This window comes from Salvia hispanica, chromosome 3 (assembly GCF_029641045.1).
Source record: "Salvia hispanica isolate PSC_SH4W2 chromosome 3, Shi_PSC_v1, whole genome shotgun sequence".
NCBI lineage: Eukaryota > Viridiplantae > Streptophyta > Magnoliopsida > Lamiales > Lamiaceae > Salvia > Salvia hispanica.
Window position 1 is genome coordinate 28,145,893 of NC_142694.1, and position 70,414 is coordinate 28,216,306.

At 34.9% G+C, this 70,414-nt stretch overlaps 10 protein-coding genes across 11 annotated transcripts; 6 read left to right on the top strand and 4 right to left on the bottom strand.

Moving 5' to 3' along the window:
* Positions 1–8,060: 8,060 nt before the first annotated feature.
* LOC125212375 (glutamine synthetase cytosolic isozyme 2-like) lies at positions 8,061–11,328 on the bottom strand. Its single transcript, XM_048112531.2, has 12 exons — positions 11,169–11,328; positions 10,536–10,575; positions 10,316–10,419; positions 10,184–10,232; positions 9,990–10,096; positions 9,813–9,900; positions 9,268–9,396; positions 9,106–9,180; positions 8,976–9,029; positions 8,729–8,766; positions 8,489–8,648; positions 8,061–8,374 (listed from the first exon to the last, which is right to left on the bottom strand). Exons 1-12 carry the CDS (start codon positions 11,240–11,242, stop codon positions 8,225–8,227), a joined length of 1,068 nt encoding a protein of 355 aa, XP_047968488.1. The 5' UTR covers positions 11,243–11,328; the 3' UTR covers positions 8,061–8,224.
* A 3,383-nt stretch (positions 11,329–14,711) lies between these two features.
* LOC148930486 (uncharacterized) lies at positions 14,712–15,707 on the top strand. Its single transcript, XM_089066494.1, has one exon. It carries the CDS (start codon positions 14,712–14,714, stop codon positions 15,705–15,707), a length of 996 nt encoding a protein of 331 aa, XP_088922620.1.
* A 15,878-nt stretch (positions 15,708–31,585) lies between these two features.
* LOC148930487 (uncharacterized) lies at positions 31,586–33,015 on the bottom strand. The gene has a single exon (XM_089068878.1). The coding sequence runs from the start codon at positions 32,222–32,224 to the stop codon at positions 31,691–31,693; it is 534 nt and encodes a 177-aa protein (XP_088925004.1). The 5' UTR covers positions 32,225–33,015; the 3' UTR covers positions 31,586–31,690.
* Positions 33,016–33,202: 187 nt separating this feature from the next.
* On the top strand, positions 33,203–39,577 carry EMB2656 (ARM repeat superfamily protein). Its single transcript, XM_048116591.2, has 12 exons — positions 33,203–33,623; positions 34,012–34,215; positions 34,407–34,552; positions 34,731–34,999; positions 35,476–35,570; positions 36,160–36,307; positions 36,382–36,821; positions 36,966–37,477; positions 37,555–37,615; positions 37,727–37,999; positions 38,603–38,864; positions 39,009–39,577. Exons 1-12 carry the CDS (start codon positions 33,258–33,260, stop codon positions 39,341–39,343), a joined length of 3,111 nt encoding a protein of 1,036 aa, XP_047972548.1. The 5' UTR covers positions 33,203–33,257; the 3' UTR covers positions 39,344–39,577.
* A 284-nt stretch (positions 39,578–39,861) lies between these two features.
* LOC125215231 (HSP20-like chaperones superfamily protein) lies at positions 39,862–40,463 on the top strand. The gene is made up of 2 exons (XM_048116592.2): positions 39,862–39,994; positions 40,074–40,463. Exons 1-2 carry the CDS (start codon positions 39,862–39,864, stop codon positions 40,376–40,378), a joined length of 438 nt encoding a protein of 145 aa, XP_047972549.1. The 3' UTR covers positions 40,379–40,463.
* Positions 40,464–42,491: 2,028 nt separating this feature from the next.
* Positions 42,492–43,166, top strand: LOC125215199 (uncharacterized). The gene has a single exon (XM_048116546.2). It carries the CDS (start codon positions 42,567–42,569, stop codon positions 42,954–42,956), a length of 390 nt encoding a protein of 129 aa, XP_047972503.1. The 5' UTR covers positions 42,492–42,566; the 3' UTR covers positions 42,957–43,166.
* Positions 43,167–46,583: 3,417 nt separating this feature from the next.
* LOC125215198 (putative inactive receptor kinase At1g48480) lies at positions 46,584–48,827 on the top strand. Its single transcript, XM_048116545.2, has 2 exons — positions 46,584–47,908; positions 47,981–48,827. Exons 1-2 carry the CDS (start codon positions 46,723–46,725, stop codon positions 48,541–48,543), a joined length of 1,749 nt encoding a protein of 582 aa, XP_047972502.1. The 5' UTR covers positions 46,584–46,722; the 3' UTR covers positions 48,544–48,827.
* A 5,185-nt stretch (positions 48,828–54,012) lies between these two features.
* LOC125213281 (uncharacterized) lies at positions 54,013–55,741 on the top strand. 2 transcript variants are annotated; one of them, XM_048113733.2, is made up of 6 exons: positions 54,013–54,172; positions 54,250–54,308; positions 54,396–54,556; positions 55,165–55,226; positions 55,305–55,374; positions 55,447–55,741. In XM_048113733.2, the coding sequence occupies exons 1-6, from the start codon at positions 54,091–54,093 to the stop codon at positions 55,529–55,531; spliced, it is 519 nt and encodes a 172-aa protein (XP_047969690.1). In that variant the 5' UTR covers positions 54,013–54,090; the 3' UTR covers positions 55,532–55,741. The 2 variants fall into 2 exon arrangements, with proteins under 2 accessions (XP_047969690.1, XP_047969691.1); XM_048113734.2 differs by having other exon boundaries at positions 54,402–54,556.
* A 121-nt stretch (positions 55,742–55,862) lies between these two features.
* On the bottom strand, positions 55,863–57,502 carry LOC125213279 (8-hydroxygeraniol dehydrogenase-like). Its single transcript, XM_048113731.2, has 5 exons — positions 57,340–57,502; positions 57,104–57,217; positions 56,515–57,028; positions 56,275–56,428; positions 55,863–56,191 (listed from the first exon to the last, which is right to left on the bottom strand). The coding sequence occupies exons 1-5, from the start codon at positions 57,435–57,437 to the stop codon at positions 55,989–55,991; spliced, it is 1,083 nt and encodes a 360-aa protein (XP_047969688.1). The 5' UTR covers positions 57,438–57,502; the 3' UTR covers positions 55,863–55,988.
* A 9,367-nt stretch (positions 57,503–66,869) lies between these two features.
* On the bottom strand, positions 66,870–68,434 carry LOC125213280 (8-hydroxygeraniol dehydrogenase-like). The gene is made up of 5 exons (XM_048113732.2): positions 68,303–68,434; positions 68,101–68,214; positions 67,521–68,034; positions 67,295–67,448; positions 66,870–67,204 (listed from the first exon to the last, which is right to left on the bottom strand). The coding sequence occupies exons 1-5, from the start codon at positions 68,398–68,400 to the stop codon at positions 67,002–67,004; spliced, it is 1,083 nt and encodes a 360-aa protein (XP_047969689.1). The 5' UTR covers positions 68,401–68,434; the 3' UTR covers positions 66,870–67,001.
* Between the last annotated feature and the right edge of the window lie 1,980 nt (positions 68,435–70,414).

Consider the following 70,414-nt stretch of genomic DNA (forward strand, 5'->3'; position numbering starts at 1 on the left):
TGAAATTGAATGAATAGTTAAGAGATGAGATGGTTAAGAGATGGATGGATGTGGATGCTATCTCTTAGTTAAGAGATGGAGTGAAAAGTACAGTGGGGCCCATGAATAGTGAAGAGATGAGACGGTTAAGAGACGGATAAGACACACTGCTGTGGATGGCCTAATAATTGTAAATTCTAAAAATGACTATATGCATATATAGTTTGTTTTAGTACTGTCATCCAACTAATTGATGATCGATATGTCGATTTCTTTCCATATTTTACATTTTAACTCAAAAATCAGGAAACATGGATAAATTTTAATATGTAATAGTAAAAAAATATTAAAACAATAAAATCATTCACATCTAATAATTCTTAAATTATAATTTGTAAAAATTAATTACTACAATATAGTACTAGTATGTACTTAATTTCTTAGTATTATTATCCAACCAATTAGTTATCATTAAGTCAATTTAGTTGTGTACTTTACATGAAGACCAAAAAATTATGAAACAAAAATATTTTTTTTATATAATAGTAGTAGAAAATTGAATTGAAACAAAATATTCATTTACACCCAACCATTTTATTATTCAATAATTCTAAAAATGACCGCATGTATATATATTTGATTTTTTAATTGTCACCCAACTAATTGCTAATAATTAAATTAATTTTCTTGTGATTCTACATCACTCAAAAACCATGAAATGAAATTGAAATTTATATAATATTAAATAATAGTAAGTTAAAACAAAAAAATTATTTGCATCAAACTATATTATGATTAAATAATTGTAAAAAATATAAATAATAAATTTTAAATTCAATTACTTATATTATCCGTATAAGGATGTAATCAATTGCTAACTAATTACCAATCCAAAATTGAGACAAATTTTCAACCATTAGATTAGAATGATCTTGTGGTTAATATAATGTCAAGTGTAATATATTTTAAATTTAAATAATTATTAATTAAATTAAAAGGGTATCAATGTTAAATCATATGTAGTAATTATAACTAACTACTTTCTCTCTCCTCAAAATCATCTCAAATCTTTAAATTTACATAACTCTCTCAATTTAAATTATTTTTTCGCAAAAAATATATCAAATTAAAGATAATTTAATAAGGATTCCAACGAGATCTCAATTGCATATGTTCCGACGATGTTCGGGTGATGAAATTTGACAAATTATATTTCAATTTTCATACATGTTGATAAGCAGTTTTTATCAACAAATGCAACAAAAAATCTCAATATATTGTAGGCAAAATCTCAATATTATGCATGTCCAATCTCAATAAAAATGTGTTGATATTTTCTTGTCCTTGTATTGATATTCTAATGTCATATTGTTGATATTTGTAATACACAATGTTGATATAAAAAAACACCTACGAAAATTATCATATGATAACATAATGACGATATTACCCTTTTGTTGATATTTTGTCTACTATTTATTGAGATTTATGAGCTTTAATCTCGCCCACTCATTTTAAAATCCAAGGGTGAAGATTTAGTCTTGATTTTGGATTAGGGTGCTATAAGCATTAGAAGACCCTACCTGTATATACTTAATTTCTAATATAAACACCCTTCATGTTAATTATGAAAGAAGTAATGAATAATATATATATTAATATAGAAATTCTCATCGCTAAAAGTAATTAGAATAATTTTTTTTATATATTTGCTTTTGGATATTTAATAAAAAAAAGGAGTATTAAATAAAAATAATAGTACTAAAAAATAAAAAGAAACGCTAAAAATGTTAAATCATTATTACTATAAAAGTATTTTCTCATGTAGTTGACATTTCAATTATAAAATTGTTTTATTATTTTAATTTATTTTTTCATATGCTGAATCATTTCATTGTAACAACATGATGATTTATATCACACGATAATTTAGAATGAAATATTAAAAAAAAAAAAAACTCAAACAAGTTATGGAAAAAAATAACATGAAATGATAAAAAAAACTAGATACTAAATTATAAAATGGTTCAAACATGGTTCATTCTAAATTTCTTTTAAAAATATATAGTACGTACTTTATTAATTAATATAGTAATTATCTAATAATTAAATATAGTAATTTAATGATATAGTGTGCTAATCAATACTACCATTAATATAGTTCAAAATTTAAATCAATGAATTTCCTAAACTAGTACGTAGAGCTAGAAATATCCAATATTAAATACGAAGGATAGATTAGTCATAAAATTAAATCCTCAAAATAGAATTAAAATTAAAGGGTATTTTGTATATACAATTTTTGTTAATTTATCTTTTTTCTTTAAATATTTTGAAAGCATTTATTACAATGACACTTATCTGTCTGCATTTATATCTTTCAATTCATACTACTACTATTTCTCCCCAATTTACCATTCTCATTCCTTAATCTCTTCACTTTTGTCACTATTGAAAGCATAAGTACACATATATTGCAATTCACTTAGCAATTGTATAGTTGCTTTCTTATTTATATCCACTATACACATTTTTTTTATCGATAACTAAACAGAAATTTAAAGGCTGTATCACAATTGACTCGAACCACTACTTGTCACATTTAAGTAAAAATGAATCAATAATGTGTATGAAAACCACCTACCTCAAGTGCGGCCGATAACCGGCCGAGGCTCGACAACGTCATTTCTCGATGAGCCACACGCCGGAACATGTCTCCACCAAAACCTTTTTGCCATATTCTTCCTTTTCAAGAAAACATTATTGGGGGGGTCGCCGCCGCCGTGGTGCTTAGCATTACTAGCTTGTATGTAATGATTTAGCTCCATAGATATCCTCTCTATCTCATAATTATCAAGAAGAGAATTTGTAGTGGAATTCATATGATCTTGATCTCTTTGCAAATTTCTCAATGCTTCTAGCTTGTACCTTGATGGTTTAGGCTCCGGTTTCGACCTCCAAAGATCCACTTCCCGCCCCTCCGACCCGGATCCGCGTTCGTACCATGCCCATGCAGCGGACTTGGCTAGGCCCGATTCGTCTACGCTCATCCAAACGGGTTTTTGGGCTTTTCTTTTATCTACGGAATTATTGAATCGCATTTTTGGTTGAGTTTTTGAGGGATGAAATGAAGGATTTTGTGGAATGTAAAGTTCCACGATATAATGTTGCTTTTGTGAATAGAGTTGGCTATTGCGGTCGGTTTCAGTGATGTAATTACAACCTTATTTTCGATATACTACTATAATTGTAATTAATCGTAACGTACATGTTAATGTGAAAGTGATTAATGAAATTGTAAGCGAATGATGCCATTATTATCATTTGAGAGCAGTAGCAATTGGAGTTTTGTCTTTATAAAGTTTGAATGGTTTAGTTGTCATTTAAGTTGGTGGGGCATCTGGGCCACTACAAATCTTGTTGTTAGGTGAGAAATTATATGCAATTGTTTTAGGAAAGGGATGCAATTTAATGTTTTTTTTGGCTATTTAATTACAAGGTAAACGTATTATTTATGATTAATTAAATGGAAAATCATCCTGATTAATTAAAGTTCCAATAGATTTTTTACTGTTTATAACGGTTCAATTAGCGGACCACCAATCAACTAAGCTTTTGAAGCAAATGATTAAAATAGGAAATGAAGAACGGCAATTAATTACTATATTGTATTCAATTTGAACCTCAATGTTTTGTTTGGTATTTAAAAGTTTAAAACGGAGTGAAAACGCCAAATAAATGTTGAATTTGATTAGTATATAGGCATAATCATTCGTAAATAGCTCCATTTGTTTGGTATCAATAAAAAGTTCAAGTTTTGACGTTTTGTCCAGTTTCTCTTTTAAAACTTATCTATTTTGACTAACTAACAAAGGCATATAGCGAACATATGAAATCATGAAATTTGTATGTGTTAGTACTAATTAACCTGCAAAACAACTTAATCATTCGTAGCTTTTATTTGGCTTGAAACTAATCGTTCATAATTGATGTTACCTAACTATGATTTAGGGAAGGAATCATACGTGTCATTTTGGCATTTTGTAACCAATTTCATATTATATCGTTGTCGTTAAAGGATATTTTAATATAAAACATTTACTAATTTCCACCGGATTCTTGTTTTTATATAGCTACCATTTCACTGAATTAAGTTAAAATTTGTTCCTCTTAACATGCGCATTTCGCAACACGGCAACACCATTATTAATACGGTAATACGGAGTATTTAATAGTATTAATTTAAATGCAAACAAAAAATAGAGTGAAATGAGAAACAATGGAGAATAAAAATATTAAAACTTCTATTTTGTTGAATATATAAAGAGCTGTTGACTGTTGCCATACATATCTACAATGATCACCGCGCAACTTCCCCATATTATCAAAATTTATTTACCTTTCTCAATTTTTTTTTCTCTCCCCTTTTTCCCAGAAAGGCCCACGCCCAACTAGGGGTGGTTCGGTACGGTATACCGTACTGGGAGTGTCATACCGTATACCGTATCGAAAGTTACGGTATGACAAAAACCATACCAATACCGTACCGTAAGTTTCGGTATACCGGAAATTCGGTATGACAGTTTTCCATACCGTTACCATACCGTGTTATCGGTATACCGTACCGCATTTCGGTATACCGTACTTTTGCAGTATACCGAACTGCGATATGGCATTCCGATATACCGTTATATCTTGTTTTGCGGTACGGCATACTGTTATACCATTATACCGTGAAAAAATCTATTATATCCAAAATATTTAAAAAAAATCTAGTTTTCAACTACTTCAAAAAATAGGGTTCCCAATTTTGATTCTTTTATTTTTTTTATAATAAAAATTCTTATTTTTTAAAATTTAGTTTAAATATAACATATATAAATATATATTTATATTATATATATATATATATATATATATATCAATCATACCGGCATACCGAATCTTCGGTACCGCGGTATGGGAAATCTTATACCGTTACAGTACCGATCTCTATCGGTAAGGTATCATACCGTACCGAAAACTACGGTATACCGAAAAAATGGTATTTTCGGTATTTTTTCGGTACGGTAAGTCCGGTATTCCGGTATTTTGGTATAATTCCCCAGCCCTACGCCCAACGCTTCATACTTGCTTAAACATACTAAATTACTTTATTAAGTAGTAATTTTATACTAAGCTCTTGTTGGCGGCACGCACGTGACATTTCATGGCTGAGCTTCTACATCTGTTAAATATAAGCTCTATAAGAGCGTCCACAATGCCGGTTAGTCGATTCGCGTCGCTAGCCGGTCGGCTAGCCGAACCATTGCAGTAGGTCAGCCCAAAATCGGCGAAAAAAGCGGCGTGGGCTAGCCGATCGCCTCGCGCTGGCCGTCATTGTGGCGTCCCGATCGGCCAGCGCGATTTTTGATTTTTTTTTTTTTTTTGAAAACCTATATAAACGCGATTTTAGTTTCATTTTCATTTGCACCACTTGTTTTAACGAGTTTTTTCTCTCTCTAAATTTCTCTACAAGAGCATCATCGAGCGATGAGTAACGCGGGTGGTAGCAGTGGTGGTAGTGGTGGGGATGCTGAGGAGTACGAACGGAGGATGAACGAGGCTATGGAGGCCTACATGAACCGCGAGATGGAGCGGTACATGCGTAGGGTGGAACAGCAGGCGATACCTCGCCCTCCACGGGTTGTCCACCGCCGAGCAGTGATTGATCGGGATCACGTAGCTGCACATCAGCGGCTATATGACGACTACTTTTTAGAGAACCCGCGGTTTCCCGCAACCATGTTCAGACGGCGTTTTAGAATGAGCAGGGAGTTGTTTATGTGTAACGTTGACGCTTTGGAGCGTCGATATCTGTGTTTCCGCTTTAGGCACGATGCGGTTGGCAGACCCGGCCACACCCCTATTCAAAAGTGCACGACGGCAATCAGGCAGTTGGCCTACGGAGGCGCGGCAGACATGTGGGATGAGTACCTCCACATCGGTGAGACGACTGCTTTGGAATGTCTGAAGTTTTTCTGTCAGGGCGTGATAAACATTTTCGGTGAGAAGTACCTTCGAAGCCCTACTCCCCAAGATTGTCATAATTTGATGCAGATGCACGGGGAGCAGCATGGGTCCCCGGGATGTTAGGCAGCATAGATTGTATGCATTGGGAGTGGAAGAACTGTCCGACTGCCTGGAAGGGGGCCTACACGACCGGCTACCAGTCAAAGAATCCCACGATGATCCTCGAGGCGGTAGCTGATTACCGGCTGTGGATCTGGCATGCGTATTTTGGGGTAGCCAGGTCGAACAACGACCTCAACGTCCTGAACTCGTTGCCCCTCTTCAACGAGAAGTGTCAGGACATCGGTCTAGCCATCTCATTTGTGGCCAACGGCAACCGACATAATATGGACTACTACTTGGCGGATGGGATATACCCTAGGTGGTGTCTTTGTGAAGACGATCAGGCACGCAAGTGATGAAAGGAAGGCCTACTTTGCGGAACGACAGGATTCGGCGCGCAAGGACATGGAGCGTGCATTTGGTGTGCTCCAGTCTCGATGGGTGGCAATTAAGGGTCCAACGCGTTTGTGGGATGTCCAATGCGTTTCCCAAATAATGTACGCCTGCATTATCATGCACAACATGATCGTCGAAGACGTGGGGTACCTCTCGATGAAGTCGGTCCAAACCACGGAATGGCCACCCCTAGCGTACGACGTGGGGTACCTCTCGATGAAGTCGGCCGCCTCAAGGAATATGCCGACATGCGCCAAGTGGATGCTCATATTCAACTCCAAAAGGATATAATTGAAGAGTTGTGGGCACGGAGGACTGCACGGCGATAGTTTTTTTTTCTTTATTATGTAATTTTTTTTTATCTATGTACCTTTTTTAATGCAATTAATGAATTTTTCCGTATATGTCTCGTAAATTTAATTCCGTAATTTATTCATAATTTTAATTACGTAAATGAATTATTTTTATTGCGGCTGGCCTATGGCTGGCCTAAATCTGATGTGGTAAGTAGATTTTTAAGGCTGCTGACGTGGCAGGGAGAGAGTGGCTGGCCAATGGCTGGCCTATTTGCATTGTGGATCAATGGAGGCTAGCGTATAGGCTAGCCGATCGTGGGCGCTAGGCGACCGTTGACCGATCCGCTAGCCTCCATTGCGGCAATTTAGGCTAGCCGATCGGCGAGCTCTAGCCGACCGCTGACCGATTCCGCTAGCCGCCATAGTAGGCTCAATTTCGGCTAGCTGGTTGCATTTTTTTAATGTATTTTTTTATGCATTTTTTTATTTATTGTTTTTTAATGTATTTTTTATGCATTTTTTATTGTATTTTTATTGTATTTTTTTTTATGAATTTTTTTAATTATGTAATTTTTTTTATCATGAACTTTTTTTAATTTATATAAAATTATTGCATTTTTATTGCATTTTTTAATGTACTTTTTTAATAAATTAGTGAGGAGTAGAGTACGTCGGGCTCGTGTGTGGAAGCTCAGTTTTTTTTTTATTATGTATTTTTTTTATCTATATACCTTTTTTTTATTTAAATGAAATGAATGAATTTTCCCGTATATGTCTTGTAAATTTAATTCCGTAATTTATCGTAAATTTAATTCCGTAAATATAGTTGTGTTTGAATTATTTTTATTGCAGCTAGCCTGTGGCTAGCCTATTTGCTTAAAATGATGATATGGCATGTGAAATTTTAGTGTTGATGACGTACTAGTGAGAGAGAGTGGTGGATGTTCTAATAGGCAAATCTATTCCAACTTACTACTTTTTACAAGTTTTACTCCATTAAATAATAATCTTCACAAAAATAATTCTACAGTATTCTCTTTCTTTCAATTGTCTCTCAAATTTATAAATAATAAACATGATATTGACAAAACTAGTAATCCGACTAGTTCATTATGAACTGGTTCACCATCTATGAAAGGGTAAGCTATATTATAAAAATCCAAACTCGTTTAAAAAGGGACTTAATGGCCAAGGATTCGAAACTGTTGTTCAAACAGCATTTGTAATTAACAAGCAAACTGGAGAAGATTAAATAACTGGTAAGTCCCACTCATCTACGTCATAACTAGTAGTGTATTATATAAACTCTTATTAAGCAGGCTCTCAATCAAGAAAGGCCTGGAACCAGAGGTCTGATAAGGAGAAAGTGATAGATGATAATAATGCAGAAACTTGGCTAAACAAACAATCCAATACTTCGCTAAAACTACATTCCTTACTCACTTTCCGAGGATGGTCGTCTCAGCAATCATTGAAGTGACTATGTATGGGTCCATGTTTGAGGCAGGCCGCCTGTCCTCAAAGTATCCCTTGCCTTCCTTCTCTGTGTCTCGCCCAACGCGAACAGATGCACCTCGGTTCGCAACACCCTACACAGCCAAACCAACGTTATCCAATTAGTTCGTCTGTAGAAATAGCACTAAGCGCAAACTAACATCAGATAACGAATGTTCTCATTTAAAAAGTTGAGAAACTGCTTTTACCCATTTGAATGTGTTAATGTTAGCTGTTTCATGTTTTCCAGTGAGCCTGCGCTCATTGCCTTCACCATATGCAGCAATGTGTTCCTTGTGCTTCAGGCTGAGCTTTTCAATAGCCTTCTTGATGATTTCATAGCCTCCCTCTTCCCTCATGGATTTGGTGCTGCAAAACAATTGAGAAGCTAACAACATATTCTATGCCAAAAACCATATAAACAATTAATAAAGTAAGAGAACTTGTACCTGTAATTAGTGTGAGCACCAGCTCCATTCCAGTCACCCTGAGAGTAAAAAAGATAAGAGAATGAAACACAAAGCTCAATCAACCAATAAAAATAATGTACTCCTAGTCATTTATTTCAAGAACCATTTTCAAACTACTTAATAGAAGAAATCAGTTTAGCCAATGAGAAAAGACAATTTAGCAATCCATTACTTAGAACAATGCAAGGATGAATCAATAAAAGAAAATAAAAGAGGAAATCTTCACCTCGATAGGCTTGGGATCAAATGTAACAACTGCCCCAGCAATTTCGGTGATCCTCTGTCAGTAGAGAAATTGTTTCAGCATAAAATACATGATTCCATCAAATAGCCATTTATTACAAACTTAATACTACCTCCAAAATGTAACGAGCAATCCACAACTCATCACCAGCTGAAATGCCAACTGCAGGTCCAACTTGAAATTCCCACTAAAAATGATACTAAGTTAGAATTTTCGAAGGATAATCAATGCAAGTTATGCCAACTAGAACAGGTTTTTTAGAAGAGAAGTTTACCTGGCCAGGCATCACCTCCCCATTAATGCCACTCATGTTAATTCCAGCATAGAGGCATGCCTTGTAATGAGCATCTACGATATCACGGCCATAAGCCTTGTCTGCTCCAATTCCGCAATAATATGGGCCCTAGATGCAATTAAGACTAAATTAGTAGTAGTATATAACAAAATGAAAGAAAAAAACACAGCACTACAAAAGCTTCATGGAATGCTTTGCTTGGAAACTCTATGGAATATGTGTATCTTTCATGTCATCAACCTTTTCCACTAAAGGGTTGTGATTAAACTGATTGTCAGAAACTGGCATGTCCATAAGGCATGACAACACAATATGCAGATATCCTCAAACATACATTCATGTCAATAGATAAAAGGACTGCAAATAATGCTCCCTCAGCTCCATATCAGAGGATTCAAGGTAGTATTTCATTAACTAATCAAATCCTTCAGCCAATGTGTATGGTGGGGGGAAAAAGACCAATAGAAACCACCAGGCCAAAACTAAAATCATGCAGCACAGCAAACTATTGAGGTCAAAATCACCTGAGGTCCTGGATAACCACCAGATGGCCATCCAAGAGGCCACTTAACATTCTTCTGCAACAGAGTGTACTCTTGCTCAATGCCGTACCTAACAAAAAGAAAGAAAAAAAATATCAAAATCAGCATGCTGTACAAAAATGTAGCATACACTGGAATAGAACTCTGCCAATATATTACCATGGTTCTTCAGCCGCAACTGCAGGGTTGCTGAAAACCTTTGCTGCCTTGTATCTGTTGTTCGTCGGGATTGGTTCACCTGCTGGTGTGTAAGCATCGCACATGACCTACAATGAAAAAAGGAAGTCTCATTGTGAAAACAATTCAAGAGCAATTTAAGTGCATAATGCAGAGTTTCATAGCAGAACTCTAACCAGAATGTTGTTCCCCCTCCTGAAAGGATCTTTGAAAATTGCTTGAGGGCTGAATGCAACACAACATAATTAGAATTAGTATTTGCAACTGTTTTTATAAATTACAAACAAACAACAATGCACAACACTTACTAGAGGATAACTTCACTGTCTTCTCCAGGAGCCTGTCCTGTGCTAGACCCGTCGTAATTCCACTTCGGCAGCTTTGCAGGATCACTTACTGGTCCAGAAAGAGTCTACAAAAGAACAATTAGAAACAAATACAACAAGAAAAATGCTCTTATTCGTAAGTGATTGAAATAGAATCATTATTTTATTAAAGAATGCAAGCTTTTTTCAAAAGAATTCTTACCCTTGCTTTGCTCCGAAGATCCATACCAGAGCCGCCAATCCTAATAAAATGAACAACACAAAGCATATAAGGTTTCATGAACATGACATCATAGCTAACGAAGCCAAACAGGATTGACATGCATTCAAAGTGCATATAATGCTCATTTACCACACAAGATGTGATCGATACGAAATTTACCAGTTTTATGTGAAAGCTTTAACCACAAACAAACGAAAACACCAATTTCACTCCTAAGGGGACGGCTAGTGAATCGAATAGTAAATCACTCAAACCGATATAATGATTAGATAAACAAAAGATCTGGAATTAATCACAAACAAGCAACACTAAGAGATCTTAATCACATGATAATAGCTACACATAACAAAATCCACTCATAGATAGAGAATCCAACCGTTGAGAAAAACGAACTTGTGCGTTGATTAAAATACATGGAAATAAACCGTTTTTAAGGCTGGAAATGTCGTAAACAACACCAAGCCATTTTCAAGGTTGAGAAACCAATGAGTTACATCATGTAATCTTCCAAAACAATCCAGAAATATAATTTTAAACAAAAAATCAAAGAGATGAGAAAACAGAGTCACGAACAAAAGGGATCGCAAACAACAGAAGTGCGAGAAAACTCACCAAACATATTCAGCAATGATCTTGGAAGTGGTTTCGGAGAGGTTGATATTGATGAGATCTGAAAGCTGAGACATTTTGCGAAGAAATCAACAACTTTCTCTCCCTCTCTCTGTTTTCTCTCTCTTCAGGAAAAATATGATTGTATTGAAACCAGAGTCTGGAGTGTGGAAATTTATAGCTGCTCACACATTGATGCTTTAATAAATAAATTAAATGGTTTTTTTTTTTATTTGATTTAGAGATTTCGAATTTAATTATAGTCGGAAAAGTGGGGAAGTGACCGAAATTATAGAAACCAGATAATGACGTCATATCTATTTTTGTATCTTTTTCTTGTTAAATCATGGCAGAATCTAAATCAATCAATTATATTTATGAACAATTGTGGAAAACTATTTGTTTCTTCCGAATTATTGATTATGATGGATATCAGAGTGATACAGGCATACAGCTAAATATGGTTCGAAGAGTTATATTCGTAGTTATCATTAAATTTGCACGTAGATATCAGAGTCAATTGGGAGTAGTAGATAATGAAACCATTTCTAATTAGGTCAATCGTTACAATAATGTTTTATTTATTTAAATTCTTAAACGTTAATGATACTAATAAGCATGATAGGTACAACAAACTATGATATAAATCCGCATTAGTGTGATACGATTCATTAATCTACTATACTTTAAAGTCACTTTACATCTTGGTTTATGTATTTGGCGGCCTAAATGAGTTGTTACTAATGTTAAAAAGTCTTCCATTTTAAGCTATTATAGCCAATAACGATTTTAACAATAAATGCATAATTAATGAGCTGCTTATGCGTTTTAATTCTCTTACTATATTACATAAGTGTAGTTTGAGCTTACAATTTGTTTCTAAGTGATTTAAACATTTTTTACATTAATTTCTAGAACGTGCTCGTATTCTACTTAAACATATAGGAAGTGAAATTTATCATTCGTAGCTACATTTACAGCTATAAATCATGTATGAGCCTAAAGAACTTGCTCATATTCTACTTAAATATATAGGAAGTGAAATTTACCATTCGTAGCTACATTTCCAGCTATGCATCATGTATGAGCCTAAAGGCATTTTCGTTGGACACAAAATATTGGGATTGAGTATCCTACACTCTATAAAAGAAATACGCTAAAAGGAGCTGAGAGGATAAGTTTGGGAAAAAGTAAATGTCGCTTGAGACTTTGAGTTGACGAAAATTGCTTGGAAAGCATGGAGAAAAAAAAAGTTAGTGCAAAAGAAGAAGAATGATACTTCCTCCATTTCATTATATATGAAAATGGAGATTTAAGAAAATGATATACCACCACCGTCTCATAATAAGAGTAATTTTTATTATTTTAATCCGTCCTATAATAAAAGTCCACTTTTATATTTACTATAAATAGTAAATAGGTCTCATTACACTAACTCATTTCACTCACATTCATTACTGTATTAAATTACTCATAATATATAAAAGTGAGACTCTTATTGCACAAACTTTTTCAACTCACTTTTTTATACATTTTAAAAAATCCATAGCGAGTCAAATATGGACTCCTATTGTGCGACGGAGGTGGTAGTAGTAGTAGTAGTAGTATATATTGAGTTAAAGTGGAGAAAGTAGAGATATAAAGATAGAGAATAAAGTAAGAGAGTATTGAAGTTTTGTTTTTAGCTTAAAAAAGGAAATTAATCACTTATAGTGGGATAATTCAAAAGAAAAAGTTGATCACTTGTTACAGAACAAAGGGAGTATAGTAAAAAAAAAAAACGAAAATGATAGACACTGAAAAACAAGGAAGTTGGAAGGATTCTAACCAAAGTCTGGAAAATCATTTAAATTTGATAATGAAGCTAAATGAATGTAGTAGAGTCAATGATCTTTTGCATTTTAGGATTTGAGTTGCCACAATTAAAGTTAGATTTGATTTCATTAATTTATTTGTCAGATACATGAATTTTAAGATCATATAGGAGTTAGCAGTGAAAATGCATTGTTCAACTCTTTACTTGTGAAGTTGTATTTTAATAAACTTGTCATTTATCTATCTATTTCATAAACAATGATCAAGGAGAAATAAAGAGTTGAGTTTAGGTGTTTGATCCACACAGATTTTACACGTTTTTAAGGATTAGACTTGGCTTGATTAAATCTATGTTCCTATCAATTGGTTGTTTGAGCATTCCTTTGAGTTTTAAAGTAAAAATACCCTAAAGAGATCAAGAATGAAATGTGCAAAAGTTGGAGACGATTTTGTTGTAATCACACCAAGAGTCCAAACACACACGTCATTAGACCTCAAACCCAACTATCTGTTAAGATTGCATCAAACATAATACATCCACCGATATGCTGAAATTACCTTAAAAACATAAATTTTCTTAGATGTTTTGAAGTCCAGACTCTTTTCAATTATAAATAATATTCTAAAGTTTGTTTGTTACTCTCTCCATCCCATGACAAGAGTCCTATTTGATCTGAGCATGAGTTTTAAAATTTTTTAAGAAAGTGAGTTGAATAATTTTGTAATGGAATACGAGTCTCACTTATATATATTAGTTTTATAATAAAATATGAATAATATAAGTTTGTAAAATGTGCGGTCTACTTATCATTTATAATAAAAGTGAAATAAGATTCGTATTATTATTATTACGAGACGGACAGAAATGACAAATAAGACTTTTTAGTAGATAGAGTAATCTATAGCTCAATATTAATTATAGAGTGAGAGAGTGCATATGAATGTCATATGTGCTATCCATAGACGCCGCTGAAATATATATATACATTGTCACTACAAAATGGAAAATTGGAGTAGGTTTTGAAAACTAGTGATTTATTCCATCACTAAAAATAGATATGGGTCAATTGAGTCCATCATCAAAAAAAGAAAATTAGCAATTGAAGTCTTCTAAATCACATGAATTAGTAGTGATCCCTCTGTTTCTACAGAAGATGTCATACTTTCCTTTTTAGTTTGTTCCACAAAAGAGGTTATATTTTCATTTTTAGAAAAAATTATCTCTAGCATGAATATAGAAATAATATTTTATCTCTGCATTTAATACACAAAATAAAACCTCTTAAAACCTCGTGTCGTCCCACAAGTATGACATCTTTTATGGGACGGAGGAATCACTTTATTTAATTAGATGAGTATGAAGTTGGGTTGTTGGGAGAGTGAGTGGAATTGGTCGTGGTTTAAAAAGTACCAGAAAAAGCAAAATATATGTAGGAAAGAAATCAGGAGTATGATAAGTAATTGATATGCAAGAATCTTTTACCTTAGATAGAATATCATTAATGTAAATTAGGTTTACCATATATATTGTGTAGATGTAGTCTATATAAGATGTATGATCTATGTACATTAATCAGTGAATAAGAACAACGAGTTCTACCGATTTCTACATGGCACCAGAGCAGAAAAACGACCCTAGGCTCAGAAAAGTTTCATCATAGCCAAAATACCAATTCCCGACCTTTTTCCCAGCCAAAATCAAACCCAGAAACCGAACCCTACAGCCAAAACATGTCAGATTCAGAGGAGGAGACGAAACCTGTTTTAGATCAGACAAAAAGCTTGAGAAACAGTAAGAGCGTGACGGTAGCGTTCAAACTGAATGGGAGAAACTACCCCCTGTGGTCACGATTGATCAAGGTGAAAATAGGAGGCCGAGGGGCCTATTCCTACATCAGAAACGAGCCTCCAAGCCCCGGAAGCAAGGGCTTCGAGGAATGGGAGGAGAACAATCTCATCGTATTCTCCTGGATTGTGGATAACATTGAGAACGACATCATCTCCGATTTTGCACACCACCAAACATCGAAGGCGTTGTGGGATAGCCTCGCCGTGACATATGAAAACAAGGCAGATAAGTATTTGATTTACGATCTAGAGGAGAAAGTAATTGCAATCAGACAAGGAAATATGGATTTAGAGACATATTACCGGAGGATCCACGGGCTGTGGATCAACATAGATCGTTGCCAGAAACAACCCGTGACCTGCTGCGACAAGGGGATCGACCAATACAGGGTACATTCGAACGAGAAACGATTGGTGAAGTTCTTAACAGGGTTGAATCAGGAGTACGATTCAATCAGGCGAGAGATCTTGAAGGAAGATCCTTACCCATCAGTGGAGGCTGCCTACGGGTGGGTGAAGACGGAGGCGGCTCGACGTCGAATCATGCCACCGACGTCCGCCGCACCCACCGTAGATGCCGACGGCGAAAAGGCCGATTCATCATATGGGGAAATCGGGCAAGGCTTGGCCGCACAAAGCAACCGGCCGCCGAATCGGAGCGGGCCACCACAGCGCCCCGCAGCCACCGGCCGACCAGGGAATCACCGCCCCGACACCTCCAAATTGTGGTGCTCCCACTGTGGAAAACAAAAACACACATGGGAGACGTGTTTTAAACGATTGGGGTATCCGGAGTGGTGGGAGGAGCGGCAAAAGTCAAGGGCGGCGTCGGCGCAGGCGAAATTCGCCGCTGGAGTAAGCGGTGAGGGGCAGCTCTGACAGGCAGATGTCGGGAATCAGAAGGAGACAACCGGCGGCGGGGGGAGGAAACCGCCAAGAAGGTCAATCCGGTGGCGGCGGCGTACGAGGTGCCGGAAACCTCGCCGAATGGACGACCGGGAGTGGCACGGAATTGACGGCGGCGCATCGAGGAGGTAAAGGGTTTGGTTTTAAACCAAACCCTAATAATTTTTTCCTCTCATGTTTTAAACCCCCAAAGTTTGAAATATTAGAAAAAAGACCCCACCATATTAAATACCGCCCCCCTGACCTGGTGAAATATAAAACTGACCCCAAAAATTTCCAGAAATCTCAAATGAAACCCAATACTTGTGATTATGTGTCAGAAAACCCTTTTGCACCCTTACAAGATATTTCCGCTGCATTTCATGTTGAAAATATGGCTGATACACATACGAGGGGATGGATTTTTGATTGTGGGGCAACCGATACTATGACTCCTGAGAAAAATGATTTTATTGATTTATGTTGTCATGCTGATAAATCTTTTATTAGAACCGCGAATGGGGAACTAATTACAGTTGTAGGATCTGGAACTATTGAGATATCTCCTACTCTTCGTCTTACGAACTGCCTATATGTTCCCACTCTGTCTCAACGGCTGATGTCTATTAGTCATGTTACCAAGGAATTAAACTGCACACTCTTGATGCACCCCGACTTTTGTATCTTGCAGGATATTCAGACGAGGAGGATTCTTGGGCGTGGCACTGAGAAGCAAGGACTCTACTACGTGGATGAGATAGCTCAACATGGTAGTGCGATGCTGGCTCACGGGTCCACGAAACAAGAAACTTGGCTTTGGCACCGAAGACTAGGACACCCCTCCCCTGGTTATTTTAAACTTCTTTATCCGAATCTTTCTATTCCTGCTGATTTTTCTTGTGAAACTTGTGTTTTGGCCAAGAGCCACAGACAATCTTTCAAACCTACTAATACTCGAATGAATTCCATGTTTTCTCTAGTACATTCTGATGTATGGGGCCCTGCTCCAATTGTGGGTGGAAATGGTTTTAGATACTTTGTGATATTTGTTGATGATTGCACTAGGATGACATGGGTTTATTTCTTGAAACATAAGTTTGAAGTTTTTGATAGATTTGTCTCTTTCCTCAAACTTATCCAAACACAGTTCCACACTACTATTAAAATTCTTAGATCTGACAATGGGAGGGAATTTGTGAATAATACCATGACCCAATTATGCAAAGAAAAAGGAATAATCCACCAAACTTCTTGCCCTTATACACCTGAACAAAATGGGGTAGCCGAAAGGAAAAATAGGACGATCCTAGAAATGACCCGAGCCTTGATGATTGAATCCAAAGTTCCGAAATCTTTTTGGCCTGAAGCAATAGCCACCTCTATCTACCTCATAAATCGTTTCCCTACTAAAATCCTCCGCTTAAAAACTCCCCTTGATACCTTGTCCAAATTAGCCAAAATCCCTGATCACCTCAACCTCTCACCGAAAGTCTTCGGATGTACCGTTTATGTTCATATCCCGAAACATGAAAGAACCAAACTATCCCCATGTGCAACCAAATGTGTCTTTGTGGGGTATGGGTTGAACCAGAAGGGCTATCGATGTTTTGATCCACACACAAAAAAAGTCATCACCACTATGAACTGTAATTTTTTGGAAACCGAGTTCTTTTACCAAACCCACCTTAGTAGTCAGGGGGAGAGTGATCCAGGTAGTACTATTGACTATCTAAGTTGGGTTGTGCCATTGTCAAGCTCTTCGATTGAGGATCTAACAGAACCAGTTGTTACTACCGCCGAGCAAGTCTTACCACAAGAGTCATCTCAACCACTAACCCGAAGTCCCCCTCCGACGATATCCGAGGTAATCCCTGACTCAGAACCTGCTTCTGTACCTATTTCCACTGACCCAGTTGAAACAGAACCTCTAGTGGAGGAAAATGGCATCGATGGAGATACTGGACGGTATATACTCCCACATCGGATTACAAGAGGGATACCGCCAAAAAGATACTCCCCTGAAAAGATAGGGAAGAAAAGCCGATACGGAGTGGCGAACTTCGTACAGGGAAATTTGACTAAAATGGCGAGAGCATTGCGGCTGCACTGTATGAAGAGAAAGAAATTCCACGGACGGCCGAGGAAGCAATGAGGCATAAACACTGGAAAGAAGCTATGATTACTGAAATGAAGGCTTTGATGAAAAATAACACGTGGGTGAAAGGCAAGTTGCCTGAAGGAGTAAAAACTGTTGGGTGCAGATGGGTGTTCACGATCAAGAGAAGGCCAGATGGCACGATAGAGAGGTATAAAGCCCGACTTGTAGCAAAGGGATATACTCAGACGTATGGCGTGGATTATGCTGAAACATTCTCCCCGGTAGCCAAGATTAACACTGTGAGAGTACTCTTCTCCATTGCCGCTAATAAGGATTGGCCACTTCATCAGTTTGATGTGACTAATGCCTTTCTCCATGGAGAGTTGCCAAAACCTGTCTTTATGGAACCCCCTCCTGGGTTCACAGAAGAGTTCCAAGGGGGTGAAGTATGCCAATTGAAGAAGACGCTTTACGGATTGAAACAATCTCCACGGGCATGGTTTGGAAGGTTCACTGAAGTAATGAAGAAGTATGGGTACGAGCAGAGCAATTCAGATCATACTTTATTCCTCAAGAAGAAAGGGGGTAAGATCACGTGTCTGATTATATATGTAGATGATATGATCATTACAGGAGATGACGAAGAAGAAATTGACGAGTTGAGAAAAAACTTGTTTCGAGAATTCGAGATGAAGGATTTGGGACTGCTCAAGTACTTTCTGGGGATAGAAGTACTACGGTCAAAGAAGGGGATCTTCATAAATCAGAGGAAATATATACTAGACCTATTGGCCGAGATCGGGATGATAGATTGCAAGCCAACAGACACCCCAATAGTTCAAAATCATGGGCTACAATTAAAGGAAGGAGCAAGACAGGCGGATAGGGGGAGATATCAGAGATTAGTGGGGAAACTGATATATCTATCCCACACAAGGCCGGATATTGCCTATGCAGTGGGAGTAGTAAGTCAGTTCATGCATGCACCACAGGAAGAACATTGGGAAGCGGCTCTGCGGATAGTTCGATACTTGAAGGGAACAGCTGAACATGGACTTATGTTTGAAAAGCAAGGTCACACAGAGGTTCATGGTTTCACTGATGCCGATTGGGCAGGCAACCCAAATGACAGAAAATCAACTGCCGGTTATTTTACCTTTGTGGGAGGTAATCTTGTGACGTGGAGAAGTAAGAAGCAGAAAGTGGTGGCGCTGTCTAGTGCAGAGGCAGAATTCTGAGGAATCAAAAGTGGATTGACAGCGATATTATGGCTAAGGAGACTTATGACAGAGTTGGATCTTCGTCCTACACAACCATGTAGGCTTTTCTGTGATAACAAGGCAGCAATCAGTATATCTGAGAACCCAGTGCAGCATGACCGAACCAAACATGTGGAAGTAGATAGGCACTTCATCAAGGAGAACATTGAAGCTAAGGTGGTGGAGATGCCATATGTCAAATCTGAAGACCAATTGGCTGATATTCTGACAAAGGCTGTGAACTCGAAGACATTTCGAGAAACATTGAGCAAGTTGAGTATCGGGAATCCCGTTACTTAACTTGAGGGGGAGTGTAGGAAAGAAATCAGGAGTATGATACGTAATTGATATGCAAGAATCTTTTACCTTAGATAGAATATCATTAATATAAATTAGGTTTACCATATATATTGTGTAGAAGTAGTCTATATAAGATGTATGATCTATGTACATTAATCAGTGAATAAGAACAACGAGTTCTACCGATTTCTACAATATAAATACAAAAAATTGTACGGTGAAGGACGATTGACAGCGTAGATGCAAAACATAATTCCATTCGACACGTGTTCGTCTATATCATCGAAGTGGGGCCCGAAGCCACCTTGAAATTACCAATCATATATGGGACAAGATTCCCTCCTCGACTACCTCGCCCACGCCTCTCTCATTATCTTCAATCCAAGAATTACAGATTACTCTCATCTTATCACATGCCCTATTTATGCTTATGTTATGCTCTTTTATTTTTTATATTTTCTTTGTTCACTATAGTAGATGATAAAATTTTAAGATAAAATATGAAAGAAATATAAAAAAAGAAAATATTATTAGAAGGAAATATGATCATGCCAATTTCACATAAGGAGAAACTTACTAAAAATATAAGATTATTAATTTTTTTTGACCTTTGGAAATTGAGATTGATAGAGGGAATATAATGTATTATTGTGTCTACTATTATATCATAATTAAATTCATATCCGAATTATATGGTTTTTATTAAAATTATACTCCTACTAAAATTTACATAACTAAAATAACTCTAAATTTAAAGCTCTAATTTCTGATGGAGAGCTTTTAGAGATCATGGGTACTTTTGTAATTCAGTCTCGTTCATTTACAATTTAATGATTACGTCTCTCGTTCACATTTGAAAAATCCTCATTTGATATCGTCCAAGGTCGTGGGTAGTGCATGGCTGTCGCCCTCTTATCTTTAAACCATTTTTTATACTCCATGTTTGTGATACTAATCTCATGCTTTTAAATATATAATGAATATTAATTTGGTTACGGCGAATTCAACTTTTAGTGCATGTATAAGTACAAAAAGGCATTACAAATGCAACTCCTCCGCCAAAAAGATAAAGTTATCTAGTAATTCCATAACCCACCGTTTAGTCAATACCTAAATAAAGTAGTGAACCACAACCACAGGTGTATATTTAATGTTTAATAGTATTCCCTCAATAGAAAAGAATGGTGTACAAAGATGACACTTATTTTTGGATACTGGATTTAATTTCATAAATAACCCCCAAATGTTCCAATTCTTATGGTGAAGAGTTTGGTGGTGATGAACCATTGAAATCAAAAGTATGCGTGACTTCTTCGTTCTTCCCGTGATTTATTCTTGGGCAGATTAAAACAAAAAAGAAAATCATCGTTAGCTAAGTCACCACTCTTCAAATTCATACAATCATCCAATTTTTGGATTTTATATATGCCCTTTTTCATATAGTACATAAAATTTTGCATATTTGTGTAACATTATAAACTTTTGATGCGTCAAAACTTACAAATGTTAAAAAACTTTTTGAAAAGGCCGAAAGTTTTTCATCTTATACTGCCTAGAGGATAAGGCTAATGGTGATGTATATGTTCTCATCACACATGTATTTGATAATAACGTAAATTGCATATCTAAAAATATTTCATAAATACTAAAATTATAGGACGCCATACTATATGGAGTACTAGTATATTTGGCCTCTTTAACCCAATTGATGAGATCGTTCCCTAAGGGCCTCAATGCTATATTTGATTGAAATGTCGTTTACTGTATATTAGTATAGTTTTCATATGGTGGAGTATTAAATTTTAACATTAGTATAGTTTTCATATGGTGTATTAAATTTAAACATAAGTAACATTTGTAGCTTGTATTAGGTATACCACGTCTATGAAGAATCGTGGTATAATATTTCAAGCTTTTAAATTTAATATTTTGCATATCTTAATAATATCACAATTTATGTATCTCTATTTGTATCTCTATTTCAATATAGTAAAATTTTAGTAGTCATTTAAATATATAAAAATTGTCAAATTCTAATTAGTTTATTTGAAAGTAAAGTATTAAATCTAGAATTTTAAAATTTATTAGAATACATATTTTTTCAGATTTTAATAAAACATTACCAAAATACAATATATTATAATCGGATATGATAATTGAGATAAACTAAAATTTTGTGATTAAATATTATGATTTCAATCACCAATTTTTTTAAAAAATTTTATAATTTGAATGCCTATTATAAAAATATAGAGTATTAAATTTTATACTTGAAATTTATTATGTATTTGTGTTTTCATCATTGTATAAATTTATAAAATAAATAAAACAGCTTAAAATATTAAAATATTATTTCAACTATATATTTACAATCTTAGTTAATTTTTATATATTAGCACCGACTTATTTACATTTCTAGTTCTGTTCCTATGTGTACCCCACCACAACATGGGATCCCATTCCATTGGTGCTTTTTTCCTACTCTTTTAGAATTTTATAAAACCATTAGAAATTATGCAAGTTCTCAATAGCAACACTATGATCGAAATGACTTTTGAACTCTCCAACACAAAACATTTTAGTTGACATTCAGCAATTCAAATCCTAATATTTATGTATTAAAAGATTTTATTAAAAAAATAGAAAAATTATACTTCTTTCGTCCATAAAAGTAAAGATACTTTTTTTTGTTTTGTCCATATCATAAAAATATCCATTTCCATTCATAGAAAATTCTAATAAACTAATTACATATATATACATCAATTATTTTCCAATTTATTCCACTAAAGCCTTCATTACATACTAATAATACGCAGGTCCATTGGCAGAACTAGGTGAAAGAGACAAGGGGCTTAAGCTCCTAATCAACTCATTCTTTAAAATATTTTCTTTAATAAACTTTTTAAATCCTTCTAAAGTTTGTGTAAATTGTTATACAAAAGCTCATTTTAACAATCTAAATTACTTAAAAATATACTTTCAATTAGTATTTGAAAAATATAGTATCTACACGAGTTCTTTTTGCATCCGCCCATATGTGGGTGATACGCTCGGATTTTGCACTGTTTTAAGGCCATTATTTAGTCTGTTTTTAATGTCAAAGTTGCATTATATGTCCATTATTTGCATATTTTATCTAATTTGGTATTTTGACATGTTTTGTGAAAAATGTGCATATTTGAGCCTAAAAAGGGAGTTAAAACGCAAAGTAGGAAATCTGGAGAGCTTCTCCGGCGACCGCCGCAACACTTCCGGCGACCGCCGGCGCTTAGCGGAGACAAAGACACGCCCGGCGATCGTCAGGAAGTGTGTAGCGACCGCCACAAGGAGGCAGAAGCTTCTGGACTACGCGCGGCGACCGCCGGCTAAGGTGCGGCGGCCCGCCACAAAAACGCGGCGCGCGACAGCTGTCTTCAAACTCAATTTTTCGGGGATCATGAAGTCCGATCAGGGAGTTCTACACACCATTCTCTTTGTTCTACACACCATTCTCTTTGTCTTGAAATGAGCTTCAAGATGGTACAAGAATCACCACAATCGGAGTTCTGTGGAGAGAGTTATGGACGTTCTACCAAAATCGCGCAAAGCTGCCAGCTGCAGTCTAGGCGGAAAGTTGAAGAAGGAAAGAAGATATTACCTTGTGAAGCCAAATCTTTTCCTTTTACTATGGGGAACGAAAATTACATCTTTCCTAATCCTTGGAGAAAACTTATTACCAAATTTAAATATTTCTAAAGCCTATATATACCCCATAACCTCATTCATAGAATCAAACCCTTCCATAGTCCCCAAAAGCTCCTCCAACCCTAACCAGAGAGCTTCTACTTGCAAAATAATTTACAGAGATCAAAAGCTAGAGTACTTCAATTGTGCATGGAGTTGGAGAAAGATTTCAAGAACATCAAGAACGACAAGGATTTAACCTACAAGTTTTATTTGCTTTAGTTTTATGTTCAAATTGTCTTCCCTTCAATCTACGTGTTTAACTTATTTCATTATGTGTAACTAAATTCATGGGATTCTAGGGATGTGTTAGTAACGACTTTGGTTATACAATTCCAGTTTTCTATTTAATATCCGTTTTATTTTTACTTTGTTTCTTCCCTAAGTAATTCTGATGCTGCATGATTGAGTGACACAATCTTGTATGATTTAATACAACTTGCTTCATAACTGTGAGAGAGTTCTAGCGATTTAGATTCACTTAGTGACACTACAATTAGCTTCCCTTAAAATGACATTGTTAATTGAGAGAGAGGACTTTTCATGGGTCTTAGGAGCTTTTTGGAGTTACATGTTAGGATTGACAACCCTAATCTTGTAATCAACGTTTGCATCGCATGAGCATAAGCTAGGCGACTCGTCCTATCAAAGTAATACTCCCTCCGCCCGCCATTAGGAGTCCCATTCATGGGCGGCACGGGTTTTAAGAAATGTTAAGAAAAGTGGGTGGAAAAAATTAGTGGAATAGGGGCCCCACTTGTATATATTAGTTTTAAATGAAATGTGAGTGAAATGAGTTAGTGGAAGGTGAGACCCTATTACCATTTATGGTAAAAGTGAACCGGGACTCTTATTCGTGGACGGACTAAAATGGAAAAACGGGACTTCTATTCGCGGACGGAGGGAGTTACTGTGCTAGGGTATTGTAGTTTGGAATTTGTATAACCATCCCTTATCTCTATCGATTGTCTCCGTGTTTTATTCGCATCTAGTTGTTAATTGCTTTTAATTATTTTTAGTTTTCAAAAGTTTCCAAAAAATTCTCGTTTCTCCAGATAGTAATTGAGTCTTAGTAGAAGATAGACAGTGTGTGTTTGCCTTCCCCGTATTCGATATCCGATACTGACCTTTAGCTATACTATTCCTACTCTGTATACTTGCAGGTATTTATAGTGCTAAAAAATAGTGCATCAGTGGGTCCCACTATCTACTAATTATTATTTTAACTATCCTTCTCTTTATCTCTTTTACTTTATCAATTATGCATTAATTCACATGTCATTAAAAATGTCTTTATTTTTCAAGGACGGAGGGAGTACTATATTTGTTTTTCCATTAAATTATAAAATACTACTCCCTCTATCCCACTTTTGGAGTCCCAATTTACCATTTTTGGGTGTCACAATTTAGGAGTCCGGGTTGGAATATTCCATAAATGGTATTAGGTCCCACATTCCACTAACCTTTTTTCACTCACATTTTATTATAAAACTAATATAAAAAAGTAGGACCCACATTCCAATATCTTTTTTCACCAACTTTCCTTTACATTTCTTAAAACTCGTGCCGAACTTAACTGAGACTCCTAAAGTGGGACGGAGGGAGTAATATACATTTATTTATATATTAAAGAGTGAACTACATAAATGGTACCTGATCTTTCACTTTCGCATATAAATGGTACCTGATCTTTATTTTATATCGTTTTTGGTACCCAATGACAAAAATAACCCTAGGTACCAAATATGTGATTTTTTTTTCATGGAGGATATTTTTGGAAATTTCAATTAAATGGTACCAAATATGTGATTATTTTTTCTTCCTTTCTTATTTCTCTTTTTCTTATTTAGTTCCTTATTCTTTCTTTTTTCTCATTTTCTTCTTTCTTTTTACTATTTTATCTTACATCTTATTGCATTATATAAATAAAAAAATAAAATATATCTAATTAAATTAGTTATTTAAATTAATTAAATTAATTTATTTTTTATTAAATTATTTTATACTCATTTTAAGGTTAAAACACGTAACTAATAATATTCAACTTTTATATCATTACAGTTCACAATGTTAAATTTTTATTAAGGCTATATTGATTAGTTAATAATAATAATAATAATAATAATAATAATAATTAAATTAATTTATTTTTTATTAAATTATTTTATACTCATTTTAAGGTTAAAACACGTAACTAATAATATTCAACTTTTATATCATTACAGTTCACAATGTTAAATTTTTATTAAGGCTATATTGATTAATTACTAATAATAATAATAATAATTATTATTATTATTATTATTATTACATAATATTATGTGATTCATAATTTATATAATTATACTATAATTATTTATTAATTACTGTTAGTTTTTAGTATTATAATAATAATATTATTATAATATTTAAATATAATTATAACTATAATTATATTTAAATATAATTGAATGATATTAAAAATAAATTAATTATTAATTTATAACATCAAAATAATAATATTAATATTGATTAATAATAATAGTATAAAGAATTAGGAAAATGAAAGAAGATATTATAATATCACTTTTGGTACTAATTTTATGGATGCCCAAAATATCCTTTATGACATCAATGAGAAAATATATTTGTTTAAAGGGCATTTTGGGAAGAAAATTGCATCAGATACCAAAAATGTAATTTATAGGTACCAAAAACGATATAAAATAAAGATCAGGTACCATTTATGTAGTTCACTCTATATTAAAATATACTCCCTCCATCCCCCAAATTTTATTATAGTTTGATCGGGCACATGTTTTAAGAAATGTAATGGAAAGTGGGTTGAAAAAGTTGGTAGGATGTGTGTCCTACTTTTAAAATATTAGTTTTATAATAAAATGTGAGTGAAAATAAGTTAGTGGAATGTGAGGTCCACTGTAAAAAATGGTAAAAAGTGAAAGTGACAAATTTTGTGGGATGAACGGAAATGGAAAAATGTGCCAAAATTTCAAGGACGGAGGGAGTATATCTTAAACACAGGACGTAAAAAATTAAAGAGGTAAAACGGAGATTATTCGTAATTTGGGATTGGACGGACAATCAATATTATTTTAATATTCTGTTGGTTTGTATTTAATTGAAGTTGTTTGGCCCAAGTCCAACCTTTATGCATCCTTAATATGACCCATTATAACTCTATATAAAAGGAGATTAGAAAGAATATTTTGACCCAATTCAATCACAATTTTTGTGACCACTTTAACCGGTGGACGAAAATTTATGTCTTCACAGATCTCAAATTCTATCTTCTTTTTTTCTTTTCTAGTTGAGTCCTTCCGATTCTGACAAGCTTTCACCGTTACCTTGATTTATAATGCTTTTGCAATGGTCATACTATATTATTATTATTATTATTATTATTATTATTATTATTTATTATTATTATTATTATTATAATTATTATAAAGCACAATATCTTGTACTCTATACATTTATTGTTTATAATCAAAACAAATTTCATTAAAGTTGGCGGGAAAAGAGTGAATCAACAAGGAGTCTAGCTGTAGATTGTGTTTTCTTTTTTGTAATAAGTTTGTCTAAGAAATGTTTATTTATCATGTTTGTCTTTTTCTTGTACTACATGTTTTGGGGATATACATCCAGTCAGATAGAAAGAGATTATTTCATTACATTTATATTTTTGTTTACATAATTTTTGGTATAGATTTGGCTAGTAACAGAATTGATCATGAAAAAATCGAAGGCATTGAAATATGAGAAAAAAATGGTTTATCTTGAAAATTTCATGAAAAACCATTTACATGGTCAAATAAATCAGCACTTTCATTTGCAATATGAAAGCGGCTACACTAATAACGCCCTTCTAAAAAGATATCTCAATTTCAAAGATATCACAATATTGGTTCATGCCAAGGTAAGAATCTGAAAACTAGTATATTTAACTCTTTTAATCACCTTTTGTTTTTAGAACTTGAAATATTTTAGTCCATTGTTTTTTTAGACATCTTCAGTAATAATTTCTATGTTAATTGGATGGAAATTTCTTTTTCAATGACAACCATTTATTTCTTGTAGATATTCAAACATTGAATCGGTCATGTTTGTTATGTTGATTTATTTTCTTGTTTGATATGAGATTGATCAATAGTTGTTATATCTTGCAGGAGTCTAAAATACTCATAATAGGAGATAATGTCGCATCTTATTTAGTGCCAAACAACTCATTTGGTGAGATTGCAATTTTTTGCAACATTCACCGGCCTTCTACGGCATGCGTAAATGAAGAATGTAGACTTCTGCGCATCGATAAACAATTTTTCTGCAATATTCTTGAGAAAAATGTCCGTGATCGGTTAAAAGTCTTGACAAAGTTGTTGGAGGTAATTAAACTATAATTATGCATTGTTGGCTCCCATTTTACTTCAATCTCTTAGCATAAATGAAATATTGTCTTTCTTCAAACCATAATATACTTATAATAGGGAAATATATTTGATGATCTAAGGAGCATTTGGAGTACCATATTGATAGACAAAAGGCTAATATTGTTGTGAGATTGAACACTATAATTCTTCAAGGAGATCTGTATCAAGTTAAAATGATTATTAAGCCTTGAAAAAGGATCAAGAGAAGGACAACCCTGGAATGGTTTAAACTACCATTAATATTTGGCACTATTAGACACTCATTTTATGCTTTTTATTTATAATTATAGTAGTATTTTAATATCTTGGTGTACTTCTTGTTGATTCTGTCCTCTTCTTATTATTTTCTAACATGCTTTCAAACTGTTTTTGACTTCACATGGACATTGATTTTGCCTTCAAAATGGTTGCAATCTGATCCCAATGAAGCTAATATAGAATACTTCATTTGTCTATGAAAAATAGTTCTATTTTTTTTTGGGACGTCCAAAAAAAAGTCCTATTTTTTAGAATGTTTTTATCTTATGTAATTTAATTTGGAGGGAATATTTAATAAGACAATGTGTGGATATTATGAAAAATCATTTAGGAGATGTCGGTGATTTGGGTAAATTAAGGAATACTTTGATTTTCAATTTCTCAAAACAAAATGATACAATTCACCCATATTTATAGGAATTCCTTACTTAATTTTAGAATTCTCTACTCTATTCTTTATATATTTTATATATCTAGTTTTTTCTCTATAAAAATATAGATATTTTGTTAGATAATACTTCCTCCGTCCCTTATTAATATATACCATTTGACTTGGCACGAATTTTAAGAAATACGGTGAAAAGTGATGGAAAAAGTTAGTAAAATGTAAGTCCATTTTACATTGCAGATTTGTTCTCACAATATTGCTGACTATTGTTTTGTGGTGTGTAGTCTTCAGTGAATTCAATTACATTAATACTTACACAATACAATATAATTAATTTGTAATTTTACACTATTGATTCGTGATTGCATCCCCATTAATTGGATATTGCCTCCTAATGAGTTCAATTTTGCAAGTGCACTATGTGCAGTGAATGCTTCACATATTGCGGTACAAAACAAAAAAATATTATTGTTTATTCCCTGACTACATTTCATCGAAATGACGAAAATACCCAGGCCAACAATTTACAATACGTTAGACTGCAATCCGTACTCTATTCTCTAAATTTAATCCTAGGCATCCATATAAGAGATCTAACGCATCTCATTGATGGTATGGTGTTAATTTATCTATGGTGTCACCATAGTGTGCCCCTACGTACATATTATATAAATACAGATGAAGACTATACAATTGCTTTAACAAAAAATAAAAATAAAACAAATAGAAAGGAGCTTTTATGGCTTCATCGTTTGTAAGTCAAATAGACTTGGACACCCATCCAAATAATGTGCATATTTAAACTTTACAGTTTCTCTTTACTAGTGTTAACACCCGTGCTATACACGGAACATAAGAATTTCAAAAAATGAATACAATTTTTAACGAATATATAGAAAATTACATCTTGAAGCAATATGAAGAATTACTAATTACTAAAACATAAATGTAGTTATATTATCCCACTATAAATGAAGAATTTATCATTTCCTTACTAATGAAACATTTCAAACTATGTTGATAATTAGTAATACAATTTTAATTCATGATTTAAGTCGAGTAAAAAATGAAAAATAAATGACAAAGAAATGATGTATGACTAATGATCAAAGAGTATAAATTAATTAGAATAAGATATACAAATAAAGAAAATACATGTGAGTAAAGATCAAAAGAGTAAAAACAGATAATTAAAATAAAATAGTCAAATTAAATATTATTGCGAAGTCACGAAGATCGATCAAAATTATGTTTTGTTGAATGAGTCTAAGAGAGTAAAATAAAAGCATTTACAATGTACGTACTTTGTGGCTTGTGCCAAATAAATATTAAAGTGTCATATGTTGTAGTTTGTTCGGTTTGTAAAATTATATACTCCTAGTATTCTAATTAGGAGAGATTTAATTGAGAATCCAATCTTATTTTTATCGCATGAATGTGAGAACCTTTTTTAGCCTTGGATCGCCAAGATGTAAAGTGGATGACATGTATTCCTTCAATGGTTGAAGGCAGTTCGAATTGAACAAAATTTCACTTACATACGTTTTCAAACACAATGATTAAATGCAGATTTTGGTTTCGAATCAAACGAAATTTCACTTACATATGTGTTCAAACACTACATAAATTTAATAGAAACCATAGAAAAATCAGAACAATAAAAACGAAACTAAATATATATAAAGATATATTTACGATATCTTTCAAAGGAAGGTTCATTAGTACAATCGAAAACCAGGCAATATATATTATTTGGATAAGGAATGAATCAATAAAACATGTTGTACCAAAAAACTAATGGCTATTGTGTTTGGAGGATTGAAATATACCTCAAGATTGCGCTATACAGACTCTCTCAGAATCTGCTACTTGCATTTTTAACCCATCACGAATATTTTCTCTATATTTTTATTCTTAAGGTTCCTACTTATCTCGGTCAAAATCCTTATTTCTTGTAGAGATGGCATATCCACACATTTGAAATGTTTTTATGCTTCAATATAAAATTTATTTCAATACATCTATTTTGGGCTCAAACAAAGCATAATGTGTGTTGGTGATGGTGATGAATTATTCCATTACTCGAGCTTTGTAATTCAATAGTTACTATTTTTTTCTCTAATTCTAAGAGAAAGTGAACGCTGTAATTGACTAGAAAAATGACCTTTTGATATATCTTAACTAAGTTTTTTTCTCATAATGATTTATTGAGAAATAAGTGCAACTCGATCAGAGGTGGTTAGAGTAATAACGTAGTAATATAATTAAGCTAGCATGCGAGTTACTAAAGAAGAATCGATACCATTGTATTAATGATACTAATCTTATACAAGGGTCTTGATTTGATCCAGCACCAATCAAGTGAGAGGCAAATTGTATCAACATATCGAATAAATAAATTCTATCCGATGATGTTTGAGAGAAGGGAAACATTTTCAATGCCAATTATGATATTACAATGAAAAGAAGCCGCAAATTTGGCGGACCACGCGTGATATGGCTGTGGATGGTGACAACCACTAATAAGGTATGCCGCTTAAAGCATATAATATACTCCCAATTGATTAATTTGGTTAAAAAAAGATTACTAGTGTTTTATATTTGGGACTTTACGCGTATTTATAAAAAATATCCATGATTTTGTGTTTTCACTAAATGCCACCAACATTCAATATTTTCCATAAAATGTCTCATTTTAGAGAAATAGAAAATGTATTGACTAAAAAGTTATTCATATCGTCATAATTAGGCATGTAAATATTTTTTCCCCTCAACACACACAACGACGTCATTTTAATAATAGATAGCAAGTGTTCATATCGTTTTGCCTTACCAATTTTTAACGTATATACTACTACTAGAAAATATCTCTAAGTTTTAGCATATAGAAAATGTCTTCAACTTTTAAGGTACTTAAGAAAATTTTCTCAATTTTGAGAAAAAAAAAAAACAAAATTAGAGTACAAAGCACTACTAACCCTTCTTATTTTTTGTTAAAACTTTCATGTGTTAAGTTGAAATTTTTGTATGGCGTGACATTTTCTGAAATATGTTGAAAGCTAATACATATGACGAAAAACAAAAATTAGGGACATTTTTTGAAATGCATTGGATATTGAAGATATAAAATACTACGAATCCGAATACAATTTCTTACCTGATTACATCCGATTATAAATCTACAAAGTTAATTATCCAAAGTTCATGATCTAATGAGATAACTCTTGTTTGCTAGTAGTATGACATTATTGATAAAGATTTACGTTGTCCTCGCGTGCCACTAAATTTTGAAACTGGCACGTAATAAGATCGTAGTATGCTCAAGATTGAAATCTCTTGAAAAAAAATACTACTAGTATGCTATGAGAAAGAAAGAAAAGCTAGAAATACTATAACACCATCTATATTAGAGCTTATGTAGCAAGGAAAAAATCTACCAAGTGTAACAATATTGTCACCAATATCAAAATCGCATATTAAATTTTGATTATACAGAAGAGACTCAATGGAATCAAGTTTGTTCATGCAAAAAACCCCCAATCATCCTCCTCTTCAACCATGTTATAATCATCCTCATCGTCGTCAAAATATTCACCCTGCCCATAATCACCGTCATCACCGAGTTCACCGTCATCTTCATCTTCATCTTCATCTTCCTTCTCTTCTACTTCCTCCTCTTCATTTTCTTCCTCATACTCCTCTTCAATCTTAACAATTTGATCAAGTTTGTTGAAGTCTATTTCATTGCCCAACTTGATTTTCTTTACAATATGCTCTCCACAAAGATCATCTGCAGGCATGTCATCTTTATCCATCCTTATTAAGTGGCAGAGTGGTTCCTTACCAGTTGTTACTTGCAAATTCTTATCCAAATAACTCTCCATGTCTAGTTTTTTGCGCTTCTGTGACCAGCTTACGAACTGAGAATACTTCTCTACTTCTTCCATAGAATACGTCACAACGCCTATCTTAACATCCGGAAAAAGATCGAATGCCATTTCCTTGGCTCTAGGCGGCCCACCATGGCCGCGGCCACCCCTTCCTCTGAATGACATAGTACTAAATTTTAAGCTCACTTCAGTGTTTTGAAGTAGAAGTCCTCAAAATGTTCGAAAATCCCGGTGCAAGGATCTCTTCAGTTTGCTCACTATCACACACACCCCAATTACTATTCAATTTATTAATAGAGTAGTAGTATATAATACATTTCCCATTTTTTTTCTAATTGCCTAAAACTTCTTGATATAGTAACATTTAATAGCTAATTAATAAACTTATTCATAGGTTGGTCCATAATCATACAGATTCTTGTAATTCAACCAAACAAAATCCAACGAGTCTCACATTATATACACAAGCGTATCATAAGTATATGGACCTATGTTGAAAACTCTTCATCCAACCATTACTGAATACTGCAGTGTACACCTAGATAAGTACATTTAGAAAATTAGTTAAACTTGATAATAAATCATCGTAAATCTGAATCTATAATAAAACACACAAACAAGTTCAATATACTCAACACTAACTGAAGACCCAAGTGTCCAATTTAATTCAAAGGCTAAGCTGGTAACCCGGAAAGTAATTAAAAGCAATTCAACTATCTAATTTGAATATTTTGATGCACAATTCATCAACATATTTAAATAATAATTAAAAAAATCATCTTATCCTGATCCTAGTTGCATAATTATAAGTATAATCAATTTGAGTACAATATCCAGAAATCGAAATCCAAATTGATTGCAGTTTTTGTCCTTCAATTATTCATCAATACGAAGCATATTCAACAGAATAATCACATAGAAATAAAATTCTAAATCCATGAAAGATGACATACGGGAGAAAGAAGCGGCGGCGCAGCAGTCGGAGCGGCCTAATTTTAGGAATGAAGTGGGCTTATAAACCACAACCTTACTAGTTTTAAGGCCCATCTTGACTACCAAACTAGGCCCGAAAAGTAGAGACCGTTTAAAGGCCCGTTTGGTGAAAATTAGAATTGTTTTCCCGCTTCAAATTGAATTCACGAACACAAAACCATTTTCAAAAAAGCAAATCCCGAAAAATTAAGCAGCTAGAGCAACAATGGCGATCGGTCAATTGGAAGGCCACCGGAAACTTTCCGCTAAAATTGCTGCGATTCTCCAGGAAGTTAGGTCTTCCAACGCCACTCACAGACGCAAGCTCAAAGAAATCCTCGCTCTTCGCTTGTCGTCTCCGGCCGAATTCTGCAGAGCGTTTTGCGAAGCCCTAGTACCACTTTTCAATTTCCAGAGGAGAAACTCCTCCTCCGAGCGCACCATCAAGTTCGTCTCCACTTTCGCTTGCTCCAGCGCCGAGAAAGACGACTCCGCTGATGAATTTCTGGAGAATTTCCTCAGGTTTCTTCTGCTGGCTGCAACTGCGGCGAATAAGACTGCCAGATTCAGGGCTTGTCAGATTGTTTCTGAGGTGCGTTTTTGGGTTTATTTGCCTGTATTTTCAGTGTTGTTTACTGTTTCGATTTTCGTTGGGTTTTGTGCATTTTAGTTATACTGATATTCTTCGCCCAAATTTTTTATGGCGAAAATTCCTTATAGTTAAGTTAGAGCCGAGGCTGCAACCAAAACGACCTTAGCTTTTATGATTCCATTCTGCTGTTTCTGCCAGTATCTGGAATTTTGGAGTTGAAAATGCACGTTTCAGAAGGGACGGGATGGATTTTTTTTCGAATTAGACTAGCAGCGCTTAGTGTTCCTAGCAGATTCGTTTTCTGAGTGTGAACAATATGATTTGAATTAAAAATTTTATTTTATTTATTAGTTATAGAAAGTAAAGGAACATCTTTATCACTGTGTAGATAATTATGCGGTTGCCGGATGATATGGAAGTCAGCAGTGAACTTTGGGATGAGGTGATAGAATGCATGAAGATTCGTGCGGGTGATAAGATACCCACAGTTCGAACATTTGCTATCAGGTCTCTTGCGCGGTTTGCAAGTGATTCAGAGAACCGTGACATTCTCGAGTTGTTCCTTGAGAAGCTTCCACTGGAGCAGAATGGCGTATGTCTTTCATTTATTTGTCCTAGCATCATATGTTTGTAACTTTTTGAGTATATATCTGGATGATATGCTTACACGATTCTTCCCGACCTTCTGAATCACTTTTTATAATGCTGCTCAAGGAGAATAATTATTTCTGCACATTTCTATACATGGTATGCTACTTGAGTAAGTCTGTAACAAATTTGCAGGATGTTCGTAAAATTATTGTGCTGTCTTTGCCTCCTTCAAGTGAGACTTTATCAATGATAATTGATTGCACTCTGGATGTCAACGAATCTGCCAGGAAAGCTGCCTATTGTGTTCTAGCAAGTAAATTCCCATTACAGAGCCTCAGGTAATTCAGTCATTTAGTCTTTTGTTTCACCTTGTGCATCTCTGATGCATGGTTTCTCTATTAATTTCCAACATAGTTTCTGCCTATTCAGTTTGGCCTCTATTTTCCTGATATAAATATATAAAAGTACATATTCTACGTGCTTATTTTGTGGCATATTCCTTATCTTATATTTCAGCATCAAGCTCAGAACAACTATTCTCCAGAGGGGCCTTGCTGAGAGATCTGCAGCTGTAGCAAAGGAGTGCTTCAGGATGATGAAGGATCAATGGCTTGAAAAGTGTTGCAATGGAGACCCTATAGAACTGCTTAAATTTCTTGATGTTGAAACCTATGAATCGGTTGGGGAGACAGTTATGTCCACACTTCTGAAAGCAGGATTAGTTAAACTGCAGGATGGTCAAACTCTCCGGGAATTCATTGCACCTGGTGGTGACTCATCTGAAGGTGAGCATTGCCATGTTGCTTGATTTAATTTTTTGTATGTGACTGAGTGTTTCTTCTCTCAGTTATCATTTTTATTCACCACAAAAATTATTGCTGTTTGATTGCAATCAAATTTTCTTTGAGTCCAGAAGATCTCGTGGGACATCATAACAGGTTTTAGAAGTTTGTGTTGTCGTTATTACTTATCAGAACTTAAATTTCTTATGTCTTTGCATCACCCAGATACACCGTGACTTAAGGTTTGCTAAAATTTAGCAAAATGTTCTGGTTGATACGTAAAATCTGATAGGTTGATTTCAGTACTCAATACTCCTATTATTTAAGATCTAAATCAAACCTCTCTTTACGGAAGTTTGGACATTACTATAACTGTGTAAGGGTTCTATTTCTTGAATTATCTGATTGTGGAATACTTGTGTATAAGCCTTGTAAATTTGTTCACTCTAAGTCTTAAGTTTTAATGTCTTCCAATACAGAAGGAGGAAACTGCAGTCACAACATTGAGCTAATGGATGCGGAAGTTGCTGTTTTCTGGAGAGTGGTTTGTACGCACTTGAACATAGAAGCACATGTAAGCATTTGGTGTTAAATATTTTGTTGATCCTGGATATTTTTTGCTGATTTGATAGGAAAGGTGTCAATTCATATATTTTTGCACACGTGAGCTGAGAAAATCTAAATGCTAAGCATGCTTTTATAATGATTAACATAATTTTTATTTGATGTTATTATAGATGGTTATTTATATCGAGAGTTAGATGATCTGTTGTGAAAATGTTGTGGTATGCTAGACATGTTGAATATGGGTTTACATGTTCACCAGTTAAATGGTTTCACTCAGCTCATTATCAAGCCTTTCTTTCTGTTAGGACGTATATCTTAGAAGCATTTCTTGTCTTCTTCTTTTCGCTCCTCATAATCTTATTGTTAATTCCTTTGGGCCTGAAACATATAGTTGAGACTTTACTACATCCTATCCTATCACTTGATTTTTCATCAAACTTTAATAGGAGCAATTAATAATGCTAAAAACTGAAAACCAAGTGACAAAGTCGATGACCATGCATGACAGGATTATATTATCCACCAAATTTGAAGAAGTTACAGCAGTATGTTCATTTTCTATTCGGTTGCTTGACTTTTTTCTCACGATCAATCAGAAAAAAGGTTCCGATGCTGCCATGACTATGGGCACAGAATCAACTGTATATGCAGAGGAAGCTTCACACAACAACGATCTTCTTGACCAAATCCTTCCTGCCTCAGTTTCTGATTATGTTGAATTGGTTAATGCGCACATTGTTGCTGGTGGGTGAACTTCAGAATGACTTTTTTTTTGTATAACTCGAGTGCCGGAAATTTTATGCTATCTAATCTTGCAGGGGCAAATTACCGATTTGTATCCCGGCAACTGCTACTTTTGGGCACGATGCTTGATTTCTCTGATGTTTCCAACAGAAAAGTGGCCAGTGTGTTTCTTCAAGATTTGTTGCATAAAGCCCTTGATCATGAATTGGATGAGAGTGGAAATGAAGTCATCATTGGAGATGGTTTCAATTTAGGAGGGGAGAAAAATTGGGCTGCTGCTGTAGCAGAATTATGTAAAAAAGTCCATGCAGCTGCTGGAGAGTTTGAAGAGGTTGTTCTTAATGTGGTAGAAGAACTTGCTCAGCCTTGCAGGGAGAGGACAGCAGATTGGAAGCAGTGGCTGCACTGTCTTGCCGTGGTTGGGCTTCTTTTGGAAAACACAACTTCATTTCGTCATATGCAGGGAAATGCAATTGATCCTACTGAAATTCTTCATTCTCTATTGCTTCCAGGGGTATGCTTCTCCTGGACTTCTATGGTTTCTTTTCATTTCTTGATTTATGGCCATGTGGGTGGTAGGGTTGCTGCAATTGTTTGGCTGCTTTTATGGTCCCTTAACCTGCAGTAACTGGGTTTTGTTGTTGGCTTGTACATACAGGCAAAGCATTCCAACTTGGATGTCCAGAGGGCTTCTGTTAGGTGCCTTGGCCTTTTTGGTTGGTTAGAAAGAAAACCTAGCGAGGATATAGTAAAGCAATTAAGATGTTCTTTTGTCAAGGGACCCTCTACTGTATCAATAATGGCAGCAAAGGCGTTACTTGATCTTGCAATATGGCATGGCCCAGATGAAATGGATAAAGCCATAAACTGTAATCTCTCATCAGATGTCCATGATGATGATATTTCTTCTACCCAGTTTGAATTTGGTGATGCACGCGAGGATTCAAATTTTGAACTGCTTGATCTGTTGTGTGCGGGACTTGAACATGACTGGGATGATTTAGAAGAGGTTGAAGACCATCAATCAATTCAAGATGTTCTTGGAGAAGGTTTGGCAAAAATTCTACTATTGAGCAATAAATTCCCAGGATCGCATTCTTCAAAACATCATTTGATATTGGCCAAGCTCATCAGACTGTATTTTAGTAGTGATAATGAGGAATTTCAAAGGTTGGTTACTTCTCTATTGATTGGTTGGCCATTTTATATGACAAGAGAACAATGTTTGATTTGCTGATATTTTGTAGGTTGAAACAATGTCTGTCGGTTTTCTTTGAGCATTATCCATCCCTCTCCATAAATCACAAGGTTTGAGTTGATACAGCAGCAGCATTGCTATATTCTACTCAATTAGCACACAAGTGTGCCATTATTTTTTATTTTTGTTTCTCTCATAAAAGCATTTCCCTCAAATTGCAGAAATGTTTGTCAAAGGCTTTCATGCCAGTTATGCGTTCCTTGTGGCCAGGAATCAATGGCAATGCTGCAGGGTCCACCATGATGGTATCCAACATGCGTAAAATTGGTGTCCAAGCATCACGCTTTATGCTGCAAATGATTCAAGCTCCTTTACTAGCTAAAGAGAGTACAAGCACAGAAGAGAATAAAAGTGATAATCCTAGCGTAGAGACTTGTCCCTCACTTGATTTCGAGAGTGAAGAGGAAGGGCTCGCTGTTCGAATTGCAGTAGAGGTATGCTACTTATTTTTGCATTATAGTAAGTACTATAACATTAAGTGGTTGACTTTCTTCAGTTGATTGCTTTTATTTCATTATGATCCTTGCAACTGTAATTATTCATGTCACTGTTTGCGATGCTTGGTTTTGGTATTACGTGGTGTTCTTTGACAAGGCAATGCTTGCATATTCAGTTAGCATTATCCTTTCCAAAGAATAAAAGGGAATATAATGCTATAACAAAGCTTTTTTTTCTTGCATTCCCAACATTTTTGACATGGTTTTTCTTCTTGGCTCCCAACATGTGTTTTTTCTTTAGAGATCGTAGCATTCCCGTGATAGTGCTCGTCTCTGATATCCCAGTGATAGATATATTTTCCTGCATTATCTTTAGCGATACACATGGTGTGATAGCAGATTACCATTAGAAGAATTGTAAGAGGTCTAAAAGTCAATATTTAATGTTCGATAGTTATTGTCTGTTTGTTCTTTCTTTGTCCGTTACATGATCCTTTTCAACATATACGTCTACTTTAACATTTTCCTTTACCTTTAATTTTTAATCCTGCTACTATTTTGTTGGTTTCACATGATTATTTCTTTGTTTTGTTAATCCAGGTGGCAAGTTTCGATGCTAAGAAGACAGCTGCAGAAAAATCATACGTGGCTGCTCTTTGTAAAATACTTGTGTTGCTTCAGTTCCGAGTTTCAGAACAGGGAGTTATAAAACTGATGAGGCGGATTTTGAGTCGTGCCAGTGCAGCTGTAGCAGCTGAAAAAGATCTCACGAAGGAACTGAGGCATATGGCTGAACGCCTAAAGGCAATAGACAGAAATCCTGACGACCAATTGTCATCTGAGCAAGCTACTCAGATTTTAGGTAACGGAAAGGCTTTCATTCCACTTGATTTGCATAGGCTCGAACTCAAGAGTTGAGGAGTATCCATAAATATGAAGCTAGCTTTGTTCTGTTTCATGATCTCAATTTATATTTTGTTGCTTACGATTGTTCTTATGTTAATAGATAAGCTGGAGCTAACATTCAACTTGGATAAAGACGATTCACTGGAAGCTGACCCTACTCCAGCACCGCAGTCAGTCCGGCCAAGACCTACTAGAAGAAGAGCAAGGGCACACCAAGACTCTTCCTCTGATGATGAAGGCTCTCCGACTTCTGTGGTTCCCAACACTCCTGTGATCGGTACTCGTTCGCAAAGGGCTAGTAAGACAGCTGCAATGTCAAAAATGGCAGCCAAGACAACAGTTAAGATAGATGAGTACGGCAGTGAGGAGGATGAGGATGAGGATGAGGCATTGGCTGAAGTAACCTCAGAAGATGATTCTGATGCTTCTGTTTAATCTGGTGTGAGTCTTAATGTTGTGATCAAATCTATCTAACATCTCCCTCTCTCTCTCTTTTTTTTTTTTTTTTTTTTTTTTGTCTCAGCCATTGGAGTCGTATTCTGATTGTATATTTTGTTCAGCCTGGTGCGCAACTAACAGAATCTTAATGTATTCACTAGTCACTACTTCAATTATGTAGAATGTAAGTACTCCATTGTTTTATGAATCTCATTCAGTCTTTCTAAGCAACCGTTTGCCGCTGAGGAAGCATGTAAGATAATTCTGAGATTCAGAAATAGATAACAGTATTATCAAGTCAAGTTTTTTCTTGACTTGGTCAAAATTTATAATTACATAAAAAAAATGCTAAGAAGGGTCGATATTAAAAAAAAATAAAAAATTACAATGCTCCAGAATATAGTAGAAGTTCAAATAGATGGATATGCCTTGGGAAGCTTCTGGAGACTTTATGAATTTAAATAGCATTCCACAGACAGTTGGACACAGAGATAGAAATACGAGTGATTTGATTGATGGCTGTGTTTGGCGATCCCTTCCGGCGGTTTATCCTGAGCCCCACAGTGTACCGCTCATCGCCCGGATCAACGGCTCTCCTTGACTGGTTCGAATCCCCCACCGCCCACTTGTTCAAAATCAACGTTCCCGGTCAGTTTGGCCTCTCTCTCTCGCTTCTTTCACTTAATTGGAATTCGATTTAGTAACTAACAATGGGTTTTGAATGCAGGATACAACAAGGAGGATGTGAAAGTGCAGGTGGAGAACGGGAACATACTCGTAATTAGAGGTGAAGGTGGGAAAGCTGAGTTCGGAGAGGGGAAAGAGAAAGATATTGTTTGGCACGTGGCGGAGAGGAACACATTTGGAAATGGGAAAGGGGAGTTCTACAGAGAGATTGAGCTGCCTGAAGATGTGAAGCTTGATCACATCAAAGCGCAGATCGACAACGGTGTGCTTACGGTGATTCTACCCAAAGATACAACCAACAAACCTCCCAAGCTCAGGAACATCAATGTTACTAGCAAACTCTGAATCTTCAATCACTCTATGTTTATATATCACTCTCCACACTCTTTAGTAAGACCGTATTCAATAATCATCTGAATTTTCACCATCATCATTTTTCCTTTCTTTAAATTTAAATACTTCCATACTAACAAGATTAAAATCAAACACTCATTAGATAATACGGCAGCGGTTCTCCTACTCCACAATTTCTACTCTATACCCAGCAACAAATTTAAATAATCCATCGTCACTTGTTAAAATTGTCTATAGTTATAATATTATTATATTTTACTGTGAGAAGGTGGAGTAAGAGTGGAGTAGAAATTGTGGAGTAGGATTTCCTCTTAGTTTAAAAACGACGCACTTTCATAATGTATTCAATTCTAAGATTTAAACAGGACTAAAATCCTGTCTAAAATAGTATTGACTCAACTAGGGGTGGCAAAATGGGCAGCGAGTAATAGGTAATTACCATTTTGACTCGCTGTCCGCCGGAAATTGGGTATCCGCTACCCGACGATAACGAGAAACGGGGCGGAATCGGGTAGTGTGTTTTAGAGTTTTGCGGGTAGTGGGTATATCCGCTACCCGCGCGGGTATATTCGTTAGTTTCGATAATACCCATTATTATTAGTATTAGCCATATTCTATCTTTTAATCCTCTCTCTATTCCATATTAATAAAGGTGTTTAAATAGTTAAAGTGGAGAAAAAAAAGTAAATAGTTAAAATATAGGAGTACTTACTTAATAGCCATATATGCATTCGTTTTGAAAAATTAAAAATAAATAGTTAGAACGGAGAAAAAATAAAGTTAGAGAGATAATAATGTAGAGAAGGGTATTTCTATTATTATATTTCCAAAATGAGTGAAGAAATTGAAATGCCTCTATTAAGGGGGAATAATGGAAGTACTTTATATAATCTAAGAGTTCTTTTAAAATATTTTTATATTCTAACGAACATACAATTGAAAACTCACCGGAATTAGCTATAAAGTGTCCCCTCACTTTTATTCTCAATCTATTCAACATTACCATCGATATTAATAAAGTAAATTAGGGAACGTTGACGGTTATTATGATTTTCAAATTTTTTATTAGGATTTTGGGTCAGGTACGGGTACCCGCAATGTCGGGTACGGGATACCCGACACGGGTATCGGGTAATCCCGATATGCCGCGGGGCGGGTATTGGGACAACAAATTTGGCTAAAATGGGTACGGGTACTCGACTTGTCGGGTGCGGATACCCGTGGGTAATCCGTTTCGCCACCCCTAGACTCAACCTTGTTTGATTAATTAATATTGATTTTAGTGATGTTATTTGATAGATAAGAAACTAAGTTCAGACAAAAAATAATGTATTGAATATGTTAGATTATACTCCCTCTGTGACCCATAATATTTATATTTGATGTGGGCATGAATATTAAAAAATGTAAAGTACATTGACTTACTATAAAAATTAATGGAATATGAGGTCTATTTTTTATATTAATTTTAAATTAGTGGAATATGAGATCTATTTTTTAATATTAATTTTATAATTAAATATGAGTGAATTGAATTAGTAGAATATGAGATCTACTTACCATGATAAAAAAAAATGTGACTCTTATTGTGAAATGGACTGAAATGGCAAAATGCGATTCTTATTATGAGATAGAGAGAATATTATATTGTAGACTAAGATGGTATTAAGTTTCCTAAATAAAATAATAAAAAAATAAAATATTAAATAATATTGTAAAGTTATTTTAATTGATAGAGTTAGCTATAATTAAATATTACATAATTATCCACCGAAGCAAACATATTATATATTTAGAGATATAATCTTGACCACCGAACCATCCTAATTATTAAATTATTTTTTTTATTACAAAAATATTTACCTTGTTCAAAAAAAATAAAATAAAATTACAAATTCTAAAAAGATTATTTAATTAATATTGTGCATCAAATTTGGATTATTGACTAATTTAGCAAACACGTCATGAATATTTGCAAAAGAAATAGCATTGGAACATGACAGGCCTAAAACGGCCATGATATTTGAATAATTGGTTAATCGTGGATGTCGGGGATAGGCCCAATAGGCCCATTCAAAGGTACTTTGCTTAACCAAGTCACTCACCGCTCCAACCATTCCCAATTTAAGATCTCTCTCTCTCTACAAAATTCCCCTTCATCTCTCTCAGATCACCGTCAATGGCGTTGGAATGGGTAGTTCTCGGTTACGCCGCTGGCGCAGAGGCCATCATGCTCATCTTCCTCACTCTCCCAGGCCTTGACCCGCTACGGAAGGGCCTTATCACCGTCACCCGGAGTCTCCTCAAACCCTTCCTTGCCGTCGTCCCCTTCTGCCTCTTCCTCCTCATGGACATCTACTGGAAGTACGAGACCCGCCCCACCTGCGACTCCGATTCCTGCTCCCCATCGGAGCACCTCCGCCACCAGAAATCCATCATGAAATCGCAGCGCAACGCGCTCCTCATCGCCTCCGCGCTCATCTTCTACTGGCTTCTCTACTCCGTCACGGGGCTCATCGTCAAGATGGATGTTCTCAACAAGAGGATCGAGAGCCAGAAGCGGGAATGATTCGGAAATGAAATCGCGCGTGTTTTCTTATGTTGGTATTATACATCTATCTCTGTTACGGGATGTTTTAGTGGTTAATTGAGTTTTTTTTGCGTCGTAATTGTTAGGTCTGTGTTTTCATTTTGTTGTTGGTGTATGCTTCATTTTGAATCTCAGTTGCAACTACATTTCCCTAGTTAATATTGAGGGCTTTACATTTGATTGCTTTCATCACTGAATTTCTGATTCTCGTTGTTGGTTTGATCTGATAGAAACTAGTTTCCATGTTTTGGTGTTGAATTATTTATTTATTTTCTGTTGTGAATTATACCTTGCTATTGGATCTCAACTAGAGTGCTGAGAATTTGTGTTTCTCTGATGATCACTAGGCATTTGTGTTCTGGTTTAAAAGAAGAATCTTGGTTACTTCTGCAAATCCAACATGGTTGCCAAAGCATGAAGCTATTGTTGGATTTGGATTATGAAATTGTTTAGTAAGTATTTTAGATCAGGTGACTTTTATGGATCGTAGTTATACCAGTGGATGTGGGTGTTTGCATGATCAATTGAAGTTATGTGTTGGATATGAGCATTCATTAGTGGTGCAGGGCTTCAATGGTGGTTTCACCATAGTGCTAGATATTGTTTCAGTTGGGGGCTATCTTAGTTTGTATCGTTGTGCTTTTGTTGACCAGTCGCATTTATTGAATTAGGCCTATCAGACCTTGCTCTGATGACTAGGATTAGATCAAAGGGTTTAAAGTCTTGCTGCTCTTATTAAATGTGCTTGATTATTTAGAACTTAGTAGCAAATTAAAATAAACAAGCCTATATAGGAGTGCCTTAACCTTTCTTGTTGTTATATTGGTTCCCTGTAAACCTGAAAGCTTTTCTGGGTTGTTAATTGTTCATGCACGATGTTCTACCCAGAAAAGTGCAAGCAACTTATGCCACTCATTGTAGGAAAATTTAACCTTGTTCACCTGAAGTGTAACACTGCCGGGTGAATCATCAAGAAAATGATGTTTATAAGGTCATCAGGTGTTTTAGGCAATGGTTTATACTTCTGAGTGTTTTAGGCAATGGTATATACTTCTGAGTGTTTTAGGCAATGGTATATACTTCTGAGTGTTTTAGGCAATGGTTTATACTTCTGATTTGTGCTGTTCTCTTTAGGATTTTTTTTCCCTTCTTGTCTCTTGGCTGTATTTTTGCTTGATGCTTGGAAAGGAAACCTCTGTACGAGTTTTAGCTTGATAATACTACAAACATGATGATTGCGACTAGATGATCTGCTAATATCTTTTCAAGTGTTAAATGTTCAAATTTCATGATTTATTTAGTAAATGGGTTCAAGTTTACTTAAAAAGTCACTCCGGTACAAAGAATACTGTTTGATGCTTGAGAAGATACTAAAGTTGGTCTGATTTACCAGGTTACCTTGGTACCTATGATTATGGAAAAAGGAAATGGGTAAAGTGTTGTTAACTATAAGTTTACTAGGTGCTTCTTCTGGTAATTGTTCTGAAATTCCCATGAACTATTAAAGAAACATTGGCTTCTCTCAGATAACAACTTTACTTTCAGGGCTGAAATTGTTCTTTGTATAATCTTGCATGCTACTTATAATGTGATTCTAACCCGGTTCGAGTCTTCCGAGTTTAAAATTTCTGGGCCAGCCCAAATCCATCAGGCCTTTCGCCATTCTGAACTGGGCTGGGCTGCAATCCCACTGTGTCTAAAATTTATTAGCCCAACAAGGACAGCCTGTTGTGCTGGGCCTATTTTTGCCATCTCTACATAAAGTTGGAAGGCATTTGCCAGTAATTTCGAGTTGTTGCAGATTGATGAGTTGAATTTTGATATTTTGGAAGACTTCAATGTTGTGATTTTGACACCTACTAAAAAAAAGTAAAGAAATGTGTAACAATTTTTCATAATATGGTGCCGGTCAGGCAGTTGGCCGTTACTTTAATCAAATAATGTTTGTTGAACTTTTATTTTTGAGTTTATCTTGTTGGATTTCAGTGGATTAGCCATATTTTTAATTACTTTTATCATTCACTCTTTTTTTTGGGTGTTGGTTATTCATTCTTTACTAACGCTATCAAATCGAATTTCCTAATGAGTCCAAGTAATTATGATTTTTAATAATGGAGAGCGTAACTATCAATTTGGTTAGAAGTACTGAGTGTGAATTACTATGATTTAAGCAAATGAAACCTGCTGATTTTATCAGTAGATTATTAATTATATTCCAACAATCGCATTTATATTAATTAAATGAAACCTGCTATTTAAAGTCATTGTGTTTATTATTTGAAGATATTCATGATCAGGAAATCAGAAACATGAAAACTATATTCAATTAGACGTATGAATTATGAATACATCAACATATGCATACTCATTGATGTCTTTATAGATAATATCCAAATTTAATCTTCGCGTTTTAAGTTATTGATTCGGTTTAATTATAAATATTACAGTAAGATAACACTTTAAAACCTACAAATTTAAGAGATTAAAATAAATATCATCATCGGTACAATTCACTTTGTAACGTGAGAATCCTAAATACGTGTAACTTTTTTCTCTTCAATTTGCAAGTTATGTTTTTCACACAGACATGTTTATCACCATTACTTTTCCTTTCCAATTATTATTCACATAATTCTACTCTTTTACGCACTCCATTGATTAACTTATTTCTATTACATATTAGCTTATAATTCGTGTCAGTACACTTTGCAGGTTTTGATTACATGAAAAAATAATATTTGCATTATTGGACGAATGCGTGTACATTGATAATAGTCATATGGAGTAATATCAATAAATTTGATTTTAAATTATCCATTCTAAAAATCTATCCTATCTTACTACTATTTCGATAACTTTTCTTTTTAATATTATACTATGGTTTTTATATACATAAATAATGCAATATTACTCGGTCCATCCATAGTTTGTTTGTAGCAATTTTTTTCCGATTCATCTCATCTATTATAAAAACCTCCTAATCTCTAAACTATATAATAATACTAGAGTAAGTATCTGTGTTCGGTATTCCATTGACAACATATTCTAACAACTAATTCAACTAAATACATAACTCATTATGGCAAAATGATTATTAACAAAGAGAGTATTATAATAATCACCTACAACGAGTACCATTTTTCTTTTATTATCTCTTTCAATATCAATGAAAAGTTATACTTGTATAGAACACATCAATGCTGTTGCTATCACTGATGAATTTTTCAACAGCATTTCTCGATTTTGCAAATTAGTTAGTTGGAAAACATCAGAAAGAAAGTGTTGCTGTAGGGTGTTATTTATTAGACAAATTAATTAATCAGTTATAATTAAAATATAAAATAGCCAAAGAAAAAGACCGCACTATGCCCAAGTCCGCCATATAAACACCTACTAGGCTACTAGTAATACCTAAAACAGTGACAATATATAAAAATGTCACTATATTTTGTATAAAAAGAACCAATACACAGTCTAAATTACCATGAGATACATATTCCATATATATTCTATGATGATAATTTCGTTTGACCTAACTAATGCCCATTTGATTTATAAAATCACAGAGGGAATAAATATTTTAAAGTTGGTAAATATACTCGTATTTAAATGTTTTCAATGTATTTTAATAGGTACACACGATTCATTTCACAACTCTCTATTACGTTACATTCGCCAATGTTTTGAGACATGAAGGATTGCTCAGACCACCTGAAACTTCCTTGACTTTGCCAAGTTTTGAAAAATGGTGATCTTCAACTTCCACCACCTTTTCCTCGTGGTGCTCCTTCTCATTCCCTCCGCCACGTCGGACATCGCTTCCGACAGAGCCGCTCTAGTCGCCCTCCGCAGGGCCGTGGGCGGCCGCGTCCTCTTATGGAACCTCTCGAGCGCGTCCCCGTGCTCGTGGGCCGGCGTGATCTGCTCGGCGGACAAGTCCTCCGTGCTGGAGCTCCGCCTCCCCGGGATGGGCCTCTCCGGCCGCCTCCCTCCCAACACCATCTCCAACCTCACCCATCTCCAGACGCTCAGCCTCCGCTTCAACTCCCTCTCCGGCCCCCTCCCGCCGGACGTCTTCTCCTCCCTCACCTCCCTCCGCAACCTCTATTTGCACAACAACTTCTTCACCGGCGGAGTGCCGCGTTCTCTCTTCTACGTCAAATCACTCGTGCGCGTGAATTTGGGGCATAACTATTTCTCCGGCGAGATTTCGCCGGCGTTCAACAACTTGACCCGTTTGGGAACGCTGTTTCTGCAAAACAACCGTTTCTCGGGAGAAATTCCTGAATTGAACTTACCAGCATTGATTCAATTCGATGTTTCCGATAACAATCTCACCGGCCGGATTCCGGGCGGTCTCGCTGGAAAGCCGAAAGCCTCATTCGCCGGGAACTCACTCTGTGGTGCCCCTCTCGATTCATGCGGCGATGAGAAAGGAAAGAAGAAGCTCTCTGACGGGGCGATTGCTGGCATCGTGATCGCCTCCGTAATCGGATTCTTTCTTATCTCATTACTGATTTTCTGTTTGTGTAGAATGGCAGCTGGTAATGGAGAAGAGAAAGAAGTTGAAAATACGGAGGCAGCGGCGGCGGCGGTGGGGAGGAAGGGGAAGGATAAGGGATTAGTGTTTTTTGGGAAGACAGGGTGGAATTTTGATTTGGAGGAGTTGTTGAGAGCTTCTGCTGAGGTTTTGGGAAAGGGGACGTTCGGGACGTCGTACAAGGCGGTGCTGGAAACGGCGATTGCGGTGGTGGTGAAGCGGCTGAGAGACGTGAAGATGGGGGAGATGGAGCTGAGAGGGAAGATGGAAGAGATTGGGAGAATGGATCATCTGAATCTTGTCCCTCTCAGGGCTTATTACTTCGATCGGGATGAAAAGCTCGTGGTCTACGATTTCCTGCCCATGGGGAGCCTTTCTGCACTCCTGCATGGTTAGGATGGTCGACTGCACATAAGTTTGATATTGTCAAAGTCAACCATTTGAAAAACTGTTTTCTTTGCAGGAAACAGGGAGGGTGGGAGGAGGGCCCTGAATTGGGAGACTCGCGCCGCGATCGCGCTGGGCGCAGCGCGAGGGGTATCGTACATCCACTCGCAGGGGTCCACCGCGTCCCATGGCAACATCAAGTCGTCCAACATCATCCTCACGGAGTCGTACGAGGCCCGTGTCTCGGACACAGGGCTCGCGCAGCTTGGGGGGAGCGCAACCCCCAATAATCGAGTGACAGGGTACCGGGCGCCAGAGGTGACGGACCCTCACAGAGTGTCGCAGAAGGCGGATGTGTATAGCTTCGGAGTGGTGGTGCTGGAGCTGGTGACGGGGAAGGAGGGGGTGGATCTGCCGAGGTGGGTGAGGTCTGTGGTGAAACAGGACTGGACTTCTAAAGTGTTGGATGAGCAGGTAGTGAGTGAGAATGTGGAAGGGGATATGGTTAAGATGCTGCAGATTGGGCTTCATTGCACCCTTCCTTACCCGGACAACCGCCCCTCTATGCCGGAGGTTGCGGCCCACATTCAGCAGCTCTGCCCTCCCAATATCCTCTCATCTTCCTTTTCACACACATAAAATTCATATCACTTGTCAATTTCTTACATTTTTTCCCCTTTTTTCTCTCCTTTTGCTGCTTCTTATATACACATTTTCTCTTCATTGTATTGTAATTTTTGTTACTCCTATTTCTTTTATTTTAATTTTTTTAATAAAAATGGAGTACTATTTTATTCTGCAGAGGAGATTTCCTAGTATAATTTGGTATAGTTAGCAGCAGCTATTCTGGGATTATACAATCCAATCGGTTCAAATTTGTTTTCAATGAATGACTGCTATCTAAGTTTTGGAATCAATCAAAATGTATGTTTCTTTAAAGTTATTGAGTTTGAGTAGCATTCTCAAATGGCCTCAACTAAAAGATTGCGAGTGCCATTTATTCAAATGAAACACCTAAAATAATACTCCACAACGACAATTTTGAATTATAGTATGATGATATTCTAAATTTTATTTTTTGATGACTTCTAAGTTATCAAATTCTGAAAAATGGTAATTTTCAATTATAGTAAGATATTAAAAAATAATTTCGTAATAATTTACTTCAATTTTTTTATATAAGCAATATTTTATTAATTTTCTATGTATCTTGGCAATCTAGTTGTAGAAGAGATAATTTGATACTTGTACAAGGGAGGTAATCAATTGCTAACTAATTATCAATCCCAAATTGAGATCAATTTTCAACCATTAGACTAGAAGATCTTGTGGTTAATATGATACCAAGTGTATATATTTTAAATTTAAATAATTATTAATTAAATTAAAAGGGTATTAATGTCAAATCCTATATGCAGTAATTATAACTAACTACTTTCTCTCTCCTCAAAATCATCTCAAATCTTTAAATTTAAGTAACTCTCTCAATTTAAATTATTTTTTCGCAAAAAATATATCAAATTAAAGATAATTTAATAAGGATTCCAACGAGATCTCAATTGCATATGTTCCGACGATGTTCGGGTGATGAAATTTGATAAACTATATTTCAATTTTCGTACATGTTGATAAGCAGCTATTTTCAACAAATGCAACAAAAAATCTCAATATATTGTAGGCAAAATCTCAATATTATGCATGTCCAATCTCAATAAAAATGTATTGATATTCCAATGTCATATTATTGATATTTGTAATACACAATGTTGATATAAAAAACACTCACGAAAATTATCATATGATAACATAATGACGATATTACCCTTTTGTTGATATTTTGTCTACTATTTATTGAGATTTTGTGAGCTTTAATCTCATCCACTCATTTTAAAATTCAAGGGTGAAGATTTAGTCTTGATTTTGGATTAGGTGCTAAAAGCATTAGAATAGGACCCCTGTACAAGTATAAACAAAACAAAACAAAATGTTTTTCATATTCTATATGATAGTACTAGTGATTATTAGTTTAGATTTTACATTCCACGTTTAACTTTGGAGTTAGGACTTTGGAGTAACGTTTCGTTTGGCGTGGGATATGCTAAAAATAAAAATTGAGATGCGGAAAAAAAATATTGAATTGAAAAATACGCAGAAAATTTTTTATGACTACATTCTATTGGCTTAATTGAATAAATCCTCAATCCCATTCTTAAGCAGATATTAGTAACCAAAGAAGGAAAGAATATATTTCTATTTTATTATCTGATTTAATCTTCCCATTCCAACCTGATACTTAAAGCCATCTCCAACCATTTACACCAAATTCAAATCCATTTTTGAGTATGGGTCACACCAAAAAGTACTTTTACTCCAATCATTTACTCCAAACTCAAACCCAAAAGAATATTCCATATTTATATACTTTTTACACCTTTTCAATTATACCTACATATTTATTTTAAATTACATATTAGTCCCACAATATTTTTAATTATGTAAATTAAATAAGTATACAAAATTTTCTTATTAATATATTTATATATTAAATGTACTTTATATATTCAATATGAACCAGATGACTATGCAACTAGAGCATATTCTTCGTACTTCGACAATATTGGAGGATCCGGTTCTGATTTACCAAATTATTAGATTACGTTTTTCATTTTATTATAATAATTTGTTGTTCGTGTTTTATTTTATTTTAATGCATTGTGTTTAACTTGCTTTCTTAATAAAGACTTGCTCTATAGTTGTGCGACATCCATCCATAGCTCTTTAGTAAAAATGAATCTCAGCTAAACAACTTCTAAACTATTGACACATAATTGAAACTTTTACACTATTAATACGGTAAACAATAATAACAAGATTTTTTTAGCAATATTCATTCATATATTTGTAAATTTATTAGTTATTATTTGCTAAAAAAACATAATTTATTATAATATGGTCAGCTTGCTGATTCTTTTTTAATTTTCTTATGGAAAAATATTTGCAAAATAAAATAGAGAGTGTGTGTGTGATCAGATTTTCTAGACACTAATACGACACACGCCAACATATCTCTACTCAACATCTATAGCTCTACTCAATATTTGCAAGGAGTGTCGGCTGATTCAAACTATCAAGAACTACAATACACAAATTATGGCCGGCTGATTCATGAACCTCCAAATAATATAAAGGACTATTATGCAATATTTAAAACTTTTTTTGCAGTAGATACTCAATTTTGGTGTTCACTTCAAATTTGGTGTTGTTTGATTAAAAAACCCAAAAATGGGTATGGGTATGGGTATGGAGTATGGTTAGAGCATATTTTTACACCAAAAATGAGATTTGGTGTATGGTTGGAGGTGGTCTAATGCTAATCTTTATTTTTATTAATTGTTGATTTTTACGTGGGTTCACGTCTATGAAAGTTTTAACAATATTTTATATGGATTCCGCTAGGAGCTAGCTGTTATAAGGGTTCTATTTGAAATAATTAAAATTTTATTAAATAAAAGTGTTTGCTTTATAAATATCTTAGTTGAAAAAAAAAAGACACTGGAAATCAAACCATTTAACTACTTTGTCAAAACAGGAATTTGTCCAACTGTGTGGACACAGTGTGTGAAAGTATATATAGGTATTCGAACTAGTGACAAAATAAAAAATTTAAATAAATCGACACTGAAATTTAAAAACATAATAATATTATTAAATTATTCAATTTTACATACTATAATGTTTATACAAATTTTATGATACCCAAAAGAAATGATGGAATAGTAACAGTTTTTGACTAATCATCATGTCTAGAAGCAATCGAAAATAATCTCATTTTAATTTTTTTAAAACAATTTCTCACTGAATATATAAAATTAAAATTTCATTCATCTATTCTTCTTCCATTCTAGATTTCGCAGATTTGTCTTATGAATTTAACAAAGAAAAAGTCAAAAAACTCTCACCAATCTTCATTAATATTTAAAGAATTCAACTTTATTACTGTTACCTATGTAATTAATCGGCCTTGATTGAAATATTACTATATAAGATTTCTTAAATTATATTCATTCCTATTACTATAATATATTCCACAGTTGCTAGTCTGCTAGTTTTCAAATTTCTATATAATTCAAATACTAGCTAGCCTGCTACATAGTTTTAATCACAAATTGTAATTTGTTTCAAAAGTCCCAAATTGTTATTATAAAACATGGAAATCTGAATTGGATATTCATTATATATAAGTATACATAACCAAAATGCCAGCCCAATAATAAAAATTATTGGGCCAAAACTAATGGTCTTCTCTTTCTCGACTATAAAAATTATATAAAAAATATATCAATAATTGTATTATTGTGATTGATGAGGAGGTGTAATAGGAAAAATGGTTAATATCCAGAAATATAGAACACGAAAAGAGTGAAAAAATCATGAAAATATATGCTTTTCAGTATTTTGTAGGAGTACCAATTTCAAGTAAATGCATTCACCCAACCAAGCCTAACGTTGTTGTATTGTATAGGTGTCAACTGTATGTATTGCCAATTGCCAAATCATATGGACCATATCGACTATCCTATGTAACTCAACCTCAAAATTTGGTAGAAATTAAAACACGTAACCGTTTGAATTGTGCCTTTCAATTAATTTGGCCACTCTAGGGCGGAAGGATTTTTTCTAAACATTTTTTTCGAGGAAGATTCCTTTACAATGTTTACTGAATACATATTCCTATTTTATTTATTTGATTGTTTGCCAAATTTTTACTAATTGAGTAGCGTTTCACCTTCGAATACTTCAATCAATTAACATGATTCAACATTTACTGGGGAATTTTTTTATTATTAAAAGATGTATTTAAAAACAATTCACAAAAACTTTTAAACCTGTCCTAAATGAATCCATCCAAATTTGCAAAAAATTTAGAACTAAAATTATTTCCATTTGGAGTATAAATTTTACCGGAACAACATTAATTTGTTTATTCAATTCTATAATAAATATAGGACCTAACTAGTGCGAATTCAATTTTAATCCAGATACTGCGTTGTACGTGTCTATATTGAGTGAATTACAATTTACACCACATGTTTGGCATCATTATATTTTATTCTAATTAATATTTTTATATTATGTTACTCATATAGAGTAAATAGCATTATCATAAGTAAATGATTAAGAAGGATATAAAACTGAGGTAAAATTTAAATAACTAGTAGGAGTACTACTTTTGAATCGTAGACACGCCTAATCAATCTGGTATAATTACATAGCAAGTTGACTACTGACTATCAATTCTAACTTTTCAAATCAGTATAGATTAAGATTCCACATACACATTGAAAATTCCTGCCAATATGAATTATTGACCATTTTAACAATTTTAACAATTTAAACGTGTCGTTTATAAAGCTCTTTTCAAATTACAGTTGAATTCGATGCATCCCTCACTTATATAGTTGGAGAATTATTGGGTGCCTTAATTGAAAATGTATGTACATTGCCATACCTTGCATTATGATTGCTTTTCTTTTAGCGAACTACATAAATATTGCAGGTCGCACATTCACAATCATGGAATAATTGCTTTTCTTTTAGTGAATTACATAAATACAATCACAAATTTGCAGATCACACATTCACGGTCTCTAAAAAAAATTTCATAAGAAGGCTCTAAGCTTTAACCTTTACATATTTTAAGACTTTTTTGGACCATAATACCCTCACCCCATAAAGTAATTAATAATACTCCATCCGTTCACGAAAAATAGATAAAGCACATTTGCCATTTTAATTGTCCACGAGAAATAGAACACATGAAAGTTTTCAACGAACTTCTCGTCACGTTTATACAATATGCGTAAATGAACTTGGTTACATCAAAGAGTGTATAACTTGTAGTACTGCAATTGATCGATTTGTTTTTGAAGAGAGAGAGTTGTAGTGGAAACGTCAAATATAAATGTGGCAAAGTTTCACGTGGTTGAGTTTATGTGGAGCTTCTTTATCTTTTTATCATATTCATTGGTTCATCTCAGCACGTGTTTTTCACTTTGATTAAAGATAACCATTCATTGCCTAGACAAGCCCCCACACCCACCCTAATATGTCCATTATTAATATTTGTATTTCTTCTTTTCTAGCTTTTCATTTCTCTCTCACTTCCTTCTTCCTCATTTCTAAATCATGGAGATAGATTTTCTGGGTTTGAATTCTCCCAACTACAAATTGGAGCAGGGGACTCTCAAGAATCCAATCTTAGATACAGGTACTTTTCAAATTCATTTTAAATTTACTGGATTTTATGGAATTAAATTAACATACTCCCTACTCTTGATTTTCCAGCTGGAGGTGTTGAGATATCTTTGTCTCTCAGTACAAGTTCTTCCCTCAATTTCTCCGATGTGTGTTTTCCCACTCTTTTCATTTTCATTTTCATTTTCCTGTGATTTTGTAATTCAGATTGGAGGCTTATGAATTTGTTTTTGTAGTTACAGAAGAAGAAATGGGAATATTCAGCTTGTGATGAGATGCTATCTTCTTCCTACTCTCAGGAGAACCCAGGCCTAATTGTGGTTGCGCCGCCTGCTTTCCGCCCTCCTGCCGCCGCCGGATTTCTCTACGACCTCAATGATGCCACCCCCAATTTAAGGTCCCCAATCTAATCCAATATCTTGGGAGATCTATCTTTTTTTCTTTATAGGCAAATGAATATAAATTTAAAGGTAACTTTAAAATCCGAGATCTATGTTAATATATATAATCCTTTCGACCTAATAAATATAAAATATTTGATTTCTAACACAAGATTTGATGTCGTTTTGTTAGTTAATGAGAAGAAATAATAAAATAATAAAATATAGAGATTTGTTGTTTTATTTTTAATAGGACGATAAAAAAATGAAAAAGTTTTTAACTACGGAACTACTAAACTTTTTTCAATGATAAGACTCATGTAATACTATGATTATTTCACGAGCTCGGCAAAAGCAAAGGTTATGAAGCTTATTTCCCAATCGAATTAAGTAAGTATGGCGAAGTGACATTTAGCAAACAATAATCTCTTCAATATGTCAACATTAACCTATAAAATATCGAAGGCCAGCCATGTTACTCACATGTCTATCATTATCGACATTAAAAGATCTATCCATATATTTCCGTATATCCGTGTTAACTATGCAATTTTATAATAATAAAATGATGAATCACATGTTTGATAGGGCAGAAACTTATTGTTGGAAATATTACTTTTTGTAGGGACATATCTCTGTCGGCTGAAACTAATGTCTACATTGCATCCACCGGCAGCTCTACAGTAGGTACGTGATTTCGACATAGGACAACTGGTTTTTTATTTACACATATTTCAGTGCTGATTTGTAATGGTGACGGTGTAGGTCATACTCCAACGGTGGCAATGGCTCGACGAGCAACCTTGGCCAGATTCTTGGAGAAGCGGTTGCACAGGTAAAACTCGATTTCATATCTACTTAGCTTAGCCTATGTCAGATCTTGATTCTTATCACATCAATTTAACAGAATGAATCAAGCTAGAGCATCTCACTTGATGAGGAGTGCCACCACCATCAACAACAAGAAGAGCAACGACCTGAAAACAAGATGATGAATAATCCCCCTCGCTCTAGTTATAATATATATTCATTAATATTCATATCCAAGATTTGCTTATAGAATAGAGCAAGTAATACCAAGAATAAGCAGGCAGTCATTCATTCTTATATGTAGTAGATAGCCTCCACAACTTGGGTTTTAATGATGTATTTATTGTTTACATTCAGTATCATTATTCATACACTTTAACTACTTATTATAATCCAAATTAGTAGTACTATAATTTGTACACACCAAAGATTGCACTTTCAAATCATTCTCAAGCAATCAGCTTTTAATTTCTCCTGCAAACTACTACTAGTAGTATATTTCTGCAATGAATCTCCGACTTGAAAGAGAGTATTTTATTGAAGTACATATGCGTAAACAAACATGAACAGAATCAAAAGACAATCGACACAGTCATAATATGAACGAATGAGCGAAAATAACATGCAACACTGAGTGGCTCAGGCTTGTTGGAGAGTGTTGGCAACATCTATCACAAAGCGATACTTCACATCAGCTTTGGCCAACCGCTCCAATGCAGTGTTAACATAGTCAGCTGAAATTAGTTCAATATCTGCTTTTATGTTGTGCTTGGCTGCAAAATCAATCATTTCTTGAGTCTCTTTCATCCCTCCAATCCCACTCCCAGAAATCATCTTTCTCCCTGCAACAATATTCATCCAATTAAGCAAATAATTCATTGTAATAGATATATGAGAGAAGAAATATTATGTAAGGGTTTTGCACCTGCAAGAAGAGGAAAAACCGGCAGCTCAAGAGGCTTATCTGGGGCACCAACCATGATGAGCTTTCCATGAGCCTTGAGTAGGCCAATGAGTGGCATCAAAGGATGATAAGCCGATACAGTATCCACAATACCGTCCATTGTTCCCATAGCACCCTATTATTAGTACCCGAAAATTGATTTAGTCTTGATGAATAAGTTCGTGAAGATGCTCAATAAAAATAAAAGTGATTGTATTGTACCTGCATTTCATCATCATTTTTACTAATCAAGAAAGAATCGGCACCCAAGTTTGAGAGTGCTTCCTCCTTCTTGTTAGGAGAGGTGCTAATGACGGTGACCTTAGCACCGAAGGCCTTGGCAAATTTAACAGCAACATGGCCGAGTCCACCCAAACCCACAACTCCGATGTGCATCCCGGGTTTGTCCAATCCAAAGTATCTCATGGGGCTGTAGGTGGTGATGCCGGCACATAGAAGAGGGGCAGCTGCATCCAATGGCATGTTGTCGGGAATACGAACAATGAAATGCTCGTCGGCAACCATGATATCAGAGTAACCACCGTATGTGATGGTTCCATCAGAGTACGGTGCACTGTAAGTGGGGATGATCTTGGGGCAGTAATTCTCAAGATCATCTTTGCAGCTCTCGCATGATCGACACGATCCGACCATGCATCCCACACCAACTTTGTCTCCTACTCTCACCTTCTCCACCTTCTTCCCTACCTCTGTCACTACTCCCACAATCTCATGCCTGTCATTTTAATTCGCATTATATATTAGTCAAGAAAATGTTTTATAAGAAATAAAGAAAGAAAGGGAAACTCACCCGGGGACGAGAGGATACTGAGAGATGCCCCATTCGTTCTTGAGGTAATGAAGATCGGAGTGGCAGATCCCACAATACAACACTTTGAACTGTACGTCTTCGTCGCCAGTAGCCCTGAAAAATACGCCACGGATATCGATGTTTTAGTTAAAATCGATTGCCAGAATAAAAGAAATGAGTTGTATTTTAGGATATAGTACAAGAATGAGCAGCATGAGAGAGGAGAGGAAAAGCACCTTCTGGAGAATTTGAAGGGAGAGAGATGGCCAGATGAGTCTGTAGCAGCCAATCCTAAGGCTTTCACAGGGTGCTCTGTTTCATATGATTTCGCCATTTAACACAAATGAATTGTTTATGGTGATTGAACAATGTAGAAAATTGAGAGAATGAAATGAGTGAGTGAATGATGCTTTGGCATAATGTTTAAAGACTATTTATAAGGAAAAGAGTTGAAGAGATGATGATGTATCAGCTGAGCGCAGAGGCATTTGAATGTAATGAGATTGGTCAATAAACACAACTCAATTTCATGCAATTCTTTACTAGAAAATTATTCTATTCACCAACTGTTCTTATAAAAGTCATCACAAATGCACATTCTCTCCAATCTCAGACTTGAATTTCTATTTCTTCTAGGCGTTTTGAAGTTAAATTATCTGTGAATATATCAAAATATTCACAGATTACTATTTAATTCAATATATCTGACTTTGTGGCGCATATTTGAGTTGAATAATGATAACTTTTGAATTGAACAATAAGAAATAGAAAAGTCAGCAGTAGTAATTCCACTATCAACCGGAACTTTTTTGACCTACATAATAATATTATCTACCCATTTTATAAGCAATGCGAAAAGCTTCAGATAGGTACCTTCAACCATTTTCAACCCATCGTTTTAAGCTGAACATTTTCGTTGCATGCGATGGGGCCAGGAGGGCCCTTGGGCCCCAGCCATTTGAACATTTACTATACATAATATATATATGCAGGGTTAATAATATTAGTAGCCAGCCTAGTTGGTGTGAATATGAGCCTTTCATTTGTGAGATACAGGATTGTATTTTATTCTCCAATGCCTATCTTTTGGATTCATATAATGACTAGTTTTCACTCTAGTGATTTTTCATAAACTATTTAAATATGTATTATAAAAAATAATTCTATAAATATGTAAATATATAATATAATCCTTGTAAAATTAATATCAATGTTATGCTCTTCAAAAAAATATTCATATTTTTCTCACAATCTATTTCTCACACACGACTTTTTCTATAGTGCTTATGTTTGAGTTGTTTCCGAACACTAAACATACTCAATAAATTTTAAAACTCTCTCCATTCATGAAAAAAGTCTCATTTTGTCATTTTGGGATGTTCATAAAAATAGTTCCATTTATAAAAATGGAAAATTTTCATCCCATACTTTATCTCTTTTTCCCGCATTTGTCTTAATTTACCCATATTTTTATACATTTTTTCTCTTATTTTACCAAGGTCTCATTAAAACTCGTGTCATCTACAAATAAGTCTATTTATTGCGAACCGAGGGAGTAGTTGTTTGGGCCCATTAAAAGTCTGGCTCCGCCACTGATTGCATGAGCGTTTTCTTTTTCTACTAAACAAAATAGATTTCAACTTACAAATACGATTGGTACGATCATATTTAACGCATTATCTCTTGTAACACTACATCAAGGGATGACTTTTTTACATAACTTAGGCATCATCCCCGAAATTATTACTATTACAATTATAGTTATTTATATTTTTTATTATTGGATATGCATCACAAATTTAAAATGACATTAATGTTTTATTAATTATGGGAAGTTGCACTATTTCTATGTTTCAGAAGTTTGATAAGTTTAAAATGATTTATTTACAAACTAAACCAATATTTCTTTTTCCATTTTGGAGTGTCCCACAAAATTGGTTATCTTCTAATTTTTATTTTATTTTATTTTCTTTTTGTATCCCATTTTCCAATAATAATATTGCAACTATTTTTTCATTTTTATCACTTTCATATTTTATTAATTTTGCGTTAAAATAAGTAGTGTCCCCAAAATCCTTATTTTTATGGGACGAAGGAAACATTAAATTTTCCAAACAAGCTACCAATATCAATAACAATTATAAAGGGATTGGAAACGAAAAGATAAACCCAATAAACGGATAAATTACATAAACTCAAATTCTAATCCAAATTGGAAATAAGTATAACTGCAAATAAACAAGCTTAAAGGGATTGAGTTTGACGACACAATCAAAACAATTGAAATTAAATTCAAAACTAGAAAACAACTTTGTATAACAAGATTGGTAAGCCATGTTGAAGATAAAAGTAGAGAGATATTTCTGATGTAATTGTTGTGTATTTTGATATGCTAATCTCCCTAGTATTTATAGGGAAATTACGGTCTTGTAAATTACATCAATAAATGAGTATTGAAAACATACTCTACTAGGAACTTTACATGTATTAAATGGTCTAGGAACTCTCCTATATTAATGTGGGCGGCCATCTTCCTTTTTCCAACACAACTACTCAGTAAAATATAAACTCCTACAACTAAGTCTTTATTTTTAACCCAAGATGGCTCATATATGCATAATTCTGCTTCCAATGTAGGATTCCTTGAAGTGCCGTTGTTGGAAATTGTATGAGAGAAATAGCGAAATGGAGGCTCACCCTATTTTCAAAATAGGGTTTAAACAAAAATGGAGTACTTTTTTAACACTATCGGGATGAAGTAGGTAAGTAATGCGTAATAAATTAACTATAGAATAAGTAGAGGAGAGTAAAGTAAGAAAAACGTACGTGAGCAAAATCAAAAGACAATTGTCATGATTCATAATATAAATGAATGAATGAAACTAAATGCAACACTGGTTGAAACTTCCATCCAAAAGCAATATCGTCTCAAGATTGTTTGAGGGTGTTGGCAACATCTATCACAAACCGATACTTCACAGTTCACATCAGCTTTGGCAAGCCAATCCAAATGCCTTCACAGGGTGTTCTGTTTCATGTGATTTCGCCATTTAACACTGTTGATTTATTGGACTCCTTGACTTGGGCTTCTATTATTATTCGGTTGGGCTGCTATTTTGCTGAGCCCATAAGAATATGTGTTGGCCCAAATTAAGTCTGGCCCGTTTACTTACCAGAGCTGCTGGATGAGAGCCATGTGGCAACTCCACATGGATCCTGCACTGCAGCCGTTAGATGTGAGGTGTGTTTGTTAAGTGAGAGGAGACCTTTTGCTTTCTCTCATTCGATTCTATTCTCTCTCTCTCTCATGCTCTCAGAAACCGCTTCTGCTCTCCCTTCTCTCTAAGATTCCGGCGAATCTAGCCGGAGTTCTTCTTCAAGCTTTCTGTTCCATCGATGGTTCTCAGTTCTTAAGAGTTCTACCGGTGTAGATTGAGTATTAGACAACTTCTTCGGTTTCCTTCTCTAATCTAGGGTTTGGTCTTTTGTTTGTGACCAATCCCGAAGTGCTTGAAGTGTCTTGTGAAGGTTCTTGTGTTCCCGGTGAAGTTCTGAGTTGTGTGTGCTGGTCCGTGTGTGAGAAGGCCGTGGTGATCGTTGACCGGTGAGACCTAAGGTTCCACTGATATCTGGTTCGAGTTCGTTCGACGGTGCTCTCCTTTGTGACTTGATGTGAGGATTGGGGAGGTCTGAGGCGTAGTGCAGTCACTGCTGTGACCTGAGCCACTCGTGGCCCGATTCTCTGTCTTAGTCTCATTTGTGTTTAGATCCTTCGGGATCAGTTTCTTGTGTGAATAATTCTTCTACTAAGTGTGCAGGTACAATCAGAAAGGATGGTATCTCAAGAACCAAGGAGTGCTTGAGATTAGTCTAGGGTTTCTGCTTGTAACATTGTACTTAGTGTGTAATCAAGATACCACTGTTGTATTGGCTTGTACCTCTGAGATTAGCTATCTCAGACCCAATCAATAAAAGAGGTCCCGGTAATTAGTGAATTCTAAGCGGTCTGATCCCTACAAACACAAATGTATGTGTTTTGTAATTTGAAATTAGATAGAATAATTATGAGTGAGTGAATGATACTTTGACATGATGGTCAAAGAGTATTATTTATAGTACAGAATTAAAGAGATGATGATGATGTATCTGCTAGGACAACAAACATTTTTTTTAATCTTATGACCTGTTTGCCTAATCCAGATTACTCGAAAATTAACAAAGTTGTATGTATGCTTACGTGAACAACTTGCACCCCCTCCGTCCTCCAAAAATTTATCACTTATTTCATTTTTCATTTGTCCCTAAACATTTGTCACTTTTCATTTTTACCATTTTTGGTAGTGGAACCTACATTCGAGTAACTCATTCTCACTCACATTTTATTTTAAAATCAATATATAAAAGTAGGACACATATACTACTAACTTTTTCATCCACTTTCTATACATTTCTTAAAATCCGTGCCGGGTCAAATGGTGCCAAATTTTAAGGGACGGAGGGAATATAATTTAATGTTAATTTTTTTTTTCATCTGAATTAATAAGAATTGTTTTTCACACTTAAAACTTCAATCTTATGGAGCCTACTGTCTTTTGATCGATGTGATATAAGAAGAACTTCTATGTATAATAGGATATGCTAATTATCGAGCCATGTTTGATAAAAAAGACTAAGTATTTCACTAACAACTTGAGCTAAGCTTCTGTATCATGCATCCACACTCGATTAAGAAATGACATATTGCTTTTTTGAACACGAAGATATCAAGTTTTTTCCATATTAAACAGTATCTAGTTACACAACATCGATCATCAAAACTGGCTGCCCTGTCTGAGAAGGTGGTAATCATCGGATAGAATCTCTGAATATGCTATCTAACAATCCATATGCGGTTTGGCTAAGTACTTTGAATCACATTTTGACCTTGAGTTGTGTCTTGTATTTGGTAGAGACCATAACATACAAGATGTTGAGAATAGCAAATTCAAAATAGCAAATTGTTAAGGGAAGTTTTCCCTTAACAGAGGTTAGTGGCTATCACTTGAAAACTGCAGAAGTCCGGCATCCTATTTGAGGGTCGGCGGATAGTGTTTGATAGCTTGGGGGTAGGGTTTCTTCGTCCGCGACACGCGGGAGTCTTCCCTTCGGACTTTGCAGTGAAGAAGATTTATGGTTTGAAAAATATAACACGTAGTATCCTAGGGAAACTTCTAATTCATTGATTGATTAAAGGATAACAATCTCACCTATTTATAATACTTCATCCGTCCCACAATATGAGTCTTATTTGGTTATTGCACGAGTTTTAAGAAATGTAATGAAAAGTGGATTGAATAAGTTAGTGGAATATGAGTCTCACTTATATATATTAGTTTTATAATAGAATGTGGGTGAAATAAGTTAGTGGAATATGAAGCCTACTTACCATTTATGGTAAATATGAAATAAGACTCTTATTGTGGGACTGAGGAAGTACTATAATACTGATACCCTAACTTATCAAACAATAAACAAATATCTAAACATATATGTAGGACTGTGATGCACTATTTATTAGCACCGAAAATACCTGCAAGCATACAAAATAGATCTAGTATAGCTAAAGGTCAGTACCAGGATATCGAACACAGGGAATAAGATAGCAACTGACTATCATATACTAAGCGTCATATACTATTTAGAGACACGAAGTTTTTGGTTTTGGAATTATAAACTAAGCATATATAAATAAACAAATAATAGAGAGTATAAACACAAAATAATACAAAGCAAACTAAAGAATGTAGAGTTTTAGGAGACGACCTAGTGATGATTAATCTCACAGAACCTTTACCTTTATGTGTCTCTATGATTATTAGGAAAGTCGCGATTCTAGGATAAGCCATCTCTCGAGTGCACCTATCCAGTAGATTAGACTCCTATTATCAAAGTCTCCTTCTAATAGATTAGATTATAACTCCTTAAGTTCCTAGGACTCAAACCCCTCACAAAGGATCCCGTCTCTCGAGTGCAGATAAATCTATGTGTTGTACATGTTCCTTTTACCACGTAAAACTAGCTATCTCTCGATTAATCTAGTTAAATGACCATAGTTCTAAAGTTGGCCAGACAAAAGAACAATAAAAATACAAGAATAATCAAAACAATCACAAGAAGCTAGGAAAATGCTCAATTCAATAAACCAAAACATGTTCATAATAGTCATCACCAAAAAAACTACAAAGGATGTTTAACTACTCATAGACAAGTAGTAAAAACAATAATAATAGTACTAGACATGAAATAAATTGATAAAATCCAAGGTTAAATCTTCAATCTTCAGTCTTCTTTTGCCTGGATCTGTAAATATCCACTCCAATGGAAGATGGATGAATTATGTGTGAAATATGGAATGGAAGAATTTGTAGAAGGGGAAGGATTGAAGGCTCTGAGATCAAGATTGTGAGTTAGGTTAGGAGATATTTAGAGGTTGGTAAAGGTTTATTTTTGATGATTTTCGTGCCCTTCGAGAAATGAGAGAGATTTTGGAAATAAATTATTTTCTTTCCTGAATTTCTGCCTATATTTTGCGTCAGCTTTGACTTCATTACTCAATATTCATAGAATAGTCATAACTTTCTCCACATAACTCCGATTGAGACGTGCAAGGTATCCAAGCGAAGCTCTTTTGAAGATGAAGAGAATGGTATGCATTAATCACTGATTGGACTTCAACACTGCTGGGAAACTCGACTTGAACTGAGGTTATTGCACCTTGGTCCTTTTCGCACTTTTTTCTGTCTTTTTCTATCATTTATCAACAAACACGTCAAAAATACCAAGTGTATAACATATGCAATTTAAGAACATAATTTGCATGATTGAAATTTAAAACGAGCCAAATTTAGGCCTTAAAAATATGCAAAACCTGCGTTTATCAAGCTACATTTTTGGCATGACACGATAACCCGCCATGAATCTGCACGAAATTAATGGGTTTGGGTCAAAGCTTATTGTGCCCGTGTCCTTATCTGGTTGATCCATTAAGAACACGAAAATTTCGTTTCGGGTTCGGGTTACCCGTTAAGAAATAATATTATAATATTATTAATTTCAGTATTTTAAAAATAATGTTTTGTTGGATTTCGTTGGATTTTGTTGCTATTAATCTATTAATGTTATTTTTTTCATCAAACCATATGGTGTAATCAGATTTGAGGTTATTAATTAGACTCTTAATAATCAGATTCAAGGTTTTATAACTTTTGAAAATCAAGAGCAGTTGTTATCAGGTTATTACAGTATTATCAGGTTCTAACCGTGTGATCAGGTCGTGTTGTTATAGTGTCGTGTCATGTATGTGTTGTTATCGTGTCGTGTGATCCAAGGTGGTTTTTCTCATTAATAGATTCGTGTCGGGTTCGTGCCGTGTTCGAGTTTGAGGTTAGTGACGGACCAAGTGTTTCCCCACTCCTTCGAGTGTTGTGACGGTTTTCGTATGTAATTTGGAGTGTATCCAACTGATCAGGAAGAGATTCCCGACCCAGCTGAGTCGTTGGTACGATAACCGGGACCTGGCTTCAAACAAGTTTCCTCAACCCACTTCTACTGATTAGTATAATGGAGGTAAGGGTCGATTCCCACGAGGATGGACACGTTTTGATAACTACGGTGACTTTCCTGGGTGTTTTGGTTAGCTACCACGCTTGGGTTGAGATTTTACCTAGACAGGAAATAAAGGTGGTACTCTACTGACTAATAGGCGTGAAAATAACAGACATGTGGGAGTGTTCGTGAAAATAGGGGACAATGTGTCTCAGAGGCATATGAAAAGTAGACAGTTACTAAAAGGGGAAATTTAGACTACAAGGCATATTTGGTGGCTGGGTGGTTCTCTGACAGGTCTGGGCAGTACATCTGAAAAGTAGGGAACAAAAGCAAAAGTAACTTAAAAGTAAAGTGGTTCAAACTAAAGTTGATTTTGACGTTTTCTTCTTCACCAAGTATTAACAGAATTCAGATAAACACAAACACCATGACTGAACTTCAGATTCTCAAATTCAAACTTAAGATCCATCGATTTAAATGCTCAAACTTAAATTAAACAGTGAAACTGCAACTTTACTTCTACTGACTGACATGCAAGGTGGTAATCACGGCGCAGAAAAGAAACTCATGCACGAAAACTTGACTAAACATAGCTACAACTTTGAATCAACAACTCTCGATAAGAAAACACTTAGAAATTGAAAGCAATAACTAAATCTAACTTTCCTAGGCAGAATGAAGCAAACTCGAACCAAAGTGACATGCGAAATAGAAACTTCATAATGTAGAAGTTGGAAAATAACAAAGTACTTCAAAAGAGCACAGCGATGAGTGTTTGCAAATAACTAACGATGAAAACAAGTAAACTTTAAACTAGGAAAGCGATTAAGATTGTTTGTGCCACTCCGGGCGATGATACTACTACACTGCTACGATAACTGGCTGGAACGGCGGACTGATGACTTCTCCGGCAAACTCTTCGACGTCAAGTGACCATGGCTGTGGCGAGGAACGAGAGGTGGGATAATGCTGAAGGAACTGATCTTCTAGAGAGAATTCTACTAAGTGTGTTGAGAACCGAGAACTTCGAACCGAACTCTTAGGAGGCGTCTATCTGCACTTTTTCTCTCTCTCCAAGTGGCTTCTTTTATAGGGAGGCTTGCCCTTGCTTTTAGGGTAGACTTCTCCCGCGTTTTGACCTTTTTGCCCCTGTCAATGATCATCCCAGCTATCCTCCATCTCCATCTCGAGCCTTTTCTCTGGCATGCATCCTGGTCAGTATCGCACCCTTCTGGCGCCCTTTTCACTTGCGTCACCTGAATCGTCTCCTACTGACTTGGATCCTTTAATCCTGCACACTTAAGCAACTGTTTTGCAGATAATACATGCATTTCACGACATACTGACCAGTAACCAAGGCTTAGAATATGACTTATCAGTTAGCAGGTCGGGTTCGTGTTCGGGTTTGAGATTTTTTTAATAGGTCGTGTTCGTGTTTGTTCTTATTGAGTCGTGTCATTAATAGGTTCACCGGATAACGATCCAACACTCACGATTTGTCATCCCTACATATATAGGAAAGATACGGTAATTAAATGATAACTAAATAATTGGGAGATAGAATCGTATCACAAACCGAATCTATCCACCCACAAAGGTTTTAAAACTGCATACCGTTTATTTCGTGATAATAGGGTCATGTTAAAATGCATATAGTATCCAATCCACAACTAAGACTAATCCTACACCATTAGATTTTAAAACGAGTGGATGAGATTAGAGCTCACGTATTTGAAGAAATAGTAGATAAAATATCAACAAATGGTAAAATAGTCAATCTGTATAACATAATAACTTTCATGATTTTTTTATATTAACATAGTGTATTAAAAATATCGACACAGTGACATGAGAATCTCAACACAAGTGCTAGAAAGTATCAGCACAATTTTATTGATATTGTACGTGCATTATATTGAGATTGTTTGATGTATTTATTGATATAAAATCTGATTATCAACATATACGAAAATTGAAATAAAAATTATAAAATTTCATCATCCGATCATCGTCGGAACATATGCAATTGAGATCTCATTAGAATCCTTTTGAAATTACCTTTAATTTTATATAATTTTACAAAAACATAAATTAAATCAAGAGAGTTACGTAAATTTAAAATTTTAAAATGATTTTGAGGAGAGAGAAAGTTATTAATTTTAACTACCATATATAAGAATTGACATTAATACCTGTAATTTTATTTAATAATTTATTTAATTTAAAATATAATTCACGTGATATCATTTCAATCACTAGATTTCATAATCTAAAGTCTAACAACAATCGCTTCCATCGAAGAGTTTTGAGTTCAAGATTGTTGGAGAGTGTTGGCAACATCTATCACAAAGCGATACTTCACATCAGCCTTAGCCAGCCGCTCTAAAGCAGTGTTAACATAGTCTGCTGAAATTAGTTCAATATCTGCTTTTATATTGTGCTTGGCTGCAAAATCAATCATTTCTTGGGTCTCTTTCATTCCTCCAGTCACACTCCCGGATATCATCTTTCTCCCTAAAAGAATATTCATTTCAACCTCACATTAATGTCATAGAATTTATTTATTTTACTATATATCATAGGACTGATGCACGGGTATTGTACCTCCAAGCAGAGTAAAAACCGGTAGCTCAAGGGGCTTAGCTATGGCGCCAAGCATGATGAGCTTTCCATGAGCCTTCAAGAGCGCAATGATTGGCATCAAAGCATGATGAGCTGCTACTGTATCAATAATACCATCCATTGTTCCCATAGCACCCTACATAGATAATAGTAACACAAATTTAGACATTTATTGATGATGATGGTGAATATTTCTTTTTTTTTTTACCTGCATTTCATTAGCATCTTTACTGTACAAGAATGAATCTACGCCCAAATGCGAAAGCGCTTCGTCCTTTTTGTTGAGGGAAGTGCTAATGACTGTGACCTTGCAACCGAAAGCCTTGGCAAATTTGACAGCAACATGGCCGAGTCCACCCAAACCGACAACTCCAATGTGCATTCCGGGCTTGTCTAATCCAAAGTATCTCATGGGGCTGTAGGTGGTGATGCCGGCACATAGAAGAGGAGCAGCAGTATCCAATGGCATGCTGTCGGGAATACGAACAATGAAATGCTCGTTAGCAACCATGATATCAGAGTAACCACCGTACGTGATGGTGCCATCGTGGTAGGGAGCACCGGTAGTGGGGATGGACTTGGGGCAGTAATTCTCAAGATCATCTTGGCAGCTCTGGCATGAACGACATGATCCGACCATGTATCCGACTCCAACTTTGTCTCCGACTTTCACCTTCCCCACCTTCTTCCCTACCTTTGTCACTACTCCCACAATCTCATGCCTGCAATTACTTATAATTATTGGCATGATTACATGATATGTGATTTAGAATTTTGCGGAAAGTTACCCAGGAACAACGGGATATTGAGTCATGCCGAACGCGTTCTTGACGTTAAGAATATCAGTGTGGCAGATCCCACAATACAACACTTTGAACTGAACATCATCGTCACCAGTTTCCCTGCAAAATGATCAACTATAAGTATAATAGTTACTTCCTAGGCTCCTAGCTTCTTCATCATCATCATCATCAGAGATATATGTATTACCTTCTGGAGAATTTGAAAGAAGAGAGATGGCCAGATGAGTCTCTAGCAGCCAATCCAAAGGCCTTCACAGGGTGCTCTGTTTCATATGATTTTGCCATTTCACAAAGAGGAAATATAGAGTTTACTGGAAAGGTGGTTGTGAATGTTTGAAAGATGTATGATATTTATAGATAAGTGGCGTACAAGTCTAATTCCCATTTGGCATTTGGCTGCTGTTGTTGGCATTGAAAGCGATATTATTAATGAAGCCGTCCTAATATTTATTGCTACCTTAGTTAGTTGACAATAGGGATTCCAATTACTTTTCTCATTCTAGATTTTTTCCTCTTTTATCATAAATACCACCACACACTTTAACCGTTCATACAACAATAACACGAGTTCCAATTAGGCTTTTGTATATAGTTATTAGTTTAAGTAGCGAAAGATGTTAGGTTTTTATAAACAAAAAATCTTTATAAAAATAAATAGAAATTTTAATTTTGTTTTCCGTTGACTTGAAAAGGTATTTTATAAAGAGAACTACATAAATTATAACTTGATCTTTCAGAAATGAAACAAAAATAGTTTCTGATAAAAATTTTGGCACTTCTGATGAATATAACCCTAGATGCTAGATATCAACAATATGATTTTTAAAATCATAGAGGGTATTTTTGGACATTCCTTACTTTATATCGGTAAATTTCAAATTTTTATGAAAATATTTAATACTCACTCCACTCCATAGAAATAAGTCATTTGGTATTGACACGGTTTTTAATGTATATAATTGGTAAAATCAATGACGGACCCAGGTGGGGTTGGGCGGGATCGGCCGGTCCCACCGTTGGTCCGTGAGTACTGCTTGGGAAGCTCTATAATCCGCCCTCCGACCCACGGCAACTCCGCCTCCCGACCCCATGTACGGCAACTCTGCCTCTACGGAAAACTAGAGAATAAATGAGAAGAGAGTAGAGAAATATAGAGAAACCATTATTGTGGATTATAATAGGAGGAAATTTAGAGAAGAATAATGAATTTAAAGATACTGTAAAAATTTAGTGAAGAAGAAGCTCCATTGATCGAATTTTGAATTTGAAGAAAACTGTAAACTAATTGCTTGGAAGAAGACGGTGATTGAGTAAATCTAGGAATATATTTTTATTTTATTATTTTTTAGTTTTATGCTGTAAACTAGTAATATATGGAGTATTTGATATTATGTGCTTGTTTATTTTGTGTAACTAATTTAGCTTTAGTAGATATTATAAATATTTTAAATATTAAAATTTTTTAACTAGCATAGTTAATTGATTTAATTCAAATTTTACAAATTTAGTATTCAATTGTAACAAAAACATAATGAGGACAATAAAAATGATAAAAATAACTATTTAATATATATTATATAATTATTATTTAAGTATTCGTATATATTAGTATTAAATTTTCGGTCCGACCCCACAAGCTATATTTTCTGGGTCCGTCATTGGGTAAAATAAGATAAAATGAGAAAAAATAGTTGAAATTGTGCAGTGAATAGTGGAGCCCATAACTAATAAAGTAAAAGAGAAGAGAAAAAAATTATCATAAATGGATATATACTATTTGTATGGGACATACGATAAAGAAAATATGACCTATTTTTATGGGACGGATGTAATATTATTTTATTTGAATTCAACCAAATAAGAGTTTTATGTTCTTTTTTTATTTTTTTTAATCATCGATTTAAGGCGTATATTTATAGAAGTCGGAAGTTTTACGAATTCTTGCCAACTTACCTAAATAGTAGGAGTACCAAATTCACCGAATTTGAATTTTATCATTAATAGTTTTCTTCATTGTATTCAGTTAGACCAAGATTATCGGCTACCAGGTCTATGACATGTCATTATTCACAATTTAAAATAAAATAAAAAATTGAGAAGGTGGTCTTCCTCTCTCCTCAACCAAGGTTGGTTGGTCCCGAACCACAGACCATGCGTCTCCTTCCACTTTTCTTTTATCAACCAGTGAGATCGTGCCACCAAGGGTTGGTTGGTCGCAAACCACAGACCATGTGGTCTCCTTCCACTTTTCTTCTACCAACCATGTGGAACAATCTCATTGGTTGATAAAATATTTATT

Excerpts from the sequence above, each read along its gene's own strand:
- LOC125212375 (XM_048112531.2), bottom strand. The coding sequence starts at position 11,242 with ATGTCTCAGCTTTCAGATCTCATCAATATCAACCTCTCCGAAACCACT. Across the intron at positions 10,097-10,183 it reads GGAGGGGGAACAACATTCTG|GTCATGTGCGATGCTTACAC; the intron begins GTTAGAGTTCTG and ends TTTTCATTGTAG. Across the intron at positions 9,901-9,989 it reads GTTGCGGCTGAAGAACCATG|GTACGGCATTGAGCAAGAGT; the intron begins GTAATATATTGG and ends TCTTTTTGTTAG.
- LOC148930486 (XM_089066494.1), top strand. The coding sequence starts at position 14,712 with ATGTCAGATTCAGAGGAGGAGACGAAACCTGTTTTAGATCAGACAAAA.
- LOC148930487 (XM_089068878.1), bottom strand. The coding sequence starts at position 32,224 with ATGTCATTCAGAGGAAGGGGTGGCCGCGGCCATGGTGGGCCGCCTAGA.
- EMB2656 (XM_048116591.2), top strand. The coding sequence starts at position 33,258 with ATGGCGATCGGTCAATTGGAAGGCCACCGGAAACTTTCCGCTAAAATT. Across the intron at positions 34,216-34,406 it reads TTCCACTGGAGCAGAATGGC|GATGTTCGTAAAATTATTGT; the intron begins GTATGTCTTTCA and ends ACAAATTTGCAG. Across the intron at positions 36,308-36,381 it reads TAATGCGCACATTGTTGCTG|GGGCAAATTACCGATTTGTA; the intron begins GTGGGTGAACTT and ends CTAATCTTGCAG.
- LOC125215231 (XM_048116592.2), top strand. The coding sequence starts at position 39,862 with ATGGCTGTGTTTGGCGATCCCTTCCGGCGGTTTATCCTGAGCCCCACA. Across the intron at positions 39,995-40,073 it reads GTTCAAAATCAACGTTCCCG|GATACAACAAGGAGGATGTG; the intron begins GTCAGTTTGGCC and ends TTTTGAATGCAG.
- LOC125215199 (XM_048116546.2), top strand. The coding sequence starts at position 42,567 with ATGGCGTTGGAATGGGTAGTTCTCGGTTACGCCGCTGGCGCAGAGGCC.
- LOC125215198 (XM_048116545.2), top strand. The coding sequence starts at position 46,723 with ATGGTGATCTTCAACTTCCACCACCTTTTCCTCGTGGTGCTCCTTCTC. Across the intron at positions 47,909-47,980 it reads CCTTTCTGCACTCCTGCATG|GAAACAGGGAGGGTGGGAGG; the intron begins GTTAGGATGGTC and ends TTTTCTTTGCAG.
- LOC125213281 (XM_048113733.2), top strand. The coding sequence starts at position 54,091 with ATGGAGATAGATTTTCTGGGTTTGAATTCTCCCAACTACAAATTGGAG. Across the intron at positions 55,227-55,304 it reads CACCGGCAGCTCTACAGTAG|GTCATACTCCAACGGTGGCA; the intron begins GTACGTGATTTC and ends GTGACGGTGTAG. Across the intron at positions 55,375-55,446 it reads TTGGAGAAGCGGTTGCACAG|AATGAATCAAGCTAGAGCAT; the intron begins GTAAAACTCGAT and ends TCAATTTAACAG.
- LOC125213279 (XM_048113731.2), bottom strand. The coding sequence starts at position 57,437 with ATGGCGAAATCATATGAAACAGAGCACCCTGTGAAAGCCTTAGGATTG. Across the intron at positions 57,029-57,103 it reads CAGTATCCTCTCGTCCCCGG|GCATGAGATTGTGGGAGTAG; the intron begins GTGAGTTTCCCT and ends TTAAAATGACAG. Across the intron at positions 56,192-56,274 it reads GGTTTTTCCTCTTCTTGCAG|GGAGAAAGATGATTTCTGGG; the intron begins GTGCAAAACCCT and ends ATATTGTTGCAG.
- LOC125213280 (XM_048113732.2), bottom strand. The coding sequence starts at position 68,400 with ATGGCAAAATCATATGAAACAGAGCACCCTGTGAAGGCCTTTGGATTG. Across the intron at positions 68,215-68,302 it reads TCTTTCAAATTCTCCAGAAG|GGAAACTGGTGACGATGATG; the intron begins GTAATACATATA and ends ATCATTTTGCAG. Across the intron at positions 67,449-67,520 it reads AAGATGCTAATGAAATGCAG|GGTGCTATGGGAACAATGGA; the intron begins GTAAAAAAAAAA and ends TTATCTATGTAG.